Below are 72,089 nucleotides of genomic sequence, written 5' to 3' on the forward strand. Positions count from 1 at the left end.
TTAAGATAGTGATTCATGTTCCACTGCTTTAACTACAGCATACAGTGTATTCAACCTGAGGGTATCTATGCCTGTGTATATTTTATTACAGTGAATATTTATTTTCATCAGGTCTATATGTAAATTAGTGGCTGCTGCTGTGGACTAGAAAATAAATTTGTTGATTTAAAAGGTGAAACAGCCTTCTTATGAAGCCTCTACTGCTCTTTGTTTTATCTGCAGTTACTGGGAGCAACTATAGTAAGAAATAAAAAAAAATCATGGTGACTTTGAAGTGCTTTTGACCATCTGTGGATGGATAGTAATAGAGTTATTCTGATGTTAACTTGTGATTTAGAGATTTCTATTCTTCAGAGCTGAAGACTGAATAATACTTTTGTAGTGTAGGAAGGAGCAGAATCTGTGAAAAGAGAAAAAAAAAACACAGCTCAGACTTTAGCTATGTAATCCAGCACAAATAAATGGAGCCCTTAGCTAGAAACAGCTAGGTTTGGTTTTATTTCAAAAGTTCTCTACAAGTGATCTCCCTGATATCTTACAGAAATTCTGCTAGCTCATATTATACAGAAACTATTCCTTCTCCAGTCTGCTTTTCAAGGCAAGTATTGGCATAATCTGTAGCACAAGAGTTCAGAAGCAGGAAATACAAGAGTGATTTGTGATCCAACCTTAAAGCTTGGAGATAAGTTTTGTCTAGGAAGGCAGAAACATCTATCCCTGAGCTGCTTTACCCCAAATGAGTATAAAGCTGGCCTATGCCTGTCAGGATCAAATGAAGGTTTCAGGAAGCTTGGCTGCCATTTTAGAAGTAGGCAGCTTGCATACACCAGTGTGCAGCTTATGAACACTAAAGAATAGAAGTCCAGTATCAGAACATGAAAAATATTCTGCAGCCACATTGCTTTATATTTCTTTTTTTATATTTCTTTATATTCTTTACATTTCTTTTTTGCCAGGTCTTGTAGGACTGCTCTACAGACCACCTACATGCCAATTCATGAAATGCAAAGAATGAAAAAGATTCATTCCACAAAAATTCATTTGCACACACAAAATCTCAGAGGGATTTAAACCCTATATGGTATTTTGGCTCACAGGAAATTTTCCCTTTGTTTCCTAACAAGTTTTACTAAATGAAAAAAAAAGAGATTTCCAGTTACTTAATTACAGTAAGTCTAAAACAGAACAGCAAGATAAAGTAACATAGATTTTTTAGGTGGGGTGCAATAAAAACAATGTGGTCAAACAATAAGTACATTATATACAGATACATTATTAAAAAATAATCTGTCAATGCAAAGAGTATTTCATATATACATTGTGTTTCTTTTTTCGGAGAAGAAGTACTTTTTGCTGAAATTCAGTCACTAATGCTAATCCCCAGTGAGGTGAGCAAATCGTTGCATACATCGTCATTGAATTAATGCATGTGCAAACACACCATTAAATTTGTATGCATTTGTTCAATATCAAGTGTCTTAGTCAGGGCCCAACATTTAAACAAAACACATTAGACATTTTCACTTTTAGTCTTATTTGCCATAACAGACAATTACAGTTTAAGGATATATTGCTTGTTCTCTTAAAATTTAATGCTTCAATTGTATTTCTGCATTTATATCCAAGATAGTATGAAGTTTACTGCAAGTTAACACATACCCCTTTCTTTTAGGTCTTCAATGTATGATTTCATAAACTCTTTCTCGAATTGCTCACGTTCACGTTCACTTTCTACAATTTCTTCAGTGTCTTTGCCTACAATAGTTTCAACTGGGCTGTCCTTGAGACTTACAAATCTAAAGAGAGATTAACAGAATAATATAGGCATCAGGCTTCTGAACTTCACTGGCCTACATGAATGACATTTTAGAAGTTGCTTCTACAGCCAGAAAGAGAAACGTAAAGAACATTTGCTCAGTTTTTGCATTGTGGAATCATTAGGATCCACTTATTCGCAGAAGTAAAAATTTCAAATAGCACATTCTCTCTACTCCACTTTCCATATAAAATTTATGAGATTTAGCTCTTTTCTTTTTTCTTATCTACATAAATCATTCTTTGCATTACGAAACATATTTCTTCATTATTAAACTTATGGCAGACTATGTGGTAATTTCACAGCTGTTACTGAGCAGTGCAAACTCTTTAATAACTGCCTGTAATCTGAATTTTGCCAGTATTACTTGACTGGCAATATGTATCTCTATTTTTTGGTAGTTGTCATGTTTATTCTCTTTTACAATGTATGACTGGATATGCATTGTGTCATATTTGCAAATTTCCTAAAGTGACACATTGCAGATGAGACACTAGATGGTTACATTCACATCTAAAATAATGTACAAATTAAGTCTGTAACATTTTGAAAATCTCTGATGTTTTTCCCACTCAAGAAGTAAAAAAAAAAAAAATCCAAGAAATGTTACTTTCTAAAGAACAAATGGTCCAACAAATCATACAGCTTTTCAAAATCTCATGAATTGTTGTGAGTCTGTGGTCTGTTGATCTTGGCTGCCAGATTCTCCCACCAAGCAGCCCTCCCACTCCCTGTCCGCAGCAGGGTATGGGAGAACATAAGATGAAAAAGTCATAGGCTGAGATAAAGACAGCTTAATGTAGAAAAACAAAAGCCACACACAGAAGAAAAACAAAGCAAAATAAACATTACAAAAATTTAAAAAAAAACATTCTCTACTTATCAACAGGCAATGTCCAGCCCTTTCCTGGAAACCAGGCACTCAGTATGGGTAGCAGTTTATAATAATCTTATTAAGGTGTTTGCCTTCCGAAGCTTTCTCTTGATTTTATTGATGAGCATGACACCATACAGTATGGAATATCTGTTTGGCCAGTTTGAGTCAGCTGTCCCAGCTGTGTCCCCTCACAAACTCTTGCTCCTCCTCAGCCACTGGCCTTTGTGAGGGGGGTTTGAAGAGGCAGCCTTGATGTAGGAGCCCTGGTCAACAGTAGCAAAACCTCAGTGTGTTATCAACACCATTCTAGCTACAAATACAAATACAGCACTATGAGGACTACTGTGGAAAAAGTTAACTCCATCCCAGTCAGACCCAATATCGAGTCTCAAATGGTATCATAATCAGAGGCCTGAACCTTGGCTGTAGGAATGCAAAATCATTGTAACTGCAGACTAAAAGGCCTTTTAGACTTATCTTGCATGCAGCAACAAGGTGCTGCTTCACAACAAAGAATATATGATCTACTAAACTCATGCGACACTATTTAGACTTTTAACTCCCAGAAGCATACTTTTGACAGCACTGAGCTAGCTTATTAACAGCAAACTGCCAGTTTCCTGGTCCTGCTCTGGCACATGACTATGAGACTCCAGAGTTAGAGCTACTACAACCATGTCTATGTCTACACAGGAATAGCATTTTAGGCATACAGATGCACAGTGTGGGGAAGTGGCAGATGAAAATCAGAAAACTGCTGTTCCTCTGTATTTTCCAAGCTTTCTAGTGCCTCCTTAAGGGCTCTGATATCAATTGAGTCCTGATTTGACCACCAGGTGTGGTAGAAACTGATGCTCATGAAAATATTTCTGCTGAGTGCACCTACTTTATGTTCTTAAGAACATACTTTCTCTCTTTTACTTACTTTAAACCTGTGGTTGACTCACAGACAGCAGTGGGTATCTCAACCAGGTCATCACCACTGACAACTAGCAAACTGAGCTTTGGCATATTGACGAGAGCTCGTGGAAGATAAGTCAACTTGTTTTTCTGTAGGAGAAGTGTCTGAAGTTGATCTAACCTGTAAAAATGTGAAAGATGAAGACAATAAAATATTTATTTCAGACAGGAATATCTATCCAAGACAGCAACACAGAATTAATCTTGTACAAAAGAAGAACATGCACCATCTTTTGCTTCTCAAAAATTACTTATACCACACTTCCACAAATTGCCACCAACTAACCTTAATGGAAATTTCCAGTCATGGTTCAATATTATAGATATTAATAGCATACATCTGAAAAGTACTCAGAAGCATGCCCCAGATAAAAGATTACAAAAATTACTGTGCTTTCATACACATGTTGACAGAATATGATATAAAGGTTCACTATGTGTATCCTGGAACTGATGAAAAATACGAGTCATCAACTCACACCTTTGCCCATATGCTGGCTTCTATGAACTAGATACATTCGTGCCAGGCAGTATATTCCCATCAATTGTTTTTCACTAGTAATTAGTACTGTGGGGAGCAAGAGAAAGACCAGCTCCTGGTCATATGGCTCTTGAAAGTTTTCCCATTGAAATCAATTTAATGACAACATTTTGTAAAGGAACACGTTTAGCTTGGTTTTCTTTACTTACCCTAGCTCTTCTCCTAATGCAATAGCAATTTGTGACTGAGCATTTATTCCTTGGAGTAGACAGAAGACAAAAAGCATAGCAAACTGATGAAACAAGTGTGTCTGATTTGACAGGAAAAGCCCATTCCTTGAACACCATTGTACGAAAACAGAGAAGATGAAATGTAGAAAAGGAGCATTTTGGAGACAGTGGAATATATATGGTTTGCAGGGGGGAAATGACCCTTAAGTTTAGTGAGTAACCTTCCATAAAATAAAAACCTTATTAGAAGCTCTTTCAAATTAATCAAATCTCTGTTCAGATCTGTTGTATACTGTTGTTGTTAGAGCATCTGAATTACTAACATAAAAGGTTTCAGCCCCTGCTGTCAGAGAAATCTGTGATTACACAATGTCCCAGAAAGTTCTTTTTGACCAGCAACAAGGGGTTTGCAAAAGTTAAGGTTGAATAAATTTTGTATGAAGTTTCTTCTGCCTCAAGGATCTCTATTCCCAACTCAACAAATAACGCATATTTTTTTAAATATAAACTTTAGTTAATCCATCATTTCTTTACATATGGTCATGTAACAATCTGTAAACCAGATTACAGCAGGACTCCAGAGTGAATAAATAGGCCCAGGAATAAGTGCTTTCTCAGACTAGTAAGTCCCATTAAGGGGATCAGCATGATTTTTTTAAAAATATCTCCAGTGGATCTCTAAGTTGAGAACATATGTGTGCACATGAATATATACTCCAGAGTAGGAGGGGAAAATTGACAGTAGGTTTTTCAATCTTACTAATATTTTTCTGCTTTACTGCCAAAGTTTGTCAGGTCCTTTAAATATGCTTTAGTTCATCTTTCCCTCCACCCTATTTACCCTCCAGAGTGATACTGCTGCCAACTCCATATGGTGAGTCCCCTTTGCTGGAACTAAGACAGTATGCCCCATGAACTTCCTAAAGAACAATGCTGTCATGAATGCAGCAGAAAATCTAATTAGTTAACTGCAAAGTAGAGGCACTGACTGTGCAATCTGCCATCAATGAGGTAGAAAATGCAGTTTCTGTTATCTGACCTATTCCATCAATAATAATGGTAAAGCTTACATGCAAAACTGTAGGATGCATTTCCAAATGAGGCTTTCTCATGTAATTTTTCATTAATGGTGTCCCTTAGAAGCTTGTTACTTTTTAGATTTGCTTTATAGTTCGCAAGCCTGCCAATAAATTAAAAACATAAACTACCTGTCTATGTCTTCAGGGAGGTCTTTCAGGTTGTTGTTGCTAATATCCAACCACTGCAAATTAGACATCCGAAGTACACAAATTGGAATAGAATGGAATTTGTTTGCTGACACGTCCACAACTGTGACTTGTTTCAGGTTACTTAGCTAGAAAGAAGTGGCACTTTATTTTAGTTACATTTTGCAAAGTACAGAAGACATTTCATTCATCAAAAGTTCCTGGTTTTCTCAAAGCGCTTGAAAAAATAAGAATTGCATGATTATTTTTATTCAACTTTTTGCCAGTCTTATCTCTTAGTTATCATTTTATACCAAAAAAAAATTTCAGAAATAACTATCATCTCCCAAAATGTTCATCACCTTTCTAACACTTTCATGGTATCGAAGTTTCAGATGACACCAAGGCTGGATATAAATAATGACTGGGTTCTTTCCTAGCTTACATATGAAGTAAGCTCTGAAGTAACAAAATACAGTTTTGATTATTGTTAGATGAAAAGTTACCATTCACAAAATCTGAGATTTTATAACTTTCACAAAACCCACATAATTTCCTTTGTTATAACTCTGTTATGCACTGAAGGTGTATTGCTAGGAGACTCTTAGAAAATTAAACTGTCGATTTAAGCAAACAGAAAATTTAGTCAAATATTTTTCAAAGATCTTTATATCATCCATACTGCAAACTAAATAAGGTGCACTAGAGCTTTTTATTTTATGCTTTTCAAACAAATTACCTTTTTAAATAATAAACCTTTAGCACAATGAAGGTTAAGTACAAATGTAAAATATACCTGTTAAAGAAATAAATGTGTTAAATAAACCTCTCCGTGTAGTGAAACGATTATTCACACTATCAGTGCTCATAAAACCATGCATCTAGAAAAAATGTAAGTCAAAGGAGTATAAATGTTAATGAAAAAAAGTTTAGAATGGAAGTTATGTTGCTGAGCTCCTAATCATATGTCACCATCCCAATCTAGCTCTATAGATCCTGATACAAAAGAGAAAGCATCAAAAGAATTTCATTGGTCTTTGCCTGAAGGTTTCTTAGAGTGTAGAAAATTATTAGCAGCCAAAACCCCCAAACCAAATGTATTTTCTACTTCCAAAGTGAGCAAAATTCAAGAAACAGAGTGAGAATTAAAGAAGTAGAAAACAATATAATGCATTCTGTATCCTTGAGAGGGATTTTTTTATTCTTATTATTTAATAAGAATCTACCTATGTTTTGTTCTATTTTATGGCCAAAATTCTTACTGTAGTATTGACAGACTTTTATCTTAATTTGACCTCTGCCATTTAAGATGCTCATGCTCACAGCTTGGTGCTATGTCAGAGCCAGTTTGGTTTGGGATTTTTTGGCAGTGGTTTTTCTTCTTGTTGTTTGTTTGTTTGCTTGTAGAGTGTGAGGTTTTTTGTTTGGTTGAGCTTTTTGTTTTCTGTTTTGTTTTGTTTTTTTCTAGATACAACCTCATATTGCTCTGTAACCTTAAAATTCTTTTCAAGGACATGTACTGAAGTTATAATATCACGACTAAACAATTAAGTTTAACTTTCAAAAACAGAGTAGATATTCAGAGTTTCTTAAGTCAAAGATATAATTTCCAAATAGGCCCACCACTGTATTAGAACAGTCTTGGTGAGGCACCATGGAAATGCTTCCCTCCTGATTCAGAGCAGGCAAGTATCTGAAGGGGGCCTATAGGGATGCTGGGGATGGACTCTTCTTTAGGGACTGTAGCGATAGGACAAGGGGTAACGGGTTCAAACTTAAACAGGGGAAGTTTAGATTGGATATAAGGAGGAAATTCTTTCCTGTTAGGGTGGTGAGGCACTGGAATAGGTTGCCCAAGGAGGTTGTGAATGCTCCATCCCTGGCAGTGCTCAAGGCCAGGTTGGACAAGGCCTTGGGTGATATAGTTTAGAGCGAGGTGTCCCTGCCCATGGCAGAGGGGTTGGAACTTGATGATCTTAAGGTCCTTTCCAACCCTAACTATTCTATGATTCTATATCTTTTCCTGACACTTCTTGCTTCAGAATTATTCTGTTGTTTTGAGGACTGACTACCAGCAATGAGTACTCACACTGTAAATTTTGCAGAGACTGAATCTTTTTTCCTTCCAAAAAGAGTGACACTTCCAGACTGTAGCAATGGAGAAAATAATTAGCACTACCTTTATACTGCATTCACTTTGTGTTTTCAGATTTTGTCACAATTCCAAATCCCAAGCAGATATTTCAGGTTTCTCTGCACTGAGAACAATTTGCTCTCCCCAGAAGAAATTTAGCAGTCGCAGATATAAAACAATGTCCCACAGATTTAAATTCCACCCAAAGTGTTCTGAAACCATTCCCGGAGAAGGAAAGCCACAATTCCTAAACATAAAGCATCAAATTACTTTAAAATCAACTCACATCACTGTTCACACAGATTCTTAAACACATTGCTTTCACATGCCGTCCCTGTCATGCTCAACATAGTAACACTAGGTGGTAAAATGATATTTCTTCAACAGCAGAAGCTTGTTTTACATATTTTCCTGAAAGTACTTTATTGCATTAAAATTTAAAAGTAACATCAATATAGCAATAATATTTTTCTGAACAGATATTTTTCTGACATTTTTCATCTAGTATTGATAGCAGATTTGTTTAATGCTGGACTAGATGGAAACCATAATTTTTCAGGAGTTTGTACTCCTGTAAAATGTAACTAAATATAAGGACATGGACTCCTTTGTTATAAAGTTTGGTTCATCATGCAGTAGAATATATGGAGCCATGATTATGTTGTATAAGCTGCAAGCACTTAGTATTTTTAATTTTAGGATAATATTTAACAAAACCTGTCCATAGTATGTTGAAACCTAATGGAGTTTTTATTTAATCTGTCTCTGATACACCAACAACAAACACCTGTGATATAAAATGACTTGAAAATATGGCAGCCATGTGTTATGTTTTATAAAGAAAATCCTCTGTATTTTATATCTTCTTGAAGGACTGGTGCATTTTTGCACCTTTTATAACGTTTAGTTTTCAAACAAACATGGCTCCCTTATCATTTTTACATTATAATTTATTTTTGATGTTGATTTTTGCTATTTTGTTCTATTATGTGACTTTGAATCAATCAATATATAGCTTTTATGGAAGCACCATTTTAAAAAACAGCTATATTTAATAGTGTAGCTACCTGGACTTGTCATTCTTATGTTTAATCACTCTTGTCATTTTTAGTTGACAAATTGCCCCATTTTGCTTATCTTAATAATTTTGTTCACAGAAATAATCCAGATAACCTTGCGGAACTCCACTGCTTCCCTTTCCCTCTAACAGCTAAGCCTTCAGTTGAAAGAAAAGGAGGCCCTGTCCTGAGCTGAACAAGTTATGTCATTTATGGGTCTGTTTTTATTTCTGTTCTGCTTTTTAACATGAAAGGGTTTTACTGATAAGGTTGCATACAAGTTTATCATGTGTTACCTACTACTTAACACCGACAAATGAAAAGGTGTACAGTCGCATCAAGCTTTGAAACAAAAATACGGTATTTTTTAATTACATTCTGTGACAGAAACAGCATCCCATCAAAGTTAATGTATGACAAGACATACAAAGGCTTAACCAGGAAATGTCTATCAATGCATTACAAACGTGCTTGTGCCCACAAATTCCAGACAGAATGAATTCAAAGAAAATTTATATCACTTCACAGTAGGATCACGTTTTCGATTTGTTGTTTCCCAAATCAAAGAGTGGCACTCAGCATGTCATTAGCCTGCTGAAAGCATTACAGTATATATAGCGAAGGAGCACACTAAGTGCTAACTGCTCACTTGCCCACGTAGATCTCATGCATTCAAATCAAATCCTTAGCTTTTCTTTCACCAAGTTGTAAGTATAACCTATTCTATAATCTCATTTACACTCTTGGAGTAAAGCCTCAATTAAAGGAATAGTATAAGAGCATTTTTAGAGGCAGAAGATATGTTTCGTGAAGACCTACTTGTATACTTGTATTCTAGTCCACTATCAGACTTCCAAACTGGGCTCTTAAACTGGAGGAGGCCAAGGTATTTAACAGTCAACTTCAACCCTTAGTAACAGTGCACTTATTCACAAAACCCTCTGAAGCGTAAAAAAGCATAACTTCAAATAACACTTCTTTTGGTACTAAATAAGCTAAATCCACGAAACATATGTAAAAGCCAGTGTTCACCCAAACGGAATTATTCTGATTTTACAATGCTAAAATCCTAAATCTTTTACAGAGCTAATCCACAAATACACACTGGTTTTCTGATGCTAAAGTTTAACATTATCCCCTTCATTACTGGAGCATTATCATCATTTAAACACCTACTGTTTAAAGTCTAATAGGGCAATTATAGCTATGGTGATGTAAGAATAAAAAGTTAATAAAGAGACTTTGCTTTTTATTAAAGCAGTTTTTTGATACACAAACCTTTCATGATGTCTGCAAAGAATGAGAATGCTGGCTGCATATGCAGTATTCACAAAAATATCAAGTATTCATTATTCATAGGTCATTGAAGAACCAGATAGCAGTAAGAGCAGGGCTATTTTCATACAGTTAAAATCCCTAAGAATGTGGATCATGTGTTTAAGAGTTGTTCCAAGCCACTAGATGAGTCATATGCATGAAATTAAGTACCAAATTAATGATTTTCTGGACTGAGGCCAAAACAAGCTTGCTGTCTAACAAAATAAATAAATAAATAAATAAATGATTGTGCTGATTAGGAACATTAAATTTTTATAGTATTACTGCTGGAGCTACACACAGTCTGCATATATTACTGCACTTTGCCATCATAAAGTCATATCTTCTTCAAGTCTACAAAACATCTAAATTAAGGACACACATTAGAAAGGAAAACTAGTCCCTACCAGAAGTCAATTAAAGGTTTCTCATCAACTCAAATGGATTCAGTAGCTCACTTGGCATGCATATTCTCCATATGTTGTAATTAAAGCCATTAGAAAAGAAAGAGCAGAAATGTCAGTAGCATAAAGGCATTAACTGACCTCTACAGAATGTTTGGATAGGAAGTATCCTTTAAATATGTCAAAGGACCCTTATATTTGCCTTCATAGCAAGATGACCAAAACTATTCACTTTCACAACAGAACAGAGACAAAGCCAAAATCTTTTTTTTTCATTTCTGCTTTGAAATGCAACAGCAATTGAAGCAGTACTATTCAAATGATGCCATCTTTATTATGATTTAAACATATGTAATGATGCTGGGCTTTCAAGGCAAGAAGAATTTCCTTCATAGGGATCTGACACAGGCACTGGACATGTGGCAGCCTTCCAGTAATACCACCCAGACACATGATGTTTATTACTGCCCCATGGATGAGAACATCTGCTTTTTACCAGAATTCTCTAAGTCTCATTTCTTTCTTTTTTTGTTTTCTTTTTTTTTAATTTATACACTAACGAATCATTGTTTAAATTGTCTTTAAAAACAAAAAATTGTCCACATAGAAAATATCTGGATAGGTCCCCAGTGTAGCCAAGATGCTCCTGTATTTCAGGCAAGCTCATTGTTCTAAATTATGTCAGGAGCTCTTTCATCAACTCAGAGAAACTCAGGAAGAGGTAGGCACAAATACAACTGAAGGCTTGGTCCATAACACTTCTTGGATTACTAAATATTATTCTGTGCCTCTTACACAACAAAGAAAAGATGTCTAACAAAATCAGCCATCTGGCCTGTCCCAGAGTAGTTACTCAGACAATAAATTGTTTAGAATCAAGTTGCACAGTACTGAAGCAGTATAAGCTCAGATACATTTTACACTTTTTCATCTAAACAAGTGTATTACTGCCCAGTCCCCTTCAGATTGTGTCCAAGCAACTTAGCTTTGGTTAACTACACATTTCTGCTGGAGACATAAATTCCCCTAGTAATTTTTTTAATACTAAACAACAAAAATCTCATGAGCACTTGTGTATAACATAGAATCATGGAATCATAGAATAGTTAGGGCTGGAAAGGACCTTAAGGTCATAAAGTTCCAACTCCCCTGCCATGGGCAGGGACACCTCACACTAAACCATGTCACCCAAGGCTCTGTCCAGCCTGGCCTTGAACACCACCAGGGATAGAGCATTCCCAAGCTTCCTTGGGCAACCTATCCCAGTGCCTCACAACCCTCACAGTAAAGAACTTCCTACTTATATCTCACCTGAACTTCACCTGTTTAGTTTGAACTTATTACTCCTTGTCCTGTCGCTACAGTCCCTAAAGAAGAGTCCATCCCCAGTATCCCTATATGCCCCCTTCAGATACTGGAAGGCTGCTATGAGGTCTCCATGCAGCCTTCTCTTCTCCAGGATGAACAGCCCCAACTTTCTCAGCCTATCTTCATATGGGAGGTGCTCCAGTCCCCTGATCATTCTCGTGGCCCTCCTCTGGACTTGTTCCAACAGTTCCATGTCTTTTTTATGTTGAGGACACCAGAACTGCACACAATACTCCAGGTAAGGTCTCACGAGAGCAGAGTAGAGGGGCAGGATCACCTTCTACCTGCTGGTCACGCTCCTTTTGATGCAGCCCAGGAAACGGTTGGCTTTCTGGTCTGTGACCGCACACTGAAGCTGTCTCATATTAAGATTCTCATCAACCAACACCTTCAAGTCCTTCTCCACAGGGCTGCTCTGAATCTCTTCTCTGCCCAGCCTGTAGCTGTGCCTGGAATTGCTCTGACCCAGGTGTAAGACCTTGCACTTGGCACGTCCAATGCCAGGTAATATTTTCTGTAAACATTGCAATTTACAAGTACCTATGTAATGCTCTGAGTACATAAAAAGATAAATATAACAAAGGGAACTGTGCCTACTGAACAAATACTTAGAAGGAATGACATTTATTATTGACAGCATGCATCTAAAGCTGTCAAGATTTTTACAATTGCAAATAAAATCTAATACAAGCTAATACAAGAACAGTAAACTACACACATTTCTTAAACTGACTGAAACCTAGGAAAGATGGAAAGATGAAAAAAATAACATCATGTAACTCAGTGAAACTCCTGTGTTCAGTATGCAATAGCGGTCAAAAAAGCAAATAAATAGCTGAATATGTAATATGATATATAATAATTAACCCTGAAATTAACTTGCCACTGAATAAAACAATTGTACACCTACATGCAAAGTACCATAGTCCTTGTCAGTTTTTTCAAGGAAGAATACAACAGATGAGATGCAGAAATGAGTGACAGTTATTACATAATGGAAACAGTTTGTTATATTTTATTTTTTTGTTTTGTTTTGCAGCGATTCTGAAAGACCTAAATCAAAATTAGGAATGACTGTAAAGATTCAGACTGTTGAACAAGAAATGATAAATTCATACTGCGTTCTTCCTTCTCAATACAAGATCAACATAATCAAAAAGCATTGCACTTCCCAGTAAAATTAATCTCTATCAGGTTCGCAACAGCAACATGGTTTTCAGTGTAAGAACACTGTAGAATTCAAAGGAAGCTGACATTTACACAAGTAATGAAAACCTTTATATCTATGCCAAAGTCCAAGATTTTTTCAACATTGGAATATGGCACAAACACCTCACTGATATTATACAGAATAATACTAAACACCATATTCAGCTTGCTTATTGAGATTTCAAAGGTGAAATCTTCTGAAAGCTGAATTCTTTCGAGAGAAGATTTGCAACTTAGCAGTATATTGTGATACTAACTTCACTATTACCACAGAACATAGAGCTGCAAATGAAGTGCTGTGATGTTATGCTGTAAAAATGCATTGAAAGATCTCTGCTGAGCATTAACACCCACATCGAGCAAATGGGAGAAAGGAACAGGAACACAGTGACAAATCACTTAATGAGGTAAAAAATTCTTCGCTGAAAGTATAACACAGGTTTCCTGATCTTTAGATACTAAGGACCCCTCCAGTTATGTATTAAGAAAATTCTCAGACACCTATCAAGGCTTTCTTTGATTGTGGTAATGAAATTAATGGGGATTTAAGATTCTCTATATTTTTTACTCATTTCTTCACTTTTCTAAAAATATTTACTCCAGCATTCTACAGTTCTGAATAATCACATTAGGTCCTTGAGTCTAGTCAAGCTTTTTATTGCCTCTAGCCAGCATTTCAAAGATCATTCTGTATTTGTAACCTGAAAACTTGGAGCCAGCTTCTGCAAATGAAAAGCATTTCAACTATATTAAAAGCAGGTTTGGGTAGCCTGACCTCTTGTTAACCATCTCCTTGCCCTGACAGGAGCACATTCAAAGAGTAAACAAACCAAACACCGACAACAAAAGCAGAAAAGAACAGCAAATCATGACATGGCAATGCCTACATATGATCCTGACATGTGCATCTTCTAATTCATTGCAGCCCCTCTGATATCATAATCACACAGGTCAGATGACTGTTAACTGACCAGCTCTGTATTTCAAGATGAGACAAAGTAAGAGCCTCAAGATAGCTTGGCAGCCAGTGTACACTGCCTGACAGGACTGAAGCAAGGAGTCATAACCCTCAGAAGCAGCCTAGTGGTGCATATTGTCACCAGTCATATAGCCATATAATCATCTATCATATAAGACAGTCATAGGAAGTTCTGTCACATAGTCATACACATTCTTCACACAGACTCTAGATATAGGCAAGCATTGGCCACACACGCACCCAGCATCAGCACTGGCCATGTAAATTGATTCATGGAGTCTCAAATTTTGGGTCAAGGAATTTAGCAGATGATTAACAGTATCACTTCAGATTAGACCAGAAAGCAACTGGCTCATGTTGCTAGGGTAACACAGGTGATGGCAAAGCAAACAAAACATATGTCAGTTAAAAATAGATAGGAAGAGATACTAATATCGGCATGATTTTGTGAAGTAGAACATTAGAGAGGTCTGGGAAATCTTAATCCTGCAAAACTGTGTTTACACCATAATGCATAAAGTTATTTTAACCTTACCGTAACAACTGTAATTTGTGTTTTTATTGTTTGTAAAATTATCCATCCTTCTAAAATCAGCAATAACTAGATCTACAACAAGCTACAATAGTGAATTAGATGGATTGTCTAAACAGCAGGTGAAGAGACAACTGGGTGGGGTTTTTTTTCATATTTGTTCTGAGTTATCTAGCCATTAATTTCTTTACCTGAAACTCATCGTGCTTTGCCCTACAGTTCACAAGCATGACAGAGACAAAGGCTTGTGAGCTGGCATCCCTTCAAGAAAAAAAACAAAAAAAACCTTGGGCCATATCCTCCATTGAATTCCCTTGCTTCTTCAGCATCACTTCCACTTCATGTTCGGTAAAATTCTACCGTCTTTTGCCCAGAACTAGTAGGGTGGAGATCTTACCTGACTGAGTCCTACATGAGACAAAAAAAAAAAAAAAAACCAAAAACAGGATATCTACTTTCAACTGTTAGGGCTGGCTCTTGTCTTTATGCCTTTCCCATTGATCAGTGATGATGAATGAAAATAAAAGTCAGATTCACCAAGCATTATTTACAGCTATGAGGAGTTTATAAATCGTTTAACTACACACAATTAGTTAACAACTGACAGGAATATATTCAGTAATAAATTAAATGCCTTAACTTCAGTTAGACTTTCCAGCTTTATTCTTAGAGAATAAATAATACCACTCATTGGCTGCACTTTATGGAATAACAAATAACGTGCTTTTTTCTCCCTTTACCTCCAACTCCCTTTTGACTATCATCAATCCATTGTATGTGTGTACCAGAGACTTTTTTTTTATATTAAAATATGCAAATGTGATAGTGCTATGTATTTGTTCTCTGCCCAGTGAGAACATATCTGAAGTCTTCCCACACTTGCATAAAGCTTGTGCCTCTGCTCTTCCTGCTAAATGACTTGCTTTGCTGAATAGGACTTCTCAGAGAAACAGAACCAGACCAAAAGAGACCAAAACACTTTCCAGCTGTTAAACCTCATTTAAGATATCTTTTGAAACTGTATTAAAGTATAAAAGTAATCAGTGTCTGTTCTGGATACTGCTGTATTTGAAAACCTTAGGTGACTAATGTTAGTGTTTAATGAATCTCTAATCACGTCACCTATTTTTTTAGGGTCTCACATGTTAGCATTGTTGAAAGATGCAAGAGACAGCTAATTATAACTATAGTTTTCAGGTGAGCAAAACATAACAACAGCAGCAGCTATAACTCCTGTAACTCTAGACAGCCTTACCAGAGGGGGTGCATTACTGGACCTGTTGGTCACACAGATGAGCTAATTGGAAGTAGCCGGGGCTGCGCTGATCATGCACTAGTGGAGTTCACAATACTGAAGGATATGGCTCAGGAACATTTAGGTTTACATGCAAAGGCTGCACAGAATGCATTGTCCTGGTTTCAGCTGGGATAATTTTCTTCCCAGTAGCTGGTGCAGTGCTGTGTTTTGGCTTTAGTCTGAGAACAGTGCAGACTGGGGATGAAAGATTGAGAAGAGCCTTGAGAAGAAGGACTTGAGGACATGAGCCAGCAGAGTGCACTTGTAGCCAAGAAAACAGCGCTGTGCTGGGCTGCACCAAAATTTCTGTGACTAGCAGGTCAAGGCAGTTGATTCTGCCCCTCTGCTCCGCTCTGGTGAGATCCCACCTGCAGTACTGTATTCAGCTCAGGAAACAAATGGACCTGTTGGAGTAGGTCCAGAAGAGGGACACAAAAATGACCAGAGGGATGGAACACCTCATCTATGAAGAGAGGCTGAGATACTTGGGGTTGTTTAGCCTGGAGAAAAGAAGGCTCCAGAGAGACCTTATTGTGACCTTTCAATACTCAAAAGGAGCTTATAAAAAAAATGAGGATAGAGTTTTTAGTAGGGCCAGTAGTGACAGGTCAAGGGATGATGTTTCTAAACTAAAAGAGCATAGATTAAAACTAGGTATAAGGAAGAAAATTTTTATGACCTGTATGGTGAAGCACTGGAACAGGTTTCCCAAAGAGGTGGTAGATGCCCCATCCCTGGAAATATTCAAGGCTGCCTTTTCTAACATTTACATTTGATTTCAGTTATGTCCGAAGACATTCCTAATTTATAAATATGGCCAAAATAGATTTTAATTGAACTGCAGATCCATAAACCCTTACTTCCAAAGGACTTTGCAACTAACACTAATCTAATACTAAAGTTAAACAGAAGGTTTTAAAATATAAAATGTTAAACATGAAACAGAAGAATAGAGAAAAATAAATTGGGAAAAAAACACTGAACCAGCTTGCTCTTCCTTAGGCATAGTATGGAATGGTATGAAATCCTAAGCCTTGTGCAAGTAAAAGATGATAATACACACTCTCCATTTTTTTCATGAAGCATCAGATTATCTCATTTTAAGATTCAGTGAGATAATATACAAAGTGTTAGAAGTGACCTCTGAAAACAGGGAAAGAGCTTTTTACAAGAAGCAGACAAGTGAGCAGTGTGCTTGACTCCCGAGGCTATTGCATGAGGCATGTTACTCAAAGCATGGCTTCACAGCACACCCAAACAGAAATACTGCAAAAGTCTGTGTACTGGACATACATGTTCCTAGTAGGCTGATACAGCCAATTCATAGGCTGCATTAGGCCAAGTAGAATGCTATGGTTTGGGGTGTGTTTTTTTACTCCAGACACTGAAAAAGGTGAATGTATCAGTACCAGATATTGAATCTATTAACAGAGAACAAAGACACACAAGACTTCAGTTATGCTAGAGCATCTCGCTCATAGCATACCTCAACTTAAAAAGCCTGCATTGAAGGATTAAATTGGTAGATTAAAAAGGCAAGAAGTATAGTCAGTATACATGCTGGAAACCTCCTTAACAACTGTAGTTTACCTGAAAAACAGTAGCAGAACAAGCTTAACATCTTGTCTTTCCTGAAGTTTCCCTGTTTACAAAACAAATTAACAGACAACAGACATCATAACAGTCTGTGAATTTCTTATATGGCTTGACAAATTCAGGCACAGAAACAACTGATATGCCATTAAAAATTTATACACATATGTATATGGTAGCTGACTTCACAAATTAAGGACTTTAATTCAAAATGGGGTTTGGTGACACTGTATGGTTTTCTGTATTAACTTATGCTCACCCACTACCACTTCTGGGTAGCAACTACACTCATGATCTTATTCAGATTTCTCCCCCTAAAATAGCTCATCATGTAATATTTTGTGTCTACTAAGCAAACAACAAAACAAACAAAAAAACACACACACACAAAAAAAAGACAAAAAAATGACCCCCAAAAACCAAAACTGAACTCTTTTCCTTGTAAAGCAAACAACTTAATGATCAAATGGACTAAAAGCTTCAAGACTGCTCTATTTTTTGCTCTTGTCATAAAGAAAATGGATAGAAAGGGAACAGGGAGACTGATTACTGAAGATGTAATTCAGTCTCTTGAGTTCTGATGATCTCATAAACTTTTATGGGCCTGACAAAAATTCTTGACTGAATTAAAGGCATGTTATCAATCTCTCTGAATCCATTTTCATATATGCTATCAGTATCACTTTCGACATTATTCGATGTACAAAACCAAGGTAAAATTAGATTTTGATCAGCTCAGCTGGGCTGAAGTTTGCCTTTATTTCTTTTGGGTAAGTTTAACATTAGAAAATACTGTTGCTATTCTCGTGTATTTCTGTAGCTTTCCCAGAAGAAACTTTTAAGGATTTGAAAGTCAAATAAAAATTAAACTTACTAAAAGACGATAAACAGGAGCCTCTATCTTATTTTGTGTGTAGGATGCCAACTTTTCTTAATGTTGTAAAGAGAAACCCTTCACCTACCAGATCACAGCCTGCACATCCTTGTTCATTTACAGTCTCCAGTTCCCAATACTCATACCACAGAAGACAATGATGACCAACCCATATGAATATTCCACTGGATTAACAGCTGTTAGCCACAATTGCATTAGGTAATATTTGGTCTAATTCTAACTTGGGGTCATAAATACTTGTATTGGATGCCCATAGCGAGATGTTGGCAGTATGGGGGCTGAAATGGTAGTCTGGCTGGGAAGACACCAGGGGCTGCCCCAAACTGAACACAGACAGTTCAAGCTGACTTCAATGGACCCCCCACCAGTCACACCTGATCTCCACAGCTAAGCACGTGATGTCACTCTAAAAATATCTTTATAGAAAGGGAAAAAAGGCAGCGAAATCGGAATGAGTGACGTTGAGAAGGTGGGAAAAAGATGTTTTAATGTCTTGTTTCTCACTACCTATTTACATATTGGCAAATATTAAATTAACCTTCACCAAGTACAATCTGTCTTGGCTACAACATTAAATGGTAAACAAACTTGACCCATGAGCTTTTCTATCTTATTTTCTCCTGATGTCATGCTGAAGAGGGGGAAGAAGTGAGCAGCTGGGTGGGCATTTTTGCTATTAGCCAAGATTAGCTGACTGTAACACTTCATATGTCTTTCTGTTTTCCTTTTTTAGACTTTCCAGACTAATTCAATATTTTAATTCATTAGTTACCTCTCAGTGACTATCATCTTTGTCCATCTGAGGTTCAAACCTCAGGCACCTCTTATTTCAGTAACATTAACAATCCAATTTCTATGAATAACATCAACCATATTGAGTGCATCCAAGGCCAAACAGTTTACAGCATTTTAATCATTTGACAAAGGTGTTAGTTTAATCATATGTTCAGCTTCCAAAGCTGCCTTTGAAATATTGACTCTGGTCAACTAATTTCATAAACTAAATCAGAAGAGTTTGTGTAGCCCACCTTCCAGGCCACTTCAAGTATAAATCAATTCTACACTCCACAGAAACAAAGAAACACAGTAGACAATGTCAGTAGTTTTCTTCTTGACCTTTTAAACCATGCTGACATGATTCCTGGTTTTGCTGTTCTGTAACATCATTTGTACAGCTCCATGGTTTTTTTCCATAGCTTGTAGGGAAGCCATTGTGCAGCAGCCTACACTCAGTTTTAGAGGCTTTCAACCTCATTGAAGAAGAGACTGTCAAAAATTAGCAATGTTTTTGAGCTTTGCAAGGAAAAGACTGGTCTCTTAGGACTCATCCCTGGAAAGATTTTCATGCAGAGATAAGTTTACATGCAAAGGCTGCCCACAATGCACTGTTCTGGTTTCAGATGGGATAGAGTTAATTTTCTTCTTAGTGTCTGGTGCAGTGCTGTGTTTTGACTTTAGTCTGAGAACAAGGATGGTAACACACCAGCGTTTTAGTTGTTGCTCAGTAGCTCTTATCCTGATCAAGGATTTTTCAGTCCCTCATGCTCTGCCAGTGAGGAGGGGTACAAGAAGCCAGTAGGAAGCAGAGACAGGACACCTGACCCAAACTAGCCAAAGGGGTATTCCATACCACAGCATGTCATGCCCAGTATATAAACCGGGGGGAGTCACCCAGACAGCCCAGCTCACTGCTCAGGTCAATCTGGGTATCAGTCAGCAAGTGGTGAGCGATTGCACTGTGTATCACTGCTAGTCTGCTGTATTTTTTTCCTTTCCCCTTTTAGTTTTATATTCTCTCCCCTTGTTATTCCCCTTAGTAGTAGTAATTTATTGTATGCTAGTTACTAAACTGTTCTTAACCCACGAGTTTTACATTCTTTCTGTTCTTCTCCTTTTCCTGCCTGGGGAAGACAGGGTGTGAGTGAGCAGCTGCATGGCTCTGAGTTACCAGCTAGGCTTTAATCACGACATGCATAGACACGGGTAAGCTTGTGCATTACAAGGCATTTAGAAACAGCTACAAAATTATTCATTGATCTTAACATACCAATGACTGGGTTTAAATTCACCATTCTAGTCCACAGGATTGAATATATTCAGTTTTCTTAGATGCTTATATTTAATTCCTTTGCCTGTTCAAGATATATGTTTTTCTGATTCCATTACAGTTCCTTTTACCAGTTAAGTTTCATCTGGTTTGTTCCTTACCTTTGTTGTCTGAGGGAGAGAAAGGAGAAAGACCTGCACTATTCATGCTGTTGCTGGCATTCTGTGCAGTGTTCACTTATGATGTGAAGTTGTCGTGGTTTAAACCCAGCCAGACAGCTTGTGTCAAGGGCTGATTCTCAATAGATCGCAGCGAGGGAGCTGCTTTGCAACGCAACTCAGTTAATGTTCACCCTTTGTTTCTGTTTCCTGCACATCATTTCTAACAATTATTTTCAGATAAAATACCTTAAGTGAGAAGTCAGAGGGGAAAGTTAATTACTGTTTGCATGTCCTTGGAACAGAACGTAAATATGGCCAGACCATATCTCACACAAGTTTAGTCTGCTTCAACATTGCCTGTAATCACCAGTAACAGATGTTCAGAGAAAAAGTAGGAATAGCTAAAGAAAAGCCTGACACTTCTTTCTAAAGATCCTCCTGCTCATCCTCCAGGAATCATGATATTAAGACCCTGACAAATATGGACGACATCTGAAACTGTAGTTAAGTACCAGCAAATGGTTTCATTTCTCCATGAACAATAACTCTCAAAGCTGCTGTGGCAAAGAGCAGCTATGCATCCAACACAAAATACAATGTCAGTGCATGCCTGGGAGTCCTTTTCTCAGTCTTTATTATATATTCATATCATGTCTCATATGTAGGATCGTTTCCAGACAGACACTTTTGTCCATAGTAACATGCAGTGTTCTTTATAGAACTCTCCATACTCTTTTTAAAGGAAAACAAACAGTGGGAACAAATGAAGGTTAATATGTGAATTTGACTGTCAAGATGCACTTCACTTTCACAGAAGACAGCTATTTGCAGCATTCTCCTTATCACTGTAGGCCAAATCCCCTTTGGGGTCATGTCCTCCTTCATATATCAGAATAAATACAAGCAAAATTTAGTCACTTGAAAACAAAAATAAAGAAGCTTGGTCCCATTCAACTGCTGCTAAGGCATTTTCAGTGAGACTACTAAGCAAATATGATTGATAAAAACTCCAAGGAATGTGATTTAATCTGATAAGAAAAGATTTTAAGACTGTGATAAAATACCTTATAAGCTGAATAAAAAATTCAAGAAGCATAGTTTATTATCTTACTTCAAATGGGAGCTCTGTTATTTCCATATTTCCAGACAAATCCAGTTTTTCTAGATTCTCACAGTCACCCAGTTCTGGAGGAACTGACTTCAAATTATTGAAACTCACATTGAGCACTCTGAGATTTTTTAAGCAGCCTGTGAGGGAAAGATAATAAAATCAGCATGTTTAAATAAATAAATAATTTTTTTAAAAAGTATTTTAAAAGGGAGAAAGTAAAACTAAAAGACATACTTAGTACAGTAAAAAAAAAAAAAAAGAAAACAAACACAAAAACAAACAAAACAACCATCCTTAATTTGGTGACGAGTAAGAGATTAATAAATATTTTCTGCAATGGTTACTAATACTGGAGGCAGCAATAGTGCTATGTAACACTCAAATGCATTTTCCTTAATCTGCAATGGTTTTGGCAAGTTTAAAAAGACCCAATAAATGCTTGCAAAGATCTTGATTCTACCAGGGTTAAGATACCTATTGACACCAGCTGAAACTAGAGAAGTTGGCTTTTGGTTTGGCTACTTTAGAAAACTTGTGCGCTAACTGAAAGTATCTTAGTATTTTTTACAGAACCTCTTAAACTTACAATATTAAGAATTCTCTCTCTGGTATGCAGCACTTCATGCTTCTGATTATAAAATATAACGGACGTGCATTTGTTTCATTATATTCTTTATTGAAAGTTATCATTCTTGTTGGATTGATCTTAAGGCCCTTGTAATATTCTAGGTTACATTTATTCACATTGTACTTTCTGTTTCTTCAACTTACAGGATGACAAAAACAACTTTAGAAAAATCATTAAAATTCACAAAGAGTTGTGATCAATGGCTCAATGTCCGGCTGGAGACCAGTTACGAGTGGTGTCCCTCAGGGATCAGTGTTGGGACCAGTCTTGTTTAACATCTTTGTCGCTGACATGGACTGTGGGATTGAGTGTGCCCTCAGCAGGTTTGCCGATGACACCAAGCTGTGTGGTTAGGTTGATACGCTGGAGGGAAGGAATGCCATCCAGAGGGACCTTGACACGCTTGAGAGCTGGCCAATGCCAACCTCATGAAGTTTAACCATGCCAAGTGCAAGGTCCTACACCTGGGTGGGGCAACCCCAGACACAGCTACAGGCTGGGTGGAGAAGAGATTCAGAGGAGCCCTGCAGAGAAGGACTTGGGGGTGCTGGTCGATGAGAAAATGAACATGAGCCAGCAGTGTGTGTTTGCAGCCCAGAAAGCTAACCGTGTCCTGAGCTGCATCAAAAGGAGTGTGACCAACAGGTCAAAGGAGATGATCCTGCCCTTTTATTCTGCTCTCGTGAGACCTCACCTGGAGTAGTGTGTGCAGTTCTGGTGTCCTCAACATAAAAAGGACATGGATCTGTTGGAACAAGTCCAGAGGAGGGCCACGAGAATAATCAGGGGACTGGAGCACCTTCCATATGAAGATCGGCAGAGAAAGTTGGGGCTGTTCAGCCTGGAGAAGAGAAGGCTGTGTGGAGACCTCATAGCAGCCTTCCAGTATCTGAAGGGGGGCTATAGGGATGCTGGGGATGGACTCTTCATTAGGGACTGTAGTGGTAGGACAAGGGGTAATGGGTTAAAACTTAAACAGGGGAAGTTTAGATTGGATATAAGGAGGAAATTCTTTCCTGTTAGGGTGGTGAGGCACTGGAATAGGCTGTCCAGGGAGGTTGTGAATGCTTCATCCCTGGCAGCGTTCAAGACCAGGTTGAACGAGGCCTTGGGTGATATGGTTTAGAGCGAGGTGACACTGCCCATGGCAGGGGGTTTGAACTTGATGATCTTAAGGTCCTTTCCAACCCTAACTATTCTATGATTCTACGATTCTAAGATGCATTATACTGAAAAAGTACATATTACACTGTAGTATAGCCAAAGGGGAAAAAAGTAAGGAATTTGAATATTAGCAAAGGGATCCGTAAATACATGCATAACAAAATGAGAACACTCTATATTCTATGGACAGTTCTGTTGTTGTATTACATGGGTGATCATAGAATCACAGACTCACAAAAAAATTCTCAGTGGGAAGGGACCTTCAAAAGATCATCTAATCCAAAGACTTGTGAAACCTAACTGAACACTTCCCATTATGAGGTATTCACATCTTCCCTGGGAAACATCACTACCCTCGTCACAAAACATTTCTTCCATTAGTCCAATCTATCTTATTTCAGTTTAAAACCGTTGTCCTTTGTCCTGTCACTCCAGGTCCTGGTACAAAAAGTCTTTCTCCACCTTTCACATAAGTTTGCTTATGTACTGAAAGACAACAATAAGGTCTCCCTGGAGCCTTCTCTTCTACAGGCTCAACAACCACAACTCTTTCAGACTTTCTTCACAGAATAGGTTTTCCAGCCCTCTGACCATTCTCATTGTCCTCCTCCAGACCCACTATAATGGGTCTATAAGTTTCTTATACTTTCTTGTACTGTATATCTTTCTTGTACGTGTAGTACTTCATTGGGTTTCTGAAGTACTCCAGTATTCTAGTACTTCACAAGCAGGATGAAGTACTCCACGTGGAGTCTCGTAAGTGTGTAGTATAACAGAAGAATCACTTCCGTCAGCCCACTGGCCACACTTGCTTTTTTGGAGCCCAAGATACAGCTGGTTTTCTTGCACTGTTAGAGGACATTGACAGCTCATATCCAACTTCTCAACCACCACTATACCCAAGTCCCTCCTTGTGAGGCTGCTCTCAACACATTCATTCCCCAGCCTCTATTGTTATTGAAAATAGCCCCAACTGAGGTGCAGAACTTTGCAGCTGGCCTTATTGACTTTCAGGATTTTCACATGGGCCCATTCCTCAAGCTTGTCAATGTTCCCCTTCACTCAAGCATATCAACTGCACCACTCAGCTTGGTATCATCTGCAGTAATCATCTCTAATCAGTGATATTCCTACAATATTCCCCTCTAACCAGTGATTCACAAGCAAAAACAACATTAAGAAACTTAAATGCAATTCAGCAGCTGGAAATCAGCAGAGAACAGCATCTTATGTCAATAGGTTCTCAAAGCAGACCATGCATTGGTAAGCCAAGACAAAACATACACAAGATCCACAATTTTATATTATAAGTCTTTTATTTATAATCGAACTTAAAAAAATAATCTGTTGTTTTGTGGCATTTGAATGATGCTGAAGAGAATCTCTCTACAGCACGTCTCAAATGTTCAAAACAGTGTCATAATAGTGGTCCTATCCTTAGGCTCTAACATTTAGCTAAATTCTCTCCAAGGCAAAAGTTGTTTTACTCTTCACAATATGTGGAAAGAGGCCAGATGGTGTTTCCACAGGAAAAGAAAGTGAAGAAACAGGGAATTGAAAGCCCCACATTTTTTCCCTGAGAAATTGCTACTGTCAGACAGAGACATGCAGTTTGATGACCAATAATAGCAGCCACAAAATCACACAGCGTTTTACAGAGTTTTCCTTGGACATGATATTGTCAATGATGGTTGGACTGTCCAAATCTTTCTAGCAGGTGACAGACAAGCCTGATATGGTAAGAACTCTGTCATATTAAACTCCACAGGTTGCAAGAGATTAAAATACAAAAGCTTCCACTCAGCTTCTTCCCAGTTTTAGCTCTGCCAGAAATAGAAACCGGGGTGGTATTTCAAAATTTATCTGTCCTTTTAGGAAGTTAACTTTCTCTTTCTTATTCATTACGAGGTACTCTTTTAGTTAAAATAGCAGAAACAGAATTTTCTGTAAGAATAAAACTGGTATTGCTTTGCCAGTCCATTACCATCCCACAAGACAAGGCTGGTATAAGAAAGTAATAGAAGGCACTTAATGGTGTAATTGTGTGAACCACCTTTTTTTCCAGATTTTTAAGCACATAACAGAAGTTTACCCTACCAGTTATGAAGCCTCACCAGTTTTAGTATCATGATTTAGACAGATGAAGGTATTACATCATATGACAAGTGTCATAAACACCAATTTACCACCTCATTGCAGCAAAATAATCACTGAAGCAAAAATGTGTTAAAATAAAATAGAGAACCAAAGAATTACAAATTTATTCCTCATCCAATTAATCTTTTTGTGAAGGAGAGCAAATCCCAACCACTTAATTCATTAGCACTGGAATGTTTTGAGTTTTCCTTTTAAAATGGGATATTGTACTGGGCCTGTCTGGAATGGAGTCAGTTTTCTTCATACCAGCCCATATGGTGCTACGTATTCAATTTGTGACCAAACAGTGGTGATAATACACCAATGCTTTTGCTATTGCTGAACAGTGTTTACACAACTTGAAGTCTGCCTTTTTTTTCTGCCACAGGGGTGTGCAAGTTGCTGAGCAGTGACAGGGCCAAGACACTGGACCTGAATTGAGCAAAGGAATATTGTAGCATATAACATCACATTCAGCAGTAAAGCCCCAGGCACGGGAGGTATGAGGAGGAGTTTTCCAAGGTAGCTATTGCTCAGAGACTAGCTGGGCATTGGTCAGCTGGTGGTGAGTGGTTGCTTTTGCATCACTTTTTTTTTTGTTTGCTTATTTGTTTTTCTTCACTTATTGTCTTAATCCTGATGCATGAGTTTTCTCATTTTTGCCCTTCCAATTATCTCCCCATCCTGCTGCGGAGACTGAACAAGCAGCTGCAGGGGTCTGAGCAAGCTGTGTGAGGTGTCCTAGTTGCCTATGAATGTTAACACACAACAGAGTTATTTCTGACTTTTCAGTTACTGAAATTTCTACTTCTCAGTTCCATTAGTAGCTGCAGAACTAATGCACACAAGGCATCCAGTGTCACCAGCATCCTACTCACCCTCTTACCTAACTCAGCTCCGTGCATAACTGGGAGACAAGGAGCAGAATTACTTACAAAAAAAGAATTACAAAAATTTAACAGCCTTTCTGGGCAGAGTGACAGAGACAAGCACAACTTCCCTGTATGACTTTCCTGCCTTCTGAAGCCATGGCTTTTCAAGCTTTTTTCTCCTTTCACAGTTTCTAACATGTGTCACTGTTCATAATATGGTTTGTCCCAGCTGGCAGGTAAGAGAAAGCAAGTAAGTAGAAGATGCATCATATTTTTTTCTTGTCATATATAATCTCTCTCTAATCCAACATCTTAGATGGAATCTGCAATCAATTGCCAGTAATTGCAGTGGCTAAGATTACAAAAATTACTGGAAAAAGCTGTAAGTCTTACAACTGAATTTAATTCTGATAACAAACTCAGGACAGCATAGATGAGTTCACCAAGATCTTCAGGGAACAATCTCTTGCAATTCTGTGTAATGGCTGTTTTTTCACCTCTGAGCTCTCTGGTGGATTAAGTTATGTCACTCTCCCTCTAGGACCATTAGACATACACAGGACCTGCCAAGAACTCCTGCATAAAATCTTTACACCACCAGTTCACATAATCCCATTTTTTTATTTATGACATTCTGTCTTAAAAATAGCATGTTTTTTTTTACAACCACTGCTCTTATGAAAAAATAAAGTTACAGGATTTCATTCTTTTCATTATTTGGAATGGTCTTTGGATTGCCAGTCTAAATTTATTTGTATAAGTTTTATAATCATTAATTAACTTGCCAATTTGATATTTAAATAGTCCTTTTCATTCCCTGGTGTTTTTTTCTCTGTGTTTTTATAGGTAGCAGATGTATCAGAATTTATTCTCCTATCCTGGATAGACAATTCTTCTAATCTTTTCTCACAAAAGAGAAATTCCCTCCTAGAATAGTCCTACTAGACTTTTTTTACATCTGTTCTCATCTGAAATAACTTGAATTGCTCAAATAACTTGAATAAAAATTGCTTGAATAACTTGAATAACTCAGTTACTGAGGTGAGTAGCTCAAGAGAGGACACCTTGAACACCGGAGCGGGGGGAGATCAGCGTCCAGAAGCCTCAGCTCAGAGCGACAAGAGCCACCGAGGGAGCCTCAAGTCCTCGACAGGACCTGCCCAGGAGCCGGCAGCTCAGCTGACGCGAGCATCTGACTCACAGGGGACGGAGCCAGGAGGAACGGCACCAGCCCTGATTGGTTAAAAACCTGCCCCAGGGAGCATGAGCGAACAGAGCGGGTGGGGTGGGGTCGAGGCAGGAGCGGGCAAACAGAGTGGGTTGGGTCGAGGCAGTTTGCGCAACAGAGTGGGCAAACAGAGCGGGTCGGGGCAGTTTGCGTGGCAGTTTGCACGGGCAGGAGAGAGGGATGGTGAGCACTCGCCGTATGACCAGGGCTCAGTCTGGGAGCTCTGCTGTGTCTGGTCCAGTGGTGGCCACCATAGGCACCCAGGCAGAGCCGATGAGAGGGGAGGCTGCAGTGCAGACTTTGGGGTGTAGAGAGTGCCTGCACTGGTCTGGTGAGGGAAAGGTACACAATGGGCAGGGCTGCACTCGGTGCTCCCTGGTGGAGGTCCTTCTGCAGCAGGTGGTTGAGCTGCAGGAAGCTATTAATAGGCTACAAGATGTCAGGGTAGCTGAGAGGAAACAGGAATGCTTGCTCCCGGCCCAAACTGTGCAGAGTCCTCAAGCTCCCCCTGTAGCTCATGGAGGAAAGAAGGAGGTTGTTAACCCGCAAAGCTGGGAATTGGTGACAAAAAAGACCAACAAAAAAAAAGGAGGAAAAGGACAATTAAAAACAAGGGACTTCCTCCTCCATCTGTTGTCCCCACGCAGAACTGCTTTGCTGTCCTGCAGGGGGCTCATAAGGAAATGCACTTGCGCCAGAAACAGAAGCTGATGCACTAGTAAAAAAGATTTCTATGGTGGTGCCAGGAAAAAGCGGAGAGTCGTAGTAGTAGGGGATTCTACTTTGAAAGGGACAGAAGCACTCGTCTGTTGGCCTGACCCAGTCTCAAGGGGGGTGTGTTGCCTACCAGGGGCATGGATCAGGGATGTGGCAGAGAGGCTGCCTGCTCTGGTAAGCCCCACGGACTATTACCCACTTCTGGTGATACATGTGGGTGCTAGGGATATAGATAGTAGTAGCCTGGGGAACAAAGAAGAACTACAGACCTGGGAGAGGTGGTTAAGGGCTCTGGAGCTCAGAGAGTCTTTTCATCTATTCTCCAGGATACAGGGGAGGACCTGAAAAAAGCTAGGAGGATTAGCCAGGTTAATAAATGGTTAAAAGGGTGGTGTCACAGTCAGGGGTTTGGGTGTCTTGAACATGGGACCCAAGTTTGTAGGCCAGGTCTAGCGGGGGCTGGTGGAGCTGGTCCGATAAAGAAGGGGAAGGGCAGTTTTGGTAGGAGGCTTGCCAGACTGGTTAAGGAGGCTTTAAACTAGATGTGTTGGGGGAGGGGGGCATCATTCCATCCCAACACTCCCAGTCAGTTGCCAGCACCTATAATAAATGCTTGGACCAATGCAGAGATATTCCGGCTGCTCCAGCCAATGAGCCGGCTTCATTTGGAGCTCGGCTCAGATGCCTCTATACAAATGCCCGTAGCATGGGGAACAAACAAGAGGAATTAGAGATGTGTGCTCGTCTACAGGGGTATGATATTATAGGCATCACAGAAACATGGTGGGATGGCTCCTATGACTGGAGTGTTGGAATGGAAGGTTACAGACTCTTTAGAAAAGACAGGCCTGGCAGGCGCGGAGGGGGAGTTGCCCTTTATGTTAGGGATAGGCTGGAGAGTATGGAACTCTGTCTGGGGACTGGTGAGCAGTTAACAGAGAGCTTGTGGGTCAGGGTTAAAGGGAAAACAGCGATGGGAGACATTACTGTGGGGATCTGTTATAGACCACCTGATCAAGAGGAATCTGCGGATGAAGCACTCTATAGGCAGATAGGAAAAGCCTCACGCTCACAGGCCCTCGTTCTCATGGGTGACTTCAACCACCCTGACATCTGTTGGAATGACGGTACGGCCCGGCACAAGCAATCCAGGAGGTTCCTCGATTGTGTGGAAGACAACTTCCTTCTGCAAGTAATAGAGGAACCGACAAGGAGAGGTGCCATGCTTGACCTTGTGCTCACCAACAGGGAAGGGCTCGTTGGAAACGTGGCACTGCAGGGCAGCCTTGGATGCAGCGACCACAAGATGGTTGAATTTGAGATCCTTAGGACAGTGAGAAGAGCGTGCAGCAAGCTCACTGCCCTAGACTTCAAAAGAGCAGACTTTGGCCTCTTCAGGAACCTGCTTAGTAAGGTTCCATGGGATATAGCCCTAGAGGGCAGGGGGGCTCAAGACTCTTGGCTGGTCTTCAAGGATCACCTGCTACAAGCTCAGGAGTGTTGCATCCCAACTAGAAGAAAGTGCAGCAGGAGGGCCAGGAGACCTCCTTGGATGGATAAGGAGCTCCTGAGGAAAATTCAAATGAAAAAAGAGTTTTATAGAAAGTGGAAACAAGGACAGGCGGCCTGGGAAGAGTACAGGGATGTTGTCTGGGAAGCTAGGGACCAGGTTAGGAAAGCTAAGGCCCAGTTAGAATTAAACTTGGCTAGGGATATTAAAGATATCAGGAAGGGATTCTACAGGTACATAGCAAATAAAAAACAGATTAGAGAGAACGTAGGCCCCCTCAGGACGCTCTCGGGTGAACTGGCTACACAGGATTTGGAGAAGGCTGAGCTTCTGAATGACTTCTTTGCCTCCGTCTTCTCTAGCAAAGGCTCTGACTGCACCACCCAAGTCTTGGAAGGCAGACGCAGGGACTGTGAGAATGGAAACCTTGGGCCCACTGTAAGAGAGGAATTAGTTCGAGACCATCTTAAAAATCTGAATGTGCCCATGTCCATGGATCCTGATGAAATCCATCTGCAGGTCCTTAAGGAGCTCGCGAATTAAGTTGCTAAGCCACTGTCCATTATTTGAAAAATCATGGCAGTCAGGTGAAGTTCCCGACGACTGGAAAAAAGGGAAATATAACCCCCATTTTCAAGAAGGGGAAAATGGATGACGCAGAGAATTACAGACCAGTCAGTCTCACCTCTGTGCCTGGCAAATCTTGGAGCAAATTCTCCTGGAAGCCATGCTAAGGTACATGAAAAACAACAAGGTGCTTGGTGACAGCCAGCATGGCTTCACTAAGGGGAAATCCTGCCTGACCAATTTGGTGGCCTTTTATGATGGGGCTACAGGACTGATGGACAGCGGTAGACCAGTTGATGTCATCTACCTGGATTTGTGTCCCACACGACATCCTTGTCTCTAAATTGGAGAGACATCAATTTGATGAATGGACCACTCAGTGGATAAAGAACTGGCTGGAGGGCCTCACGCAAAAAGTTGTGAGGAGGTGATCCTGCCCTTTATTCTGCTCTCGTGAGACCTCACTTGAAGTATTGTGTGCAGTTCTGGTGTCTTCAACATAAAAAGGACATGGATCTATTGGAACAAGTCCAGAGGAGGGCCACAAGACTGGGGACTGGAGAACCTTCCATATGAAGATAGGCTGAGAAAGTTGGGACAGTTCAACCTGGATAAGAGAAGGCTGTGTGGAGACCTCATAGCAGCCTTCCAGTATCTGAAGGGGGCATATAGGGATGCTGGGGATGGACTCTTCATCAGGGACTGTAGTGGTAGGACAAGGGGTAATGGGTTAAAACTTAAACAGGGGAAGTTTAGATTGGATATAAGGAGGAAATTCTTTCCTGTTAGGGTGGTGAGGCACTGGAATGGGTTGCCCAAGGAGGTTGTGAATGCTCCATCCCTGGCAGTGTTCAAGGCAAGGTTGGATGAGGCCTTGGGTGATACGGTTTAGAGCGAGGTGTCCCTGCCCATGGCAGGGGGTTGGAACTTGATGATCTTAAGGTCCTTTCCAACCCTAACTATTCTATGATTCTATGATTATATTCTATGAATCTACGTGACCACAGTTTTATGTACCTATCACACTGCATTGTCCATCTGTGACTGTTAGATTAAGAATTTTTTCTTCAATTATTTGCATTCAGTGAGCTCATGATTTGCTACAGAAATTGTTAGCTCCTGAGTACATGATCTTGAACTCTGCAATCATGAATTTAATCTATCTACTTTTTTGGAAGCCCACTTGCTTATCTAGCTTTCCATATTTCCTCCTGCTTGTGCAGTGACAATAGCATCCAAACTGGGTCAACAAAAAATGTCAGTAGCCTAGTTCCTCAAAATAATTAAGAAACAAGCTCAAGACTAATTCTTAAGAAACTCCACAAGTGATCTTCCTCCCAAATGATAGCTTCTCTTTCCTTTACTCATTTTTACAACTGCTGCATCAAAGTCCATTATTTATATTCAAACATTCATTTTCCACAGTTCATTGCATCAAGTACTTTATGGGTTGCCAAATAGACAAGACCTACCTTTTGAAGGCAAATCATCTTCTCAAAAGAAGGTATAAACCAAATAAGTTGGGCACAACTTGCTTTTCTTTTATTAACTGTTAATTTCAACTTAGTTTTCATTCAGCTCTACATCTCCAATTACTCCTTCCTCTAAAAAACTGATTAGAATTCTTACAAGCAACAACCTACACAGGGATAGAATTAGGTTATATGGGTTGCCTGAATGATAATTCCAGGTTGCAGGCTAAGATATTTTACTTTCTTAACAAATGGAGAAGACTGCCACTAGAAAGAGCGCAAATATACAACTATAAAACAACATTTATGAAATTAAAGATTCTGAAATCCAAGTATTTTGGCTGAAAGAGTGCAAAACTAGGGAGCATCCTGAAATGTGTCCTGAAACATCCTTCCAATAACATAGATATTGTCAGTAAGATTCCAACAATTCTCACCCAGTATATTTCAATCACAGATGGGGGATTGGTGGGGGTAAAAGGTGTGGTATGGCAGTATGAACGACTTTCACTACCCTGTAACCTGCATTTAGGGACTTAATTATATTTTCTTAGTGCAGAAGCTCTTCAGTCTCTTCTGTATGGGACCCACTCATAACCATGCTTAACGAGTATACAATACAGCCATTGAGACACCCTTAGGAAAGAAAAAAGAAAGTGACACTCCCTTCACAGCTACCCAAATGTAAAGCAGGATTTGACTGCCATACCTGCCACCTATAGATTCACATACTACTGAAGCACAACTTCTCAATTAAAAGTAGAAATTATAAAATCCTTGCTGCTAAAAGATTATTGTTAGCTATGCTTAATGGCACTGAATTTTCAGTTCCATAAAAAATGCAAAACAGCTAATGTCTCTGTGTTTTCCAAGGAGAGGCAGTAAAAGCAGCAATGAAATCCATGGCTTCCTTGGCAGTTTCACAATTAAGAATATTTTAGTTTTAAGTGGGAGCCGTAATGCCATAGTTGTTGCCTAAGATTGCATTTATTTCTAGTTTAAATTTTTAATTCAGTATTTAAAAAAAAACCTAGTAATTAAACTCTATAATTTCTGATGGGTAATGAGCATAGTCATAACGATAATGCAACTTCACTTTTAGAAAAGCTTACATTAGTGTTCCTAACAAGGTGTCAGAGGCAAAATGCGGACTGTGTCACATAGAGACTTTATTATCTAAGGATCCCATTCAATATAAATGCAGATCCACTTGTATAGAGTAAAATGCAAAGCAAATCTTTGCCTTGATCTGCAATGATCTGGCAGCAGTTCCATATAGGCCAAGACAAACAGTCTCCTAATTTCAGTCTTCTCTGATGAACTGGTCACATTGCCTTTGATTTATCTGAAAGGGGACACTGATGTTCAAGCTTACAGTTAACAGGTAAAACACCAATCGATTTGGTTTTTCCTTCTGCTCAAAGCATTCAAGGAAAAGAGTGATGAAGACTTCCTGATCAATTTTGCATAAAAATGTTGCAAAACTTTTTCTTGCCAGTAGGGCTTATAAAAGCTGCAGTGCAGTAATCATGGGCTAGTAAAATTTCATTCTTTAACCAGCCTTCATGTGTTCAACTGATTAAATTTAAACATACTAAGAGAAATTTCAAGCTGCTATTATGAACAAAAACTAAAAAGGATGAAGCTTGGGATCTCAGTCGGTATTAGTACAATGTGAGGGTGGGTAAGAAGGATTTCATATAGTAAAACAGAGGTAGAAAAATGTGAAGAAATTCTTGTGGGCTGAATGGACCTTCAGGTAAAAAATGTAGGGTGATTGCTGAAAGGGCTGAAACAAGAATTAATTAAAACAAAAGTGCAATGACATGAAATGGAGGTATTTTGGCAGATCAGAAATTCTGTAGAAAAATGTGTGACTTCCTTCTTTTCATATGAGCAGATAAACTGAAATATGGATTTTCACCTCCCTGGGGATGCCTAGAAAAGGGTTTATCTTCCAAGGGCAAAGTAGAGTATAAGCTCAGTCTCTAGGTTGGAAAACACTTTTTGAGTATCAGAAATAAACATGGATTAAACTGTTCAGGAAGAGTAGAACAACAGAGTCATAGAATCATAGAATAGTTTTGGTTGGAAGGGACCTTAAAGATCATTTAGTTCCAAATCCCCTGCCATAGGCAGAGATACCTTCCAGTAGACAAGGTTGACATAGCCCCATCCAACCTGGCCTTGAACACTTCTAGGGATGGGTCATGATCACTTTGGAAACTGAAGTAGCTTCTTGGATAAAACTTTTCCATCATAAACAGAATGATGTTCACAACCTCTGATATTCCCATTGTGACCCAAGGAAGATGGAGAAATAAATCACAGAGTTTGCTAATACTGATCTGCTCTGTACAGGAGGAATGTGTTCTGATATTGTTATATATCATGTAGTTCCATAGCAGAATGTCACAATCAATAGATAGGTATCTTTTGGTAAAACCAATTTATGCAACTAGCAGTTTCCAAGGCAATGGTTACAGTCTGAGCTCAGTACCAATGGCACTATTTAAAATCCTTTTAAGAAATTCAGCTTAATAAAGTACTGGCCTTTGTAAGATCCAGTGATGCTGAAATCTGTTAAAGCAGTATGATTGTATTACATTTTAGTACAACATTCCCATTTTTGATACTTAACAGATGAATAATAAAGATTATTTCCTGTTCCAATTAAAAAGTACAATTTTGTGTTTTTCTGATGCATTAACCAAGGGTTAAATTTTGAGGAGCTTTCCAGCTGTTCCAGTATGTGAAGCTACCATTTTAGCTGCCAGATTTAAAGCAATTGGCATCCTCTTAAAAACAGCTTGCAACACAGGTGTTTAATACTTCCCCTTCAAGTGGGGAATAAAACCAAAATTTTCCTCAGTAGTGTACAAGACTGAGCTGTTGGACAGACGACATTCAATACTAAATAAATTGAAAGGGTAAAAGATGAATCTGCAACTAGACTCCATTTAAGCTCTGAATATATATTTTCTTCTTGGAAACTCACACATCAACACGGAAATCTTATTAATAGAAAAAGCTATTTTAGGTACCTAAAAGTCATTTAAAACTCTATAACTGATAGTTTTCCCCTCTGAATCCTAGGAAATTGGATTAATAGTATGGATAAATGAAATACTGTGAGGTAGGGAGGAGTCCAAAAATTCTCTGTGATTTCTTATTAAAATATGTCTCTAAAGCACAGTTATTTTTCCTCTCAAATATTTGGCATACCAAAAAAGTGAAAAACCATAATGAGGTACAAATATTTTATTAACAGCCCTTTGAAATGTTTCATGAATTATTTGTGGGACAAAGAATTCTGATGCAGTCTCTCTATTCCATCTCAGCACAAAAGCTTTGGTATCACATGAAATGCAGTTCACTACTTCCTGTGTGAATATGGGAATATATTCTATTGGATATTTTTTTCAGTTATAGCAATTGTTAATATACTATCCCTAATTGATATACAGCAACTGCACTGCAGCCGTGCACTCAAAGCCAGAACTGCAAACTCACCCAGAAGCCATTACCAAAGAAAATCCCACAGCTACACCCCTGCTTATGATTCTTTTTCTTTTTTTTTTTTTTTTTTATTCCGGGAAAACCAGACCTGAAAACTCTGAGATAGACAACAAGTCCATTTTACCATTTTCTCCATTCTTGTTTACTTGCTTCCATGAAAATATTTACTGTTCTATAAAAAGAATCAAATCAAAAGTATTCTTATATATTTTCTGATCCAGATTTGATCTGTTCAAGTGCATAGGTGGTAACAGCTAAGAGTGTGATTTGAAATGTCTCAGAATGGATTCAAGTCTGTCTTCTCTCCGATCCAGAGTAGAGCTTCTAAATCAGCTTCTAAATCCCTTCTAAATCAGGCAAAACAGGAACATGCATTTCAGTTCCTGCTGATATTTTAGTCCAAAGGCTGCTGCTGCAGCAATACCTTTTTCCACCAAAAATATTGTTATCATCCTCTTTCCTCTCACACTTTTAGAGCCCTCTTGTGAGAATCAAAAGTAATCTGAATATGGCTCACTAGTTTAGCTTCTGCTGGATGATTTGTTGATATAAATTTGGCTTCAATTCTGTCTGAAGATTAAAGACTCAACAGCACGCATGTTACTGCCAACTTCAACCATCTGTCATTTACTCTCAAGTACATTTTAGCTGTGATATTTACCTGCTTGCTGCTGTTTTGTAAACAGAACACAGAACGATGGATAACTTAACCTTTCCAAAGCCCTTACCTCTGGTTTAGTACCCAGTCCCCACACCTTACTTAGAGTTCCCAAACCAAACCCTCATCAATTTTTTTCCCTTGTGATAATTTAGCAGCTAGATAACTAAAATATGAAAACTTTTATTTTGAAGCAGTATTCAAACACTTCAAAATATCCAAGACCTTTCATAATAATGTCTTATTAAAATTATTATTTCCAATACATATTATATGTATATATAATGCATGAAATAAAATCAAAGCCATTTGCAAGCAAGCTGCATTACTTGTCAACAAAGAGAGCATTATACAAAGTGAGATAAATTTCTGTGTAATTTATGCCATAACATCAGCAGCAGGTCCATTTCATTACTAATAGGATGTCAGACTATCATAGAATCATAGAATGGTTAGGGTTGGAAAGGACCTTAAGATCATCAAGTTCAAACCCTTTGCCATAGGCAGGGACACCTCGCTCTAAACCATATCACCCAAGGCCTCGTCCAACCTGGACTTGAACACTGCCAGGGATGGAGCATTCACAACCTCCCTGGACAACCTATTCCAGTGCCTCACCACCCTAACAGGAAAGAATTTCCTCCTTATATCCAATCTAAACTTCCCCTGTTTAAGTTTTAACCCATTACCCCTTGTCCTACCACTACAGTCCCTAATGAAGAGCCCATCTCCAGCATCCCTATATGCCCCCTTCAGATACTGGAAGGCTGCTATGAGGTCTCCACACAGCCTTCTCTTCTCCAGGCTGAACAGCCCCAACTTTCTCAGCTGTTCTTCATATGGGAGGTGCTCCAGTCCCCTGATTATTCTCGTGGCCCTCCTCTGGACTTGTTCCAACAGATTCATGTCCTTTTTATGTTGAAGACACCAGAACTGCACACAATACTTCAAGTGAGGTCTCACAAGAGCAGAGTAGAGGGGCAGGATCACCTCCTTCTACCTGCTGGTCACGCTCCTTTTGATGCAACCCAGGATACGGTTGGCTTTCTGGGCTGCAAGCGCACACTGCTGGCTCATGTTCATTTTCTCATCGACCAGCACCCCCAGGTCCTTCTCCGCAGGGCGGCTCTGAATCTCTTCTCTGCCCAACCTGTAGCTGTGTCTGGGATTGCCCCGACCCAGGGGTAGGACATTCACAACATAGGATATTCACTAAGACTGCAAATTATTAGGCAATTTTGTTGTACAGTTCAGTTGTTAACAGTCTTCGAGGGACTTTTTTGTATTACTGCTTTCTGAATTATATCAGTGAATCTGTGCCTTTGAATAGGCTAGAATTACTTCTATGATGTAGAAATAGTATATAAATAGCATCTACAACTAACCAAATTTGTTAATTTGGTTATGCAGTTTCTCAAAATGAAAGGTTTAAACCCAGATTTCTTCAGATGTGTGTACAGTCTTGCCTGTACTCCTTTGATGTACCTTGAAAAAGGAATTTCTGAACAAGAATTCAGATACAGGTTGGGCAGAGAAGAGATTCAGAGAAGCCCTGCAGCGATGGACTTTGGGGTGTCGGTTGATGAGAAACTTAACATGAGCTGGCAGTGTGTGCTTGCAGCCCAGAAAGCCAACTGGGCTGCATTCAGATTTATCATGACCAGCAGGTCAAAGGAGGTGATATTGCCCCTCTGCTCTGCTGTCCTCTAATGAGACCTCACTTGGAGTAGTGTGTACAGTTCTGATGTCCTCAGCATAAGAGGGATGTGAAGCTGTTGGAGCAACTCCAGAGGAGGGCCACAAGGATGATTAGGGGTCTGGAGCACCTCCCGTATGACGACAGGCTGAGAAAGTTGGGGCTGTTCAGCCTGGAGAAGAGGAGGCTTCATGAAGACCTCATAGCAACCTTGCAGTATCTGAAGGTGACCTACAAGGCTGCCAGAGAGGGACTCTTTATTACAGACTGTAGTGATAAAACAAAGGGCAATGGGGAAGTTTAGGTTACATGTAAAGAAAAAGTTCTTAACTGCAAGGGTGGTGAGGCACTGGAATGGATTGCCCAAGGAAGGTGTCAATGCTCCATCCCTGTCAGTGTTTAAGGCCACGTTGGACAGAGCCTTGGCTGACGCAGTTTAGTGCAAGGTGTCCCTGCCCATGGCTGGGGTTTGGAACTAGATAATCTTAAGGTCCTTTCCAACCCTAATTATTCTATGATTCTACGATTTTGTAATTCACTGTTAAGAGGAGGATGGTGTTATAACACTGTATTTGGGGCAGGACCTACTGCAAAGAGTGGGCTAGTATTCACTGGCCATTTTTTATTTACATAAAAATGTATAACAAAAACATTGAAAAGAAGGAAGCAACACCTTGTCTAGACAAGTATAGAGAGATGAGTATGTTGGAGAGAAAGTGAATAAATGGGAATAACATGAAACTACCACTACCGATCATTTAAACAGTTGAAAGAACAGTGATTGCTGTTAGAAAAATTTCAAATTTTCTTCCTTGTTCCCTGAGAAAGGTCTGGTATGGTGTCTACACGACCCTCTACAGAGAATTTGTTATGCTAGAATGATCTGGCTTTGTTCCTTTATTCTAGAAACCCACTTCATAACCACTTTTTCTTGGGGATCATTTTCAGTAAGGACGCACAATATTACAAGAAGAAAGAAAAGACTTTCTTAGTCTTTACCTGCCCTGATTGTTAAGCAACCCCTTAAAATCTTACTTTTAGTAGTTGAGGGTAGCCTTTGGAAGAGAACAACCCCTTTCCCCTTCCTGCACACCACCTGATAGAAGGCGATTGTCCATTAAACTCACTGACCATCTGAGCTCTATGGTCAAAGTGCTGACAAAAGAGCTAGTATTTATTTTATGTCCATCATCTCCTGCTTGTGTCTTGTTTATGATTTGTCAGTGTATTTAGCTGCCAGGTTAAAACTATAAAATATATCTCTATGTCAGTGGGAAATTTTCTGTGTAAAACATAATGTTAGTAAATAAAAGCTTGAGTGTTACTCTACTAATAGAGTAGGAAAAGGTTAGCAAAAGTCTAACACTGGCTTTTGTGTTTCTGGATGCTCTCTCTCTTCCTTTTTCTTAGTTAACCCCATGATAACTATGGAGGTGGAGGTTTTAGCATTAATCTCTTTAAGCTGTCAGCTGTTATTGTACGTAAGAAATACCAATCATGGGGAAAGCTTAGGACTACTGCATTTAAAAACAAAGTCTGAGGTATTAGTACACCAAGGTGCATGGGCTCAACTACAGGGGCCTCACACTGAACTCAGTTTTTCAGTTCTTAAAGGCACCACCAGTTACAGCAATGCTTTTTACTGAACTCATTATTTCCTTTTTACTACAATCCTGTGTTTCAGTTCATCTTGCTTGATGTTTACAATTCTATAATATTTCTATTTTTCTTAATTTGTAAGGAGCATAAACTACCACCTGCTGTCAGGAAGAACTCTCCAGCTTCTTGAATACGAGCAATAACTTCCTTATAGTCTGATAACAAAAATGTGTAATTTTTTTGCCATGTTTGAGCCGTACTACACACATGGTATTTTTGCCATGTTTGAGCCGTACTACACACATGGAATTGCCTACAATTTGAGAAGTGTAATTACAGCCAGAGAGCTGTAGAAATTTTGAAGTGACTGTTCACTGGAAACAAGAGAGAAAACTATTATCAGTGAATGAGAAAGAATATCCACATAAACTCTTTTCCCTGCAATATAGTTAAATGACATAAGTATAACTTGCTGAATATATTCAGCCAACTTACCAATTTCCACTGGGAGATGGTTGATTCGATTTTTTGACAACTCCAGTACTGTCAGATCTTGAAATAATGCAATGTAGGCTGGAATGGTTTGTATCAATGTATTGCACACATGCCACTCTTTCAGGTAGATCTGTTCTTTCAGCGAATCTGGAAATTCCTGTGAATTAAGTAAGAACAGGTAAATCAAAAGCATTAAGTTAGAACTTTGTTCTACCATGTTTCTAAATACAGGGGGCAAAAATTCCACAGACAAATGTCAACACTTTGCCTTAATTATCTCGGTGTAGAACAGTTTGCCAAACCATCATAGGAGCAGTTTGCTTTTGAAGAGCATTGCAGCTGCATGTCACCACATGTTCATTTTTTAGCTCCTGATGCAATCTTTTTGCTGTAAAACTGAAACTTATCTGAAGTACTTGATCTGGTTGGTATCTCCCATACTACCTCTTTTTCCAACTGGAGGACTTTTCTTTAAAACATATTTCAGTGCTTTAATTCACACATCAAGATGTAGTAAAATGCAACACAGAAGAATGAATGTATAAAGAATATTTAAATAGGACATGCCATTAAAAAAAATAAGTGTGTCTATGTTCTTAATACCTGCCAATGTTTCAAAATTTTTTTGCCAAGGTAGAACACAGTCCAAGGAACAGAAACATTTTAGATAGGCCACACACATACCACTTCTTCAGAGTGTTTTTTTTTCAAATAAGTGACTTTACTTCTGAAGTTATTTCAGCAGTGTTTGAGAATTTCTTACTAAATTTCTTTAGGAAGAATAAAAATACTCAATTTTTAAATCAGTCCACAGTTGCAATTAATTCTTGCTTTAGTCATGCAGAATCTGTTTCTTTAAGATTTCTAGTATTGCTCCAGATATACAGGGAAAAAATGTTGCTTCTGAGTCATTGTCCAAAATCTCCAATGTATAACAGTTACTGAAACTAAAAGTTTTAAAGCCTTTAATTCTTAGAAAATTGCTTTACTTAATTGGTATTCAGTTCAGATGCACACATCTTTCTTTGAATTATGTTATCAAATTCCTTGAACAAGAGACAGACAAAAATCAATTCTTAAAGTCAAAGGTCAAACCATTTAAACTCCTCTTTCTAAAGCAGCATATAATTTACCAGTTTGTCCTGGTTTTTAAATAACTGTACATTGGAAACATCTGGAATAAATAATCAGGGCATGGTGCCATCACTAACCGAATTCCATAAAAAGAGATGTAAGAGTTTCAGCCTTTAATTCCTTTATAACTTCCAATTTTTTTCCTGTGCATAAAGAATACAACACAGTAGGAATTACTAGGGTTTATACAAAGAACTTCGCCCACCTTTTTGTTTTCTTTGATATTTCATAGATTGGCCAAGACAGTATCAAGAGTTATGCATTTTAATTGGTTTTTTATTAGTTCTGAACTTCTGAGCTAGGAATATTGATACTTAATTCTTAGCTAAATTAAAACATCCAGCTGGCTATTGCTGCCTGTAATACCAGTTCTGTTTCAATTTCCACATGCAGACACTTAGCCTGTATGCATAGTTCTACCTTGCTACTTGCCCTTCAATATTTGGTATGGATCATTTAATTTCTTGCTTCATTTTATCACTCTGTGTATATTGCACTATGATCCATATTCTATATTTGCCAGTTTATGGCATTTAAAAAATAAAATGCCTTAAGGCTGATGGGAAGAAATCTCTCCAACCTTCTGAACTGGGTTTCCACCCCTCCATCTTCAGAAATCTGCAGAAAAATAAAAGAATGAATACCAACCGCTAATTCGATTAGCACTGTATTTCTCACATGTACAGAATTGAGAATGCAGCACATAGGGGATAGTATTTAGCTGGAGTGTCATAGATGCCACTGTATGGAAGAACCCTGATTCACAGAGAAAGTAGATGAAGAGTAGTCACACTGGAGGGAAAAACAATGTCTGGGTAACATATACCATTTGCCACTCTATTTCTCCACACTCCAAGTCTGTCTTTGCTTTTCTACTGATCTGCTGGTTGTCTGCACCTTTTTGTCACAACAGATCATCTCCAGCTCCTCACTGGCCTATACAGCAGAGAGCAAAGGGGGATGGATGCTTTGCCTCGTGAAGCCAAGATCTTTGCTGTTTTCCCATTCCAGAGGGGATATCCCAAAATATTTTCCTTGATATATTGAAAACAGTGCAACACATTAAGTAAAAATTAAGCCAAAATAGTTTAGAAGTTCTTCATTACTAGTGCAAAAAAAAAAAAAAATTTCCGTAGTAAGAGTAGTTTAAAGCACCAAGATACTCTCGTGCAGCAACTGAAACACATACATAACTTCAGAAGGAGGTTCTATTCTTCTGATTGCACTGACTTACTATACTTTAATGAGATTATTTCTTCATCGCTTATAAAAATATTTACAATTTGCAAATGTAAGTTTATAAATACTTCACTGTAATGTGAGGGGGTTTAGCATTCTCTATCTTACAATACATTTTATTTTTGTTGCTGAAACATAAATTGATGTGATATTTTACTTCATTTACAAACTAGATAGGGATGGGAACTGAAATTTGCACAAGCTTTATGTTTGCTTTACCCTCTGATTCCCTTGTGTTCTTTTGTAATCTTCTGCTGCCATGCTAAAGCTGGCAGACTGCTGATAAATAGTTCCATGAAGACTGACACTTGGAGGATAGCCAGTCTTTTGCCTTTAACAACAAAACAATACCTCTAACTCCTTTGATTTTCGGGAGAGAAAATAAAAGGAAATAAATAGCAAACCTACTATGGTTTCTGATTATACTGTTTCTAATTAGGGCAGAATTTACCTGCTAGACATGAGCCTGAACTAAAACTGTTCATCAAAGATCTCACAATTTTCAGTTCTGTTTCTTTTTCAGCTCCGTGGTTTTATCTGTCATACACCAAACCAAAACTTTGAATCTAAATCTCCCTCATTTTTGAACAAGTTTGGAGCTAGTTCCAAAACTAGTATGTCACAGGGCCACCTGTATTACATGGCTATATGAGGAATTTTATTCTTTTGCGGGGAAAAATCTCTGGATATTAAATAAGCACAAGAGACATTTTCTCTGTCCATTCAATGCAGCTATTTTACTTAACCCTTTGTGTCAAATGAATACCTTGCTGTCACTAACAATGACAAGGGAATAACAAATGCAAATTCTTTGTTCTTTGTGAATATACACGCTATGTTGCATGATAAATCTGGGAGAACAAATACAAATGTACTAATTTATTTGCTGCATTTTTCTGCAAAGAAATTATATGTAAGAAAGTAATGGTGTACCAGTAAAAAAAATTTATCTTTTTTCATTCACTTTCTTCTGCATATTTGACATTAAAGTTGTTTAAATTAAGTGTACATCCAGATCCTTTCCTTAGTAAAACAGCACAGCCAAGAACAGTCCTGCTCTCTATTAGAGTGAACATCATCACCTTTCCTTTGCCAATATTGATATCACAAATTCAAAAAAATTGTTTTTCCTTAATATTTGCTGAAAATCATTTCAAATTCACTGATCCCCTAGAGATTAAATATTCATTAGTTTGAAGCAGAAAGTAAACAATCTCAGAGGGGAAAACAGGCTTAAAGTGGATACATTGAAAAATTCATGTGAATATTCATGACATTATTTTGCCACAGTTTTCATTCTTCTCTAATAGCAACGCTATTTCTCTGAAGAACTGATTTAATTCAGTAGATACTTGTTTACATCTCATTTAAGTGTTTCATCAACTCTCCATTATTTTCTCTAGGCAACTGATTCAAACACATGAGTCCAATGTCCTTACACAGCTCCTTTTCACAGTGAGTTTGTCTGGAAAACTGACAGATAAATATAAAGTTTTTCTGAAATATACTTTGCAATCATCAAAAAACCTGTGTCACAATACACCATTCTTGTGCTGTCAAGTCCCAAGTGTTTTGAAAACACTTGCTGCTGGGGAAATACAATAGGGTTCTGCCCAATTTTCATAAAGAGAAAGGGCTGTCTGATTTCATTCATAACATCAGATTATGACAGCAGTTAGCCATTTGTTTTTATAAGGCCTTTTCTTTCCTAAATATAAATATTAATTCATTACTGTTTGCAGCAGGGAAAAATGCACCACACAGGGTTGTAGACACTTAGAATTATAGAATCATAGAATGATTAGGGTCGGCAAGGACCTTAAAATCACCTAGTGCCAACCACCCTGCCATGGGCAAGGGCACCTTCCACTAGACCAGGTTGCTCAAGGCTCTGTCCAACCTGGTCTTGGAAACACTGTCATGGATGGAACACTCACAGCACACCTGGGCAACTTGTTCCAGTGCCTCACCATCCTCACAGTAAAAAGCTTCTTCCTTATACCTAAGCTAACTCTCTCCTGGTTAAGTTTAAATCCATTACCCGTTTTCTTACTACCACCATCTATGATAAAGAGTCCTCCAGCTTCCTTGTAGACCCCTTCAGATACTGGAAGGCTGCTATGAGGACCCCAGGAAGCCTTCTCTTCTCCAGGCTGAACAGCCCCAACTTTCTCAGCCTGTCTTCACACAGGAGGTGCTCAAGCCCCATGATCATCCTCATGGTCCTCCTCTGGACTTGCTCCAACAGTTCTGTGTCTTTCTTATGTTGGTGTCCTGGGTTCAGCAGTAGCAGTCATTTTTATCCTTCTTAGTAGCTGCTGCAGTGCGATGGTTTTGACTTTCAGCCTGGGAACAGCACTGATAACAGTGATGTTTTTAGTTACTGCTCAGTAATGTTTACTCTGACCAAGGACTTTGTGAATCTCACACTCTGACAGGGAGGAGGGGAAGCCAGGAGGAAGCAGAGTCAAGGACATCTGACCCAAACTAGCCTAAGAGGTATCCCATACCACAGCACGTCATGCCCAGTATATAAACTGGGGGCAGTTACCCAAAAGGCTAGATTGCTGCTCAGGTCGGGCTGGGTATCGATACGTGGGTGGTGAGCGGTTGTATTCTCTTCCCTTGTTATTTCCCTTATCATTATTATTTTGGTGGTAGCAGTAGTAGGACAATTGGGAACACCAGAACTGTATACAGTACTCCAGGTGGGGTCTCACAGGAGTGGAGGGGAAGATTTATCTCCCTTCAACTACCAGCCATGCTCCTTTTAGTGCAGCCCAGTATAAGGTTGGCTTTCTGGGCTGCGAGTGCACACTGAAGCTGGTTCATGCTCAGTTTCCCATCAACAAACTCCCCCAAGTCTCTCTCAGCAGGGCTGCTCTCAACCCAGTCTCCACCCAACCTGTAGCTGTGCCCCAACCCAGGGACAGGACCTTGCACTTGGCATTGTTGAACTTCATGAGGTTGGTATTGGCCACCACTCAAGTGTGTCAATGTCCCTCTGGATGGCATCCCTTCCCTCCAGTCTGTCGACTGCACCACACAGTCATCAGCAAACTTGCTGAAGGCACACTCAATCCCACTGCCTACATCATCAACAAAGATGTTCAGCAGGATCAGTTCCAACACCGATCCCAGAGGAGCACCAGTCGTGCACAAGTCCATGGGACCTGATGAAATCCATCCGTGGGTCCTGAAGGAGCTGGCAAATTAAGTTGCTAAGCCACTGGCCATCATATTTGAAAGATCATGGCAGTGAGCTGAAGTTCCTTACAACTGGAAAAAGGGAAATATAACCCCCATTTTCAAGAAGGGGAAAATGGATGACCCAGGGAATTACAGACCAGTCAGTCTCACCTCTGTGCCTGGCAAAATCTTGGAGCAGATTCTCCTGGAAGGCATGCTAAGGCACGTGAAAAACAACAAGGTGCTTGGTGACAGCCAGCATGTGGAGACCTCATAGCAGCCTTCCAGTATCCGAAGGGGGCCTGTAGGGATGCTGGGGATGGACTCTTCATTAGGGAGTGTAGTGATAAGACAAGGGGTAATGTGTTAAAACTTAAATAGGGGAAGTTTAGGTTAGATATAAGGAGGAAATTCTTTCCTGTTAGGGTGGTGAGGCACTGGAATAGGTTGCCCAAGGAGGTTGTGAATGCTCCATCCCTGGTAGTGTTCAAGGCCAGGTTGGACAAGGCCTTGGGTGATATGGTTTAGAGCAAGGTGTCCCTGCCCATGGCAGGGGGGTTGGAACTTGATGATCTTAAGGTCCTTTCCAACCCTAACCATTCTATGATTCTATGATTCTATGATTACTGGTCTCCACGTGGGCATTGAACCATTGACCGTAATTCTCTGCATACGGCCATACAGCAAAATCTGTATCCATCCAACTGATCCATGTCTTGAGTCATAAATATGTGACTGGTAGGCAGAAGAGAAGGCAAAGACCACTGAACCTGAAGGATGTTGTCACACAACCTTTTCCAGGTGAAGCTTTTAAAGACAGAGATAAATCTCATCACTGCAGTTATCAAACACTGTCCACTGCCAGTAGCTAACCACCCTGAACAGGCATGGCCAACTGGTCAAACCAGCTAACCACCCTGGCCAAACCAGTACCCAGTTACAAGAGGATTTTCAGATTCAGAGGGACTCACTGATTATATATTCTTCAGGTATAAAAATTCTTGATACTAATGCTTGATAATCAGAACACTGTGGTTCAGAAGATTTCCATTAAGTTTAATGCAACCAAACTGCTAGAAAACAGCTGTGACTTGAGATGTCTAGAAGCTCAAACTGCATGTCTCAAAAAGTTAGCCTAAAATTGAATGATAGCTAGTAAGAATTAATGATCCACAATGAATTATGGATCTGCATAATCAAAATACAATCCCTCAGAATTCAAATTCTGTAAAATCAAGCCCTAATCTCTTTAGCTAGTACTCTGTGCCTATTTGTCTAACCTAATATTCATTGTATGAGCTTTATCTTTCCTCAGATATGTTAGAATAATTACTTTATATGTACAAGGAACAGTGGGTCTCCACCTAATGAAAATACATTAGCTTTTCAATGACATTTGAGAGGTGGGAAAAGTGATGCAGAGGTGCTAAAGGAAGAAATTCTATCAGGAATTCAAAATGTGTGATTTGCTCCTATATTTTGCCTTACAAAAGTGCTCTGAAGGAGACCCAAGATGATTTTCAAAAGAGCACTATCCAGATAATTTTCAAAATAATTGTCCAAGCTATCCCAGTATATGATGGAGTGGTTTACAAAACTTATTTTTAACTTCATACTCAACAAGGCAGAACCAGTGAGCCAGATTCACTCTTATGCCGTATGGATATGGAGCATGGAACAGTAGCATCTTTGTAACATGTCTACGCTTTTAACATCTAGAAAGCCTGTGATCAGTGCCCAACACAAGCTACCACTTTAATTGATTGAAACATTGAAAATAATACCATTAGTTGATAGAAGTTGATTTGTGGACTCAGTTCATTTGTTGCTGAAGTTTCAAGTGAGAGCTCTTAAACTGAGACTTATGGAAAGGGTGTGGTAAAGCCACTTGCTTCAATCTTGCAAAATCCCTGTGCTGGGGATTACTCTTCTGTGAGAGTTAGCTTCACAGAGTCCAGAAAGAGAACTGGTACAGCCCAGAAGCAAGCCCAGTTCTCAAAATTCAATCTGTAAGACATACTAGAAACCTACTCAGATTTAGCTATCAGCTGTCTAGAGGATATATTACTGCTTCAGTGATGAGAAGAAAGGGGAAACATAATAGAAATACTTATCAACTAAAAGCAAGCGGAAGAGAGGATTCTGCAGCTAGTTCCAAAATGGACACTTCACAAGACTGTGCTGTTTGCCGCTGCCAGAGGTAAGTAGACAGCCAACAGCAAACCAAGATGGTTATGTGCCTGTAAAATTGCACAAACAATCCCTCCTATGACTTCTCCTAGTGTCTGAGTGCTTAATCATCCAAACTTTGAACTCATAGTTGTATTTGTGTGCAAAAGACATTACAGGAACTATACCACAATTGATGCCACATCTCCCAGCTACATGACATCCCAGCTTCTCTGGGAAAACTGTCACCTATCCACGTCTTTTCACATGCAAATTGCCAGCCTGTGCAGCTTTTGTTGTATAGTCTGCACATTTGCCTAAGTGCAATTTTGTGAGAGTGATAGGGAAATTAATGTCATGTCTGATTCTGTCTTCAGTTTAGAAGCAGAAGTTGAGAGTAAAAACAGCAAAGTGGTATGACTTGTATAACATATTTAAAAAAAAAAGTCTGCAATAAGTTCTTTCAGAACTTTGGGGATTTTCACATTTTTTTAATAATTTTCAGCTGCTAGAGACTGAGAATGTTCTCTTATTTTGAAGGAGCATTGGTCTTCTCTAAATAAAGCAGTTTTGATTTTATCTTTGTCTGAAGATACCTGAGCTATGTTGCAGCATCTTGTTAGAACAGAAAGCTCATTTTAACCAGGCTAGGGCTGGACACCAAGCTAAAAAGTAATAGCTCTGCAGCAACCAACCCTACTAAATAATTTGCATCAGTAGAAAAAATAATCTCCTTACTAGAGATGGATGGAACCAGGGTTTTCTATTTTGCAGAAATTTCATCCATTTTATGTTTATTCAGAAAAGAGCTAAAGCCAGAAAAACATGAAAGCTGAAAAACACCTTCATATTCAAGTTCAAGTCTGGGACAAACTTACATTTCAGGTCATTAAAAATATTTTTTTTAGCAAAAAAAAATTTTATTCATTAACTTTTAAATTGGGGGGGTGTAATTAAAATCTAAAAAAATGCATTTAAAAATTATAAGCTACACAAAAGTCAAAATTCTAATTTCACTGTCTCATTAGTAGTGTATATTCAAAATACATTTCAATCAAAACTTTAGTCACTTTAGAAAACTTCAGACCAACTCTAATCCAACTTCCACTGACTGTCATAAAAACTCTAATTCAGAGTTTACTTCCAAACTGTTATTTCACATCAAATACAACTGGAGGTAAAAAGTGCTTTTTTTTTTTCCAACAAGATACCTGTGAATTGATGCTAATATTAATTTTGATTTGAACAGATCTTGAAAAAAATGTTGCCACACCATTAGAGCAAGAAGACAGATCCCTGAGTAGCAGACAAGGTATGAATGAGCTAACAAAGCCAGAGAATCTTTTCATCTCTTTCCAGCCATTGGGGAATTTCAGAGAAAGATATTGTACTGCAATATGATTGTTTATACCAAAATTTTTGAGAGGGTTAACTACATGTATCAGGAGAGAATTTAAAATAATCATATTTGAAAGCCACACCACTAGTTCAGGGTAAAACAGGAAATGCCTTTGTCACTTCCAACACCGTGGAAAAAGCATCAATTTCATTTGCATTGGCAGGAAAAAAAGTTTTGGGACATGAAAAGTTGCGTTAACAACAGAAACACGTTTTTCCATTATATTTACCGTCCACTGTTCTCCAGAAAGGTGAAAAATAAACTTGTTTCTTTCCTTATTTGCTTCATCTGGCAAAACACGCTTCTTCTGCAGGTGAGGTGTCTTTCCATAAGTGTCCAGAATCTTCTTATCAGTGTCTACAAAGCCATTCTTGAGGTATTTTGATTGAGGAATACCTTTCTTCCGGCACTCTAATATGAAATTCCATTCCTGCTTTATCCTGAAATGGGGCCAAAAAGGGTTATGTAAATCAACTGAACCAATACGGCAAACAAGTCTTAACGTTTGGTCTTTGTTTGCACAAGTATTTAATAAAATATAATTATGAACCTAATGTATTCACCATTTTAAAAAAGGCATTCCTAGAGTCCTAGAATAAATTTTAGATTTCTAGATTTAATATAGATTTCAGATGAGCAGGATTTCATTTACTGACTATAAAATAGAGAATAAAACAGTGACTCCCAGAGAATACAAGAAAAATGGAGTCTGAATACGCTATCACAGACAACAGCATAAATGATGTTCTTTATATCAATAGGGTAGGAAACACATTCTCACAGAACAAGTTATATAGATAAACAAAAATGAGTAAGAAGTTAGAAATAGTCCCTTTTCCCTGACCTTTCGTGTTCAAGTATAATGATCTATTTTTATTTTTTAAATGTTATCTTCCAATATCACCTTAGTTAGTGAAGGTAAAGGTCAAAGTTATGACATGCTAACCAATTTCATATTCAATTTCAGTGTAACTTTAGGCTCAACTCCAGGGCAAATTTTACCTATATAACTTCAGGTGCAAACTCAATTTAATATAATTAAGCAGTGCCAGAAGCATGTGCTTTAATTTAGGAAAGATTTATTTCAGCTTAGTCAATTAAGAAACAGGTTGATTAACTGAAGCATGCCTTCCTTGTACCAAAATAAAACTCTGTAGAGCCTCTTGTCTCACAAATTTGATGTCATGCTTTGAATGATAGATTCTTGTGATACATATGATCCGTTTATTTGATCTCCACACAGAAATTTTAAGCTAAAGACTTGAAGAAAACTGACAGGTGAAGGGCACAAAATTTAGGATAATGTGGCCCCTACAAAAAGTGAAAAATGTTATGTCCTACAAAGAGAATCACATGCAAGATTTCAAAGTTCAAGTACGGAGTATCAAAACCTGTACACATATCCCCAACTAAGCATGGGACTTTCTCTAAAATGCTAAAATGCCAAAAAATTAGCACATAAAACAGAATGTCTCATTTTAACTCACATACAAGAAATCAGTTACAAACTAAGATACAGGAAGCATCTTCCAGTCTTGGTGAAAATAAGCAATTTTTGGACAATCATAGCAAGATACGATATAGAAACTGCAAGTCAGAATATATTTATGGGAACATGACTGCATAGTTAAAAAGTCAGATTTGACTCGATGCTATCAAAATAAATCTTTCAGGTTCAAAACTGCATGACTAAATAGGAACGGTATTATGGAGACAGCTGTAAACTGCCCAGCACAAATAGTGGCACTTGCTAAAACCTTAGGGTATATTAGAGAGGCTTGGAAGCAGAAAGCACAGCAACAGCAGGAGTCTTCAGCTATCAGCATACACACAGCACGTTGGCAGACAATGCACACTTTTGGAAACTACATATGAGTGTTTATCAGAGCAGCTAGCCTGAGAGACCACAAGAAGACCTGATTCAGTTGCAAAGAGAAGCACACTATACATGGGTCATCAGAGAACTGCAGAAAGACCTTTCTGTAATAGTAGCACAATGTATTCCCATGAACATCTTCATAGAGAGAAAATAAAGAAAAAATCTAGAAACATTTCAGAGGATGAGCTACATAGGACAGTGAAGATGTTTAAAAGCACTGCTCCCTGGATAAAGTGCTGACAGACTGCATAAAGGCAACTCATCCTCAGAGTAAGTACATACTAATGAAGACACTCTAAGGACCTTTTTCTCCCCTCATTTCCAAAACATACGGAAAAAAAAAAAAAGTTACATTTATGTTCCAATGAAAAAATGAGAAGACAGTATAAAAATTAGTTATAAAATCACAAAAAACAAGTGAAGTGACTTAGTGCAGGTATACAAATTAATAGGAATAGGATTTCTAACACATCAGAAGCAGAAAAGCTCTCAGAGAGGCAGTGGGAACAATTCCTTATCAAGATAAGAAAGAAGCGATGAAAGAATAGTCAAAGCAGTTATTGAGAGCTTCAGAAAAGTTACTCATCCTTGGCTTCATTTTTCATTACAGAGATCAGTACGTTCTTTACAAGTAAGCATCTGGAAGACTTTCTGATATTTACTGTCAACAGAGGAGGCTTGAAAATTTAAAAAAAAAAATATATATTTGAAGTAAATCTCACCATTTCTCTCAGTGTCTAATTGTGGACTGCTTTATACTACAGTGAGCTGGGATATTTTTAATGAGTTAGGAAGAAAAAGACTGGATAGACAGAAAACACTTCCAGCAACACATTCAGCTCAGTGGGGTATAGAAGCTGCAGTCACAGAAGAGTGTATCACCAATCCACAACATCTCAAATTATTTTTTCTGCATTGACTTGATATAACAAAGACAAAGAAAATAAGTTAGAGAAGACTCAGCTCTTTAGGCCATTTTGTGATCCTTCAAAATATGCAGCACCTGATACTTCTGGTTACAGGATAAGAGACACACAAGAACTTGATTGCACTAGGCAGCCCAACTAAAGGGTATCCCCTCCAGTTACAGTCTGGAAGCACTCAGATTACAGAATTTTTCCTATAAGCAGACATTAAAATTGAAACTCCTCTTTCAGGTGTTTTGACACGAGACAATTCATTTTGTGGTGTTGATCTTGTCTAATTTGTCATTTGAACTCCGGAAACCACCAGCACAACAGAGGGCAGACGACTCGAGTAATAGATCATTAGTAAAAGCTAGAAAATAGTACTTTCATATACTGTAAGAAAAATAAGCAGGCCCAGACCACCTACTCATCTTTTTTCCAAAACTCATCTACCAGTAAGCATACCTAATTAGCTATAAAATCTGTATTCCTGTGGGAGGTGGGTGGGAGGTGAAGTGTGCAGGGAGAGTGTGGGGAAAATACATTGAATCCTCAAGAAACAAAACAAAAAGATGTGAACTATTAAAAGTCAGGAGCTGAAAAAGACCAAAACTCTGGCGTTACTTTTTTTTAATCTTCAAATAATCCTATCTTTTCTTAGCAGTGCTGTACTGTTGTTTCTCACACCCTCCTTCAGTCCTCCACATACAGCTTTTCCGTCCCTCTGTGAAGCTTAATTCTGCATTACTGCCCTCTCATTCCCATGGAATTCTTTGATTTTTGTACTAAAGCAATAAAGATTTTCTCTCAGTGCATAATTCAATGCACTAAAAAAGCTTGTCTCCAAGATGCTTTTCTTGTATTCATGTCCTGGGTTTAGCACGACAATTCATTATTCTTCACTCATATGCGCAGGATGACTGACTCATTCCCCACAGTATAAATTCTACAGAGGTTAGAAACTTAACAGACAGAAAAAAAGAGGTTAAAAAGTCTAGCTCTTGATAAAAAGTAAGGTACTGAACTGTTCTACTGCACCTTAGTGCTCTGTGAGGTAGATCCCTGGAACACAAGAGCAGAGGGCTCAGATCTAAATTGTTACTCTCACACAAGGGATATACAAATCATCAAGAAGGGAGCTACATTAAAGATGAAATAATAAACTGCCCTCTGACACTTTATTGAAATAAACACATACAAAACACAAATCTCAGGAGGTCATGAGACACTGTCAGCTAAATAAAATAAAATGCACATATCAAAAACTGCTGTTAACCAAATCAGTCAGTGAAATGTGGACCTCGGAAGAAAAACGTGTTAAAAATTAAATCTGTTTAGGAATTCAACATGGATATCATGCACTGATTTGGAAGTCTTGTGTAAAATTTCGTCTTTACTCATGTATTGGATGATAGCAACATGCTCTGTTTAGCTTTAAAAGAAAGCTTATGGTCATGAAGCTAAGTACTATGTAAAGCACATTTTGAACAGATGAAAAGTGAATTAATAATTAAGCAACAAAAATGCATAATTTTATACAGTGCATCTCAGAATGAAAGTATGGTATATCCCAATGGCAGAGGTCCTAACAATTTACAGCCCTCGCTTGTACCCTTGGGGTGCACACTAGCTAAATGAGTCAAAATGAGCCTTTCTGGCATGAAGGTGTGGTTTAGATCAAGCCAGTATATTATCATTAAGCAAAGGTTGCAAAGCTGTATTTTGCAGGTTACAGCTGAGATCAAGTCAAAGGGATCTATTCAGTTCTATCATTGTCCAAAAATTGAGGTGAAGGTACTTTTAAAGATCTTTATGAAAATAAAGACCATTTTAAGTCTTCCTCTGGTGACAACCTTCAAATAAAATAGAATTACCACCACATTTGTCATATCTAGAGGCTATTTCACAAATTTTCCGTAAAGATACAAAAGGCACCTATAAATAACGTGGCAAACAGAAAAAAAAAAAAAACCCACACAGATAAAATCAGCCTTTAAATATGTTAATATACTTTCAGAGAAATTAAATTTCTGGCCTTAGCTTTTCAAAAGCTCCCAATATTCCAGGAACACGTTTTCACATACGACAAACAAATGAGTTTGTTACAAAATCACAGCCTTCCTAAAGTTTATGCCTTTTTGTTACTATTCATCAATAAAATATTTTGTCTTCCTCTAGAGACTGACCGAAAAGTTGCAAAGTTGCAGTCAGATTAAAGTAATGGCTACCATTTAAAATATTTAGAAAGTGGGTATTAGTCAAGTAAAGCCTAATTATGGGGGAATATGAACGGGGGGGGGGGGGGAGGGAAAGAAAGAAATCCTGGACATAGGAGCCAGGTGAGTTCTAAGGTTCCAGTATTTTACTTCAATCATGCAAATAAACCAAATAATTTTAAAAAGGCTGATTTCATGCTGCTAGTGTTTGTCAAAAAACGGTTATGGTTCATACCTTTATATCTGTAACACAAAAACACACCTCTCACTGAAGCAGACTGTAAACGGTATGGAAAAAGGGTTAATTCTGGCAAGACATTTCCTCATACATTGCTGTTTATCAGTAAGCTTTCAGGACAACATGCTATACAGGTCATCCTCATGGGCCAGGGCAATCCCAAGCAAAACTACAGACTGGGCAAAGAATGGATTCGTAGCAGCCCTGATGGGAAGGGTTTGGGGGTGCTGGCTGACAAGCTCAGCATGAGCTGGGAGTGTGTGCTTGCAGCCTAGAAAGCCAACTATGTTCTTGCTGTATTAAGAGAAGTGTGGCCAACAGGTCAAGGGAGGTGATTCCCCTCCTTTGCTCTGCTCTGGTGAGACTCCACCTGGAGTGCTGCATTCAGTTCTGGGGACCCCAGCACAAAAGAGATGTGGACCAGCTCAGGCAAGTCCAGAAGAGGGCCATGAAGATGGTCAGAGGGCATGCAGTACCTATCCTGTGAAGCACTTCTCTTATGGAGGCAAGATGACAGAGCTGGGATTTTTCAGCCTGGAGAAAAGAAGGCTCTGCAGAGACCTTAGAGAAGCTTCCAGTAGCTAAATGAGTCTCACAAGAAATCTGGAGAGGGACTTTTACAAGTGCATATAGATATAGGACAAGGGGGAATGGCTTTAAACTGGCAGAAGGTAGATTTAGATTTGATACTAGGAAGGAATTCTTTATTGTGAGGGTGGTGAAGCACTGGAACAGGTTGCTGAGGGAAGCTGTGGCTGCCCCAACCTTGTCTGTGTTAAAGGTCAGGTTGGAAGGGGTTTTTAGCAACCTGGTGTCCCTGCCTATGGCAGGGGAATTGGAATTGGATGAGCTCTAGGATTCCTTCCAACCCAAACTATTCTACAATTCCATTATTTTATATGAAACAGGATCAGCATGGAAATAGAATATTTAAGTATTTCCACTTTGGTTAATGCTAAACTTGTGTTCAGGTAATCATTCCCCAAACACTACTTCATTGTCCTTGAGGAAAAGCTATGCTGCTTAGGTAAAGAAAGGAAGTTTCATTAAATGGCACTCTTTCCTCTAAATCAGGATGGATGAAATAACCAAGACATTACATGGTGACACTAGCTTAGTACTCTTTGTCAGAATCACTAGCCACACAGGATCATTAAATATTTTCACAGAATATTTATAAGAGCATGACAGTTAAACTGGAGCTCAGCACAGGCTAATATTTCTGATGGAGGAGTAACATTTTCTTCAAATTACATTGGATTGATTTAATTTCAGTCCCTCTGTCACACTCTTCTATGGGTTGTAAAGAATTGTGACTCAACGGAGGCTTTTATCTTTAAGCCCATTTGCATGCAGAACATTAGATGCAAGGTCTGTATGCACAAGTGCCTAAGAATGAAGTCAAATAAGTAGTTATTACAACTGCAGATCTATTTCCAACTTGTTGCCTATAATTTGTGTTGGGGGCTAAGGGCTCCCAGTCTGAGTTTTAATATTGTTTAGAAAAATTCTGAATTGGGTATTGAGTGGGAGAATAAAGATAAACATCACAAATAGAATCTTAGTTCAAGTACAAATAGAGCTACAGCACTGAAGTTTGGCAGAAAGATAGAGACAAATCTATTTTATTAAAGAAACACATAACCTCTCAGGGAAAAAAAGTTGTTGTCTGCAGGGAAAAAAAAGTTGTCTGCAGAGTGACAACTCTTCACAGTAGAGTGAAAGTTTTCTTTTGACTTTCAACATTCAGGAAGTGATTTCTAAGAAAAGTAATGCGTGCACATTTAGCTATCTAGACCTTGAGAGGAAAATTCTGGAGCAGAGACACACTTGAAGAGGTAGTTGGATAAACACCTTTGCTGTAAGTTTGGTTGGTAGACAAGCCAGGCTCTGCCATTTCACAGCAAAGATTTATATGACTAATCTGGGCAAACATCTCTGGCATTTCCTCACTTGAATGTTTGTCAGCCATCAGTTTTTACCCGCTTTTCACTTTCATTCCCTTTCCAAAATTACAAAATAGTAGAAAGGAAAATTTACGAGGAAAGCTATCATACCACATCAAGTTAGTCTGACATCATTACAGATTTCAGAGCAGCATATGAGATTGCACACCACTAACAGACTATGGAAGATTAAATATAAAACTGTGCTATAAACACAAGTTTCTTTCTATAATATGGACTTTCATAACCATGTAGGTAACCACAGAACAATGCACATTTTTTTAAGAGTCCATGTTTATATCCTGTGGGAAACTTAGAATGGGCTTGCCCGATGTGACTAAGGACATAATGTAAAATAAAATTACTCTTGTACAACACTACTGTATCTTTTATATCTCTTTTATACCTCTTTTATACTCAGTTGCTGGTTTATAGATGTCCCTCAGAAGCAGGGGTCAATTAAACTGTTGTACTTCCAGAGTCCCACAGATCCAAAAGGGAAACAGGACTCCACACAATGTGTTCTGATTCCTGTATCTCAGAGACAGATATGAGCCTTTCAGAATATTCTTTTTCTCCAGAATCAGCTTTCATTGATCAGCTGCTTAAACATCTGCACTAGACCTAAATTCCAAAAGCTTTACAAGACTTTACCATTAATTCACAGTTCAAGTTTTGCAATTATTTGCAAGGGTTTCATGTTAGAAATTCTTCAGTCAAAAAGAGAAACAGCTAATATGTGATTGCTTACTGACCCTGCATGAACTAAATCACCTTGCCCCAAGATGAGCAGACTTCCCCAGAGGTTAATTGGGAGTATTTCCTCAAATAATACATACATAGTACCAGGTCATTTTACATAGCAACACAGCTGATAAGGAACTGCACAATCTCAAGGGCATAGTGAGCTGTAACCTCTTTGAGGAAAACTGGATTTTGTTTGTTTGGGGTTTGGGTTTTTTAAGGAAATAAAAGCAGCCTCAGCAAGACAGATTCCAAGCTCATCTGTTGTACAAGTATATTTGCAGAGAAACTCTATTAATTCTAGCACTACTTGGGAATTCAGTCTGACTGCTGGCAAAGATAAATATCTAGACTGTTAAATGCTAGAATGCAGACCTCAGTTCAGAAAACTTCCTTCTTTGCACATCTTCTTGGAATTAACATTTTGGGTCACAATCCATTCCAAAATAGTTTCCTACTAGCACTGATTTAAGTGAACCTATCTGACTGTGGTAAAAATTTAATCTCTGAGTAGAATACCAAAAATTGATCACAGAATTTCCTAAAATAACGAAAGGTTTTTCTACAGGGAAGCATTATTCCTATTAAGCATTTAATTACAATTACAATTTTATCTATCCTTTTGTGATAACAACAAGAAAAATCTCCTCTTATTTTTGGCCTAACTTTTGGGAGCACTGAAAAGCACTGAAGAAATAACTTGTGACCTGACCTTTAGGACCTAAAGGCCAGGGGTCACTACACACCTTAGAAAACAAAGAGATTTTTTTCTTTTAATCGAATTTTGCATTTTCTTACCAATATTTTTATGACTTTGACCATTATTCTGGCAGCTTTTTCCAGTCTATGAAGCCTGCATTATAAGAATTAACCTGAATTTTGCCATTCATTTCAGTGGGTGAAATACTGATCACTCACATTCAGGAAACGAAGTCGGATAAGTTCTCTCCTTTTTTTCCAGGAGCAGTAAAAAAAGTAAGACTACCTGGAAAGCAGTCTGTTTACATGAAGATGTACAAGGCAAAGTACTGTATTCAAACTGCAAGCTAAAAGAAGAAAATAAAATTCTTTTGTGAATGCTGAAACTGTACTTGGAACTTTTTCTCTGTGTCATATCCCAAATTCCCCATCTCAGTTTGGCACAGGAAAATAACAGAACTACTTTGGACCTCATTAGTGGAAAAAAGAGGCTGTCAAGTTCCACTTTTCAGCTGGAGGAATGGATACAGACAAAAAACCACAGGCAGAAATGGCATGGAGAATGTATTGTCTTTATGGGAAACTCAAGTCACAGTAAGAAATGACGTTTAACATATGCTACTGACAAAAAACATGGGAGCTGGAATTATCTACCTAGACCATACAAGGTTACCCTCTTTCCTTCTTTCGCACAGAACTTCCAATGCCTGGCATTTCTAGTTTGCTTTTGTACTAGTGAAATCAGAAGTTATCTTCTGCACCCAGAAAACCAAAACAAAACATGGCAGAGGGATGCTGATGCTCAAATCTGCACTGGGACTGACCTTCTAGCAGTTCTGAAGATGAACAGCATGTGCTGTTAGAACCTACAGGTGTGGCTTCCTAGTCATAATATTCTTTTTATGAAGAAGGCTGCACTGGCACCCCAAGAGCCGCTAGCAGGCATAGACACCAGTAGGGAGTTGTGTGCTTTATCAGCGTTAGAGCTGGGTGAAGCCATTTTTAATGTAGCATCTGGGACAAAATAAGATTTGATCAAGTTTCATCCCATATCCTTTCACTTTTTTTTTTTTCCTCATAAAAAAAAAAATCACAACAGCAAACTTTTTCTGTCCCTCAGCTCATACCAAAAAAAAAAAAGCTTACCCTTTAATCTGAAGGAAAAGTTCAATTTTCCCTTGTTTTTAATGCAGGCATTGGTGTAGGGACAGGAGAATCAAGACTGCAACTATACAGAATGGGCAGTCACTCTTTGTATTACCCTGGTCTTCTCTTAGCACAGTTGCTCTGTTTTCAGTGTAGCTGCACTGGCAGTGAGAATCAATGAGTGGATGTCTCCTGAGACAGCCAAAACACCACACAAAGGTTGAATGTAATGATGCTTTTAAACAACGACACTGTTTAACCCTGTGCATTTTAAAGCAGGAAGTTATTTTTATTGCTTTGTTCTCTTCTCAGAAGGGAAAAATGATAAGTCATGTTTCCAACATTGCCAGCACAGTATAATATTTCGCTCTCTGTAATGGGAGTGAACATAAAGAAACCAAAATATTCCTTAAAGAAACTATAAATAAAATATAACAAAAACAATAACATGATTAGTGTATGTAAGCATTGCAAACAAAGCTTTCTTTAATATTTTAACAAGAAAGAAAATCCTATGTTAATTCTTTTATTCTATCCTCTCTTTCTTATTCAGAAGCAATTGTATATGCCCATTTATTTAATTCCTTTTGTTTTTCCTGTCAACTCAACAAAAAGCCTTAAAGTATTTTTTAGTACTAATTTTTTTAGCATGTTTTCATGAATTCTATAATAGTCATACTTTTATGTAGCATATAAGTAATAAAAATGTACAAAATTTTTTTTTTCTCCAAATTAAGTCTATACAGTAGACAATAAAATACAGCCTTAGTAAATCATAGTTTATATAAGAAAGATCAGGGACTCTAATGAAACAGAAGCACAATTTCTACTGCATTTTTCTTATGATCATCTGAGAAAAGGAGGTGTGAAATTGTTGAAATCAAACCCAAAAATATAAGATTTGAATTATCTGATAGCACTTAGTATATGCCAGTGTTATTGGATAATAATAATAATAATGGATTTAGTTAAAATGAACAGCAGGAAAGGTAGCTTACTTCTCCAATGAGCTTTTTTCTAATCTTTCTTTCTCTTTTCTCTGACGTTCTTTGTTCTTCTTAACTCGAGTTTCCCACAGTCCTCTTATGAGAGAAAAGTCAAATATTATCACCTGATGCCCCATACTGTTGACATTAAGCTTCTCCTGAAAGAACAAGCCACCATGAACACTTCAGGAAAGAAATAATAGAAAAATAAGGAACAAAATGATCAGGTTTCATTAAAATTATCTGGGACAAAAAGCAATGTCATGAGAAATATTAATATAGTATTCCCATCTTACCTAATTTGTCTAGGGTTTTGTGCTGTCAGTAATCAATGTAGTATGCAATTGACTTCTACATAAAATCTATGACAACTGCTAAAAGTTGATTTTTTTGTATTTATTGCAATTCTCCCTCTCTAAAATAAAGACACAGTTGGAAAGAAATGCTAATTTGATTAACACTGGTGCAAATAACTTTAAACACTGTATTTTTACATTTTGGTAACTAATTTTATGTAACTAATATTAAAAGAGAGCTCATAAAGAAATTATTCATTGTAGTCTGCAAAAGTACTTCTTCATCTTCAGTTCTCATGTATTGATCATTATGCGTCCAAGCTATCCTGTTCCAGTGGAATCTGGGAATTTCCAGTAGGTGCATTTCTGTGAAAGGCTGAAAGACCAGCCTGCAACATAGAGTGAAAACTTACCTAGGACAGAGATAAGGTGAAGGGTTGTGAACACATGGTCCCCATTTATTAGTATATGTAGAATTACCTTCCAACAATCAAAGGCTTGGTATCCATGTATCAGGTCCTGTGCAGTTAGGAACTGAGCTGAACTGAGTCCTAACTCAAGCAGCTTTCCATCTTTAGTTGAAACCACAGAAACTTCATGCAGGAACCTTGTGCCTGCAGAAGTTCATCACAGCTCTCATGACCTTATCAGGTGTGATGCTTGAGCTTGGCCCCAGTATGAATGCTACCTATTTTTAACTCAAGGAAGAGAGCACGCTGTAGGATCATTAACAAGAGACTGAGACCTCAGATTTACATCTTGTGAAACACAGCATGAGTGGCAAGATGATGCTCCTTACTAAACTATAGCACAGGTTCAATACCAACATAGAAAACAATTCACCTACTAAATCACTAACACAAGTACAAATCTTGATAAAAGAGGTAAAACTGTACTCTCTTGCTTGGAGTCACTGGTGAGGCTACAATCATCACAATTCACTGGTTTTCATGAAATGCAACTAGATTTTCTACAGAGGACTTCTGTCATGTTTAGCTCTTTATAAAATGGTTTGTTGAACCTCTGCAAACAAGTCTTACAAAACAGAAGTTTGAAGCCTTTTAAAAATAATTGCTTCTACCAAGATAAAAGCAGAGAAAAGGAAAATCAGTTATTTAAACTTTGCTTGAGGTTTCTCTAGATACTTTATCATACCATTCATAAGCTCAAGAAAAAAAAAATAAAGGAAAGAAGCAAACACCAGTGCACCATATACTACCATTTAAAAAAAAAAAATTACCCCTTTTTTTACTGGGTATTTTAAAGCTTGTATTTATTACTTTTTCCTCAGACCTGGCTGTGATGATTTTTTCCATGCTCTGCATCCTTCAGCTGGGCTATTATCTGTCCTTCTGTTATAATACTGTGGAGGAGGGGGGAAATATATCTCCACTGCATTTTGCCCTTTGCAACTTCGTTACTGTCTCTTTTATCTTGCAACCCCTTTCACCTCCCTTTCTGCAGCACATAATGCATAAAGGAATAATTTCTTCTGAGTCAGCAAAACACCCTCATGTCCTCTGGAAAATGCAGAGAGTGGACTAAAAAGGATTATGCATAGGCATACCAAGAGGAAAGCTTCTTACCTGTCCACTTTATTTGTCATCTTAAAAAGAAACACCCTTACAAATACCCCAAAGTACTGGCACAGAGACTGGTCAGAGACATTTTTCTATGACATAGTCTTCTGTGTCTTACAGTGTTTACGTAAACTGCTGTCTTAGCTGTTCATAAAGCTGTTCCTACTGATTGATTATCTTTACCAGCACTAATAATGAGGCAAAAATGGTTCTGAACCTATCTGGAATCAACTGCTGACAACAGCTGAGTCAAAACCCCATTAATAGCAGTGTAATGAGAGTGGTGACCTTATTCTCAGTGGAAAAGCATATCTATAGTCAGCTGCACCTTTCTAAAATATATTCACTAATAATTTACAAGAAACTGTTTACTGCATAAAATAAAACCTTTTCCTGTGCTGCCCAAATCAAGAAACCTAGTGACAAGGACTTCTCCCTCACAGTGCCTGCAGACCAGCATCCACTCTGCAGGATCTAATTCATTTTAATGGGCCAATTTATAGCAGTGTGTTTTGGTAGAAGGGCTATTGCAGGAGCTGAATTGCTACAAGGTGGTGAAGTGGTAGCTGAACACTTGACCTCTAGATGGAACTAGATGGCCTTAATCAACACAAAGTCTGAATAAACTGTGAAAGTACTCTATATCCTTGACTTGCTCCCCACCTTCCTGACTCAGAGGTTAAGTCATCTGTTCTTTACTGAGACACTGATTTATTAGACACGCAGGTCAGAAAAGTTCATACAGCTTTTATCCACATATTGAATTAGGTTTCAATGCATTGTTTTTTTTTTTTCAATAGTAAAACCAAGAAGAGCAGGAACGTGGGGGCGGGTGAGAGGTGTCCATCATAACTCCTCAGGAATAATCTTTTCAGAAGGAGCAAAGTCACAAATCCTGATCAGATCACAGGGTGGCTAAGGCTGTACAAATATTCCTCAGGACAAAGGTGAAACTGTGTTACTATCCATAACTCTTCCTTCCAGGGGCTGTTGTTTTACTCTATTCCTTACTTTAAAAAATGAAGTGTCAAGCATGATGGCACAATGTGTATTTCCCAGAGTTTAGATGCCACCATTCTCTTGAGGTTGAGATGTTGCCCAGAAAAGAGAGCCTGGCAAGCTGGCAGAAACTATACTCATCCTATGTGTGGGTTCTTCAGGGTGCTTACTCATGCATGGCAAGAATTTGTGGCAGAAGAAGCAACTAGCAATAATAATTTCCATTTCTAGAAATACATTGGTCTGTAGCTGTTCAAGTTCACAAATAACAGTTGTTTCTTTCCAATCATCAGGTTAAGTCTGCATAGGAAAACCCAGAGCTATCATCTATTAGTCACGAGTGGGAAGTTAACTTGGGTAGAAAAATGCCTCATTCTAGACTTCTTTCTAACCTCTTCACTTCAGCTGGCGTTCTTCACCTTTTTCCTCTCCCATACTTAGGCTCTTCATAGGTAATCATTATTAGCATTTTACCTATTGCCAGAAACCACAGAAACAGGGAAGTTGAAAAGGGCCTCTGGATGTCACCTAGTCTGACTGTCCTGCTCAAAGCAGTCACATAGTTATTCACCAAAATCTATGTGTAGTTCAGCCCCCTTCTTCTTCCAACTTCTCCCTTCTTTTGTAATTCATCATTGCTCCTTTCACACCCTGCGCTTACACGTGCTTATCAAGGACAAGTTTTGGTCATACTCGTGAGGGTTACCCAACCCACCAATGTGGCAGTAATTGAAAAACAAAAACCATGCTCACATTACTTCTCACCCAAGAAATAGGCAACCTTGCTTTCACTATTGTCAAGTCCAAAAGCAACTACCATCTGCATGTGCAACACCCTACTTCATAACTACACTGTTTGCATCCAAATGCCATGATCTTTGAGTAACATCTATATCTAAATTATGCTATAGATCATCAACACACCTTGCTTAGATGATGTATGTTTATAACATTCATTCAGGGTTATGAGTTATTAGTGAGATAGATCACAAATGCGAGGTTCTTCAGTAATGTATGGCAATGAAAGCACAGTGTTTTCCAGGGGAAAATGGATTGAGGAACATAAAGAGAAAGCAAAAATATCATTTATAAGAGAATCACTTCTGGAGAAAATAGTTCTCTGTCTGTTTGTGGGAGCAAATAATCTTATTCCTAACCATTTACACTTCCTAAGAAGTAATCTACAAGGTCTTAATCAATATCCTTAAAAGGCAACATACTGGTAAGTCAGTCTGATTTCTTATCTTACCCAGAATGGTGAGCTCAGAAACAAAGTTGTCCATTCCAAATTTCTTTTTTTTTTTTTTTATGATTACAAGACTTTCCCTTCATAAGCACCTATGCATTACATTCAAGGCAATATTTCAAACTAATTAATTTCTAAATGAAAAGAGATCTTTCTTGATAATAAGCATTTGCGTTATTTGGCAAATTGATGGTAGTTTCTAACTAGAGAAACCTGTACTGAGGGCAGATGGAAGCATTTTCCCTTAGCTTCACTCCTTCCCTTTTTTAATATGTTTCTTAAGAAGAGGGAAAAGAAAAAAATAATGCTTATATTTTGGGAGGAAGGTCCTTTTGAACACTATGGCCTTAGTAACATCATCTCTTCCTCAACTAGCAGGATAGGTCATCTGCAACCTTGTCGCAGTTTTCATCAGTAAAGAACTCACAAGAATCCTTACAATTAGCATTTCCCCTCTCTACATTCTAAAGCACAAATTCATATTTCTCCCCTGGGGCTGTACCTTCAGTCCCAGATACTGCAACCTACAAACTTTTCTCAAATACACCATCCTAAAGCTCTGTGGCTTCAAAAAGTACCTTAACAAGCCCTCTCCTCAGCAGCTCACTCATTCTTACCATACTGCAAGCCTCTTCTTAACACTGAAACACATTTTTTGTTTCTTTCCAGGTCAGTTTTATAGTCCACCACCTCTCCAGCCCAGCTGAGGTGAGAAGAAACACTTGCTTACATTAAGAGCACTCTTTTGCTATCAATATTCAGGTTTAGGTCTCCGATTACCATAGGCTATCTCCGTATGCATGGAAAAGAACAACTGCCTTTTCAGACACCTCTGTAAGATTTTTTATCTTAAAGAGACCTCCACCTCTTTACAATCTTGAAAAAAAATGTATTCATTTAAGTGTACTATAAATAGGCCTATTAAAATCAAACACAGTCCTTACGTCTATAAGGATATAAATACACTAACACATTTGGAGGATTATGTGGCAAAAAAAGCAAAATCTCCGTGAGTCTATTTATCATATGCTTTCATGTATATTTCGTTCAGGTTAGAAGAGGCCTTGGGTGATATGGTTTAGTCTGAGGTGTCCCTGCCCATGGCAGGGGGGTTGGAACTTGATGATCTTAAAGTCCTTTCCAACCCTAACTATTCTATGATTCTATGTAAATGATGTAACATTAGTGCCACGTATTGTTGCCCATAAAATCATCTGCTTATGTATGGGCATGTGTTATTTTAATTTTATCATTTATATTATCATTTATTTTATTTTATTGCATAAATTCACCTAACAATGCACAGACAGTTCTTTGGCATCTACTTCAGTTTTATTTCTTTATATAGTAATAATACCCAGGTGTCCTGGACCAGAATATATTCAGTAAGGTGCTGAAAAACTACAGAACTGAAGATATTTGCCTTGTAATGTCTGTAATAATTATTATTTTCTATTTATTGTTATTCATGTTGTTGCTACAAAGATATGAGTACTTCAGATCACGTAAGCCACATAAACACTGGAGAGATTTAGTTAGTATGCTACCCCTTGAATGCCTTGTTCTCTTCAACTACTAGTATGTTCACTGCTTGTTTGCAGCTCTGCCATGAATCTGCCAGATCACAGAATCACAGAATAGCTAGGGTTGGAAGGGAACTCTGGAGGGTCTGGAGGGACCTCTGCTCTAGGTGCCAAGGCAAAGCACCTAGAGCAGGTTACACAGGAACATATCCAGATGGGTTTTGCATGTTTCCAGAGAGGGAGACTCCACGACCTCCCTGGGCAGCCTGTTCCAGTGTTCTGCCATCCTCAACGTAAAGAAGTTCTTCCTCATGTTGAGATGAGGCTTCTTGGGGTTTAGGTTATGGCCGTTGCCCCTCGTCCTGTCACTGGGCACCACTGAGAGGGGTCTGGCACCATCTTCCTGGCACCTGAAACTATGTTTCCACAATCATCTTTGACAGCAGCCAGTGGTCTCATGGGCACTTAGTCTCTGTTATAGCCCCCCTGAGTTTGTATGGGGCCTGGTTGCCCTCAGCAACAGCCTTGTGTATACTTCTCTTTACACTATACATGAGTTACAAAATTCTTAATGTTTTGGTTTCTTCAGTTTTTTCAACAGCCTTGCTCACTTGGGTCTTTTTTCTTTCAGATAATCACTGTGGGAGATCTGCTACAGTCTTATGAATATTGCTGGCAGGATTACATAGGGGAAAATGTGGGTGAACATATTTCCTACCAATCCAGCAAAAAATTTCTCAGGAAATTAGTTCGCTCACACTGCGCTTCAGAACTATCAAGTCATTTATCTCACAGTCTTTAAATAATTCAAAGGAAACCTGACATTCAGATAGCAACAACACATATTTTGAGTTATCCAGGAAAGATTAAATTACAGAAACATGCTGTGTTTGAAAGAGCAATAAAAATGGTGAGAATGTTCATAGTATACAACTATATTGTGCTAACTGTGCACAGCTTGTAAGATGGGTAGTGCTTCTGTGTGCCACTCGGGGAGTGGGAGGGGACTGAAAAGCAGGAAGCTGCTCTTCCCTACCTAGTCTTGCTGCCAATAACAATCTCTTGTCGTTCTAGACCAGGAGGAAATTATCCTCCCTGCCAGCATGACTGGTTTAAATGTCACTAGACTTGCTGAATGTGTGGATTTGACAGTCAGAGTTTCAGGTGGGGGATCCAAGTTAGGTTATGCTTCAGATCATATACACGCCCATGTCATGGCTGGGTCCTGGACTGCAGGTGGGCAGGGCAATGCTGTGGATCACAGCAGGTGCCACCCTGAAGGCCTGGATCTGCAGAGATCCAGCAAATGCAGCTGCACTGTGGAATAAATAGAAGAGGAAAGGGACGAGCTGCTCCAGGGCTGGAGAAAGCAATCCTGACACCTGGATGCAAGCCCAGATGTTTTGGGAGTTTGAAATGTTCCTTCCTGCTCTCTCAAGAGCACAGTTTCAGCCAGCCAGCTTCTAGATAAACAAACGCAAACAGTGACACTTTCAAGCTATTAATTAGTCCAGCTTTCACTGAAGTTAATTTCAGAAATTAGTGTCTTTGCATATCACAGGGTTTAATCCTGAATGCTCTGATAAATCAAGTTCTTTTTGAGTTTTCTGCTTTAGCCATTTCATAAAAGAAGCATTTAAGAACAGAAGCTACATTAGACCCTTTCACACACAAATAAGTAACTTTTGCACTGCTTACATATCAGGGCTAAGAGAGCAAATACATCTTTTCTTAACCTACTCCTTATACTTAGGTAATAATAACTAGAAACATCATAAAATTAAATGGATATGTGAATATAGATGTGCAAAGGCTGAGCCTGGCTTACACACATTTTTATGTGTGTATTTCTCTTTGTCCATTGCTGCAGCACAATGTCTTACTGACAGTTTCCATTAATCAGTTCCTATTCTAGATGTAAATTAACTAGTCTCACAAACAAGATTCCTCTTTATCACTGCAGTCTTCATATCTTGATTTTTAGACAATTTTTCACAGGGTTATTCATTAATTAGGTCTTTAATTATGGATTAATTAGCAGCTGAATTACAATATTCCTTATACTTCCCCAACTCTTGTAGCACTGATATGTTTGCCATCAAGCATGATGGATGTTACATACGCAAGGGGGTTTTTTACAGATGTATTCCCCTAGCACTTCAGTAAGCTGACTAATTATTCACAGTGAGTCTTCCACTGACAATGAAGCTAATGAAATAATGGACTGACGTCTGTGACATAAATCCGTTCTTCTTTCTTTTCACTGAGTGTTGCTGAAGAGAGTTCTAATATTCTTGAGATTGATGTATTTGAAATGGGCATGTATTTTATGGCTCCTTCTTGTCAAAAGGAAAACAGTAAGCTCAAAGTGTATTACATATTTTATAGGTGATTTAATCGATGAACGCAGCTGTAGTCAGCAGGTGAAAACAATTGTCTTAAGTAGTAGACAAGAGAGTCCTGGGAAAGCTAAAGCGTGTGCTAAGAATTAATTAAAGAAACCCCACCTAGTTACGCATACAAAGACCCATGGCAAATAAAATTGCACTCAGTGCCACTGGACAAAACATGAAGGTTTTCATATACAATTAGATTATCTTAATTAGGCATAAAATTACAGTCTCAGGTTTCTTAGACCTGTTTTATGCCATCTGGTTTTTAGCAGAACATTTCATTGACTTACTGTCATTTGTCTTAAGGTTAATGGACCTGGACTGTCTCCAGGAACTGAGGGTACTACTGTTACCTTTCCTGTACAGGATCCAGCCTCTGAAGTTATCTATGTGGGTGACAGCATCAGAATGTTATTTTAAGCTCCCTCTCCTAACTGAGACTAGCCAAAGACCCTCAAAATTTTGATCATTTCCTTTTGCTCCCAGAAGTCTATTTTTCATGCATTAATTAAGAATCAAATCCTATCACCTGCATCTTCCTCTGCTGCAGGCAGAGAGCAAAAATCTGTGTCTGAGCTATGACATCAAGCCTCTTAGACATATTTCCAGTGTTAGATACATTCATATCAAGTATATTATGAGTAAAATGCTCAAAGGTAGTTCCTAAGCAGAAAAATTCTGGGACTTAACAAGATATGGCAGACTATTTGGATAAGCAAGACAAGATGCTGCTTTCAACTGTTCCAGCAGCCAAGTTATTTTGTCTGAAATGGTCCAAACCCCACTATGTAGTCATGAGGTAGCAGCTGTATTTTGTCAGCTCTCTTCCCTTGACACAGCTGTGATTTCACCCTTTCCCACAAAACCTTCCCACACCTGTGGACAGGAGACACCTGTGGCATGGACAGCTGAGCGTTCTCCTTTGAATAATTCTCTACCTTCACCTTCTGTCTAAGGAAAGCAAAGTGGATGAAACTGGTAGGATCTATCTCTTTGTCTAATGAGGATTATCATCCATTGCTGATCCTTGAAATGGTGCAGATAAGTACTATTGAGAGGAAGAGAGCAGGTCAGTAACTTTTAGCCTACAGAAAATATGTCAGTGATAGCACCTAAATATTTATGGTAGTAGCAACAACTATAACACCAACATTTGACTTTAAATGATAGGCTTTCTTCACAAAAGATTTAGGCTAGATTTCCTATACCAGTTAGATTAGGCCTTCAGAAACTGAAGTTCTATAAGTCTTTTTAAATTCCACTCTAAATTTTGACAGACAACAAAGATAAATGACCAACCTTTCTAATCATTTTTTTTGTTGAAAATCATTCTTACACCAGCATATGTCCTTGAGATGTAATAGCAAGGGTTTATTACAACTGAGTCACAAAGTGAGTCTTGAAAGGTTTCCTAATTTATAAAGTTTGGATTTGTCACAGGTGTAAATCTGCTTAGAAGAACTATGTATTGGGTGAATCTTGCTATCTTTAAAGGTATCCAGTAAACACATCACTTTGTACTAATGCTTTGTGTTTCAGCTATTTTTCTCATATACATTAACATAGAAAAAAAACACAGCACAGTAACAGCAAGGAAGACCCGATAATGACTTCTCACTTTCCCTGCCTTTTCCCACCTTGACCCCATACATCTGAAAAAGCACAATAATCAGCAAAACTGTCACTTACCTACTAATAAAGACCACAAGTGTCCAGGGTTCCCAAGTGTGCTCTGTAGTTATTCAATGTGGGACACTGAGGTTGTTTATAGCAGCGGTATAGCTCATGGCCAGCCAGACCTGTTTGAAGCCTGCGGCGTGACAAGCCTTCCAGATGTACTAATATGCTATATTTGTAAAGTGATAACATGATCTCTGGTCTTACAGCAGAGACACAGGCAGGATAAAGTATCTACACTGCATGACTCAACACAGGACGAGAAACAACAGCACTAAGTCAGCATCTCATTTGCACCAAGGAAAGTGTGAGAGAGCTAATGTTACTCATGCTTATGTATTTTCTTTGGAAAAAGGCAAGGAGAATAATAAATAAATAAACAAATATACTCTGCATTCCTCTGGTAAGGACTATCCCTCCCCTTGTCCATCCAGGTGCGAGAGATAGAGGTGCATGCAGACACTGTGAAGTACCATCATTTACAGCAAATTCTGATTTTACTTGTTGGTGGTGGCTCACTTTTTTCATGGCCACTGCTTGGTATTGATAGCAGTATTCCTGACGACTGTTAGTGTTGCAGGGCTATGAGGAGCTGGGGACTCTCTGTATTGCAGCACTGCCTTGACTACGGCAAGGGCTGATGACACTGGGGGACTGATGAGGGATCCTGTGCCCTGGGAAGGTGGGGAATGACCCTGTGGTGGGGTGTCAGGGAGCGGGGAAGATGCAGACAAGGATGAATAGGCCCATCAGGGACCTCAGGGCCCTGACTACTCAACATAAATGGTTGAAATTTTCTAATGGTACCTTTGATGAAATAAGACTATTTATTCTTCACTGGGAAATCTTTCTTAGTCAAAAATAACCAAAAAAGCAGGCAAGCACTTTTAGTGAAAGTTTTTGGGTCTGATGTTTTAAATAATAAAGGTTTTAATCGGAAATGTTTGCAAAAACTGCTTTTGATTTAATTGTATTTAAAATTCTGCTTTTCAATTAAAATATTCTTTAATTTTCTCATTAAAAAAGGACTGGCATTTTTCAGCCATTTCTGTTTATTATTCATCACTACCAGTAATAACCAGTAATTACAACAGCTGGGCTTGGCTGAAACTTCAGACGCTAGTTTTACATTGCTGTCTTTTCAGTGCCCTTGCTGAAATTATAGAATCATAGAAAGGTTTGGATTGGAAAGGACCTTTAGATCATCAAGTTCCAACCCCTTTGCTATGGACAGGGACACCTCACCCTAAACCATGTCACCCAAGGGTTTGTCCAACCTGGCCTTGAACACTACCAGGGATGGAGCATTCACAACTTCCTTGGGCAACCTGGGCCACCACCTCACCACCTTCACAGTAAAGAACTTCTTCTTTATAGCTCACCTCAACACCCTCAAGTCCTTCTTTGCAGGGCTGCTCTGAATCACTTCTCCACCCAGCCTGTAGCTGTGTCTGGGGTTGCCCCACCCAGGTGTAGGACCTTGCACTTGGCATGGTTAAACTTCATGAGGTTGGCATTGGCCAGCTCTCAAGCATGTCAAGGTCCCTCTGGATGGCATTCCTTCCCTCCAGCGTATCAACCAAACCACACAGCTTGGTGTCATCGGCAAACTTGCTGAGGGTGCACTCAATCCCACTGTCCACGTCACCAGCAAACATGTTGAACAAGACTGGTTCCAACACTGATCCCTGAGGGACACCACTCATTACAGGCCTCCAGCCAGACATTGAGCCATTGACCACTACTCTTTCCATGCAGTCATCCAGCCAGTTCTTTATCCACCCAATGGTCCACCTATCACATTGATGTCTCTCCAATTTAGAGACAAGGATGTCATGCGGGACAGTGGCAAATGCTTTGCATAAGTCCAGGTAGATGACATCAACTGCTTTGCCCCTCTCCATCAGTTCTGTGGCCCAATTGTAGAACTCCACCAAATTGGTCAGGCAGGATTTCCCCATAGTGAAGTTTTGCTGGCTGTCACAAACCACCTCGTTGTTTTTCATGTGCATTAGCATGCTTTCCAGGAGAATCTCCTCCCAGGCACAGAGGTGAGACTGACTGGTCTATAGTTCCTTGGTCATTTCATATTGGTACCAATGGAAGGGGAAAATCAGGGAAAACCACAAACTGAAGATTTACACATTCAACTTTGTTTTCAAGCCTGAGGGAGATAATAACAGGATTCAGTTTGACCTTTTTTCTATGCAACATGTTTTGAGTTATGGTGAGACACCTGAAAGTTCTGTTTCACATTCCCTTACTGTTTGGTCACCTTACTCTTCAGAAACATCAGTGATAAAAAACATACTGATCTTCATTACCAAGTGTGTTGTCTAAGATATTTTTATCATTTGATACGTCTGCCCACCAATATGCATATTTCTGCCAAATAGCAATCTGGGTTTCCTGTAGCAGTAATGCATATCAGACTTCAGCTGCTGACAAAATAACCAGTGGAAAACATAATATTTGGATCAAAGGAAGTGCATCCTTTGTGTGATCAAAAGTGTGCTCCATCTTTCTGCTTTCTTACACATTGCCTAGG

General features: G+C 38.7%; 1 protein-coding gene across 1 annotated transcript; it reads right to left on the minus strand.

The window, feature by feature from the left end:
* Window positions 1–293: 293 nt before the first annotated feature.
* LRRC2 (leucine rich repeat containing 2) lies at window positions 294–60,008 on the minus strand. Its single transcript, XM_061377537.1, has 8 exons — window positions 59,840–60,008; window positions 49,295–49,505; window positions 39,936–40,092; window positions 21,675–21,811; window positions 5,573–5,718; window positions 3,619–3,774; window positions 1,660–1,796; window positions 294–400 (listed from the first exon to the last, which is right to left on the minus strand). Exons 1-8 carry the CDS (start codon window positions 59,962–59,964, stop codon window positions 351–353), a joined length of 1,119 nt encoding a protein of 372 aa, XP_061233521.1. The 5' UTR covers window positions 59,965–60,008; the 3' UTR covers window positions 294–350.
* Between the last annotated feature and the right edge of the window lie 12,081 nt (window positions 60,009–72,089).

This window comes from Neopsephotus bourkii, unplaced genomic scaffold, assembly GCF_033783945.1.
Source record: "Neopsephotus bourkii isolate Nb327-2 ecotype Australia unplaced genomic scaffold, CSIRO-AGI_Nbou_v1 NB_1759, whole genome shotgun sequence".
Taxonomy (NCBI): Eukaryota; Metazoa; Chordata; class Aves; order Psittaciformes; family Psittacidae; genus Neopsephotus; species Neopsephotus bourkii.

Coding starts and splice junctions, on each gene's coding strand:
- LRRC2 (XM_061377537.1), bottom strand. CDS start 59,964: ATGGGGCATCAGGTGATAATATTTGACTTTTCTCTCATAAGAGGACTG. Junction 40,093..49,294: donor TTTCTGGAGAACAGTGGACG/GTAAATATAATG, acceptor CTTAATTCACAG/GAATTTCCAGATTCGCTGAA. Junction 3,775..5,572: donor CTCCCTGAAGACATAGACAG/GTAGTTTATGTT, acceptor ACATTTTTACAG/GTTAGATCAACTTCAGACAC.